The sequence below is a fragment of the Copidosoma floridanum genome, unplaced genomic scaffold (genome assembly GCF_036245765.1).
Source record: "Copidosoma floridanum isolate Cflo_tuat_1 unplaced genomic scaffold, Cflo_Japanese_pri ptg000019l, whole genome shotgun sequence".
NCBI lineage: Eukaryota > Metazoa > Arthropoda > Insecta > Hymenoptera > Encyrtidae > Copidosoma > Copidosoma floridanum.
In genome coordinates, this window is record NW_028321896.1 from 6,768,303 (window position 1) to 6,840,391 (window position 72,089).

Genomic DNA, 72,089 nt, shown 5'->3' on the forward strand with positions numbered 1-72,089 from the left:
TAAACAGACTCGTGTATACGAAAATACATACATTTTTCCATTCAATTTTCTCGGCGCTCATCAATTATTAATCTGGATTTGCGGTTTCTCGAAAACTTTCACCCGCGGCGATTATCGGGTAAGTACACCGCGAACACCTCCTCCGATTCCACAGCATATATAGTGTATACACACTCATCCAGTTCGGAAATCCGATTCACATTTTCATGGAAAAGCGCATCGTCCGCTTTGATGAATATACAGTGGCACCTTTGCGGGTGAAAACGCCCGAGACTTTTCGCGTTTCCTCAATAAAATAAATTCACCTCCAGAGCCGTAATTACATAGAAAAAACAGCTCACTTTGGTTTTTCCGACCACTTCTCGTGTATAATGGCAAATCATATAAAACGCACCGGAGTAGACCTTAAACGCGAGGAGCGTTTGATAGCCCCGACGAAAATCACCTGCTTATCGAAAACTTCATCTTTCGCAACTTTTCTTTCGCTCGAGCTGTTTCCATGCAGCCGCTTGGTTCCCCCGTACACCGAGAGCCAACAATTATATACGCGAGCGTCGATTAATTCGAACGCGCGTGCAAGCGTATATAGATTCCGAGATCAATGCGCTGAATTGCCGGTTATTGAATCGCTCGTTTATACACATACGCGTGTGCGCGCGTGAGTGCAGAACGAAAAAAAAAAAAAAATGGGATAAAGAGCGAGTGCTGCGGATACCATCGACGGGGAAATTCGGACTTTTGAGCTTTCGCAGTTCCTAATCGAAGGTGCGAGAAAACTATACTCATCTGCAGCTGCAAGAGCGCCCATGAAATGCGAAGCCAAGTGTGACACATAAGAATGTCTTTGAGTAAAAAACAACTCGTTTCTCTGCCAAAACGAGGGATAAAAAATAAAACTATTTCCTCATTAAGTGTACAGTGAAAGTCACATGGGCCCCTATCTCGAAACTATTCGAGCGCGACACCTGCGCAAGTGTGTACTTATATATAGGAATGTGCGTTTCTACAGCTTTCTCCCAAACGGACGCGGGTGTCATCTCAACGTCGGTAGCGCGTCAACTGCAGTAGATTAAGTATATACATGGACGTTAATTGGCAATGTCACGTTATCTCGAGTGCAATCGGTAAGTATTCTGTATACAAGAACGACAATCACCCGCAGAGGTCACAAGAGCCATCGGAGACGCACTCACAATAATTATATATCATGTGTGCGTCGCACGGTGTATATGTATACCTACTTATATATATGTACTCGGAAGGATTTTCTCGTTCGGCAGCCTCTTAACTGTACTTGTACACGTTGCATATATACATATAAGTACGTTGTCTTCTTTGCTTTTTGACTGGCCGCGGCTCGGTGGGTTTTTCTTTTGCATTTATATGTGCGCGCTTGTTTTCTCTTCTTGCTCGCTTGTGTCGATGCCTTTTTTTTTCCCCCTTTGCAGTACGCGTTTGCGAACGGAATCCTTGTTTGTTTGCGATGATCGGCTGACACTTACAAAGCACACGCAGTGGTATAGAATAAAATTTTTTTTGTTTTTTCCATTTCTCGAACGTGTTCGTGTTTATACGTCTTGCAACAAAAAACATAATATCTTTCCACAAAAAGTGATACGCGCGTCAATGTGTAACGGTTATACCAATCGGTACTTTTTTTTCATCGAGGGCTTTAAAAATTGCTAAACACAATTTAATCTCTCGCGGCGATGATTCATTACGAATTTACGGTGGCGCTTGAATGGATATTCGTTACAACCACACGATAAATATTTACGATGGGAATTATGTTGCATGTGCGTGCTCGTGGCGCAATGTGTTGCGGAGAAAACGGTAAAACTAGTTTTTAATGCTCGGATATGCTGATGCTCGTGTCGGCCATGGGGAATATTTGCCGGTAACATTCGTTCGCAGTTTTCGTATTTTCATCATACATCTAATCAATTTGCTTGACATTTCAAGTCGACGTTTGTTTTAAAACCACTACGTTCTACGTGGCGAAAATATTGTTAAAACATCGCATACGTTAAGGAAAAAAGAAAAAAACAATTTCCCAAGGTTTTCAACGTGAAATTGGTGTCGTAAAAAAAAAAAAAAAAAAAAAAGTAGCGAAATGATACGCCAGCGGTTTATCAAGTAAAAAAAAAAAAAAACAGCCAAGTGGAAGTTGAGTTCAAGGATCTCGCGCCGCGCTACCGTGCCATTACAAATATAACTGCGAAACAATCGTGACCAGCTGATTGCAAATTAATGGGCATCTCTGTCGGTGTATTAGACTCCCGACTAATGATATCCCTCCGAAAAACCCGGCATGCATGTAATACCAGTTACGCGCCACCAGTGATTACTCGACCGTCATTACGTTCAACTTTTGTGTCACAATGAACACAACTTGTTTGGTAATGGAGTTCGCGCGGTGCAAAGAACAATTTTTTTATTTTTAAGTAGAAAAAAAAGAGTCAATTTTTACTTCTTAGATCGTACAACGGACAGCCAAACGTTTTTTTCAAAGAAAATTGTTGAAACAACACTTTGAAAGACTGAATAGTGTAGTTTTTGCACCAGCTAAATGTAAACAACTTTTCAATTTATTTGAAGGATCGGTTAGTAAAGCAAAAACTCACGTTACTCAGATGCAAAACTTTGGTTTTTTTGCCCGTGCGGTCAATCAGGTTTTAAAGCAACGTTTTTATACTCGGTGCAAAGAGGCTCGACTGGTAGAAAAAGCTGTCTCCAAGTTATTCATGAGAAACAAAGCATCTAAAGTTTAATAACTAATACAAATTCATTAACAAGTAAATGTAAACATCTTTGCTGTAATTTGTCAAAATTGCAATTAATATAATAAATATTATGAAGGTACAAAATTTTCTTGTTGGCAATATAATATGATCTATTTTATACTTTTTAATGTAAGCGATCATCAAGCAAAGTATGACAAGATAAAGTTTATCCAAACAAAGTTTTTACACTCTTATCTTCGAAATTTTCAAGAATTATTATTATTATTACTTTTACGCAATTTTTTTTTTCTCTTTGGTATTATTTTCTGCAATACTTAACATATTTTAATACTCCATCATTTCTAAAGTTAAAACGTAAGCAATATAAGATGATTAATATTTTCCTATTTTAATTCTTTTATTCGTCACGTAAAGCTCTATGCTGCTCCGTCTCACCGCTTAACTGTAATTTATATTACTGATAAGACTTTTATCAGTTTCTAAAGCAAAGTTCATCAACATTTCGTTTTTCATATTACTTGCATGGATTTCACGTAATCTCGATAACCATACTATTGCTATTAAAATTTAGACCGCCAAATAAACAAAAGTCGATGGGCCTGGGTGATTACAATAGCTCTTAGAAACGAATTTATTGTACAGGCTCCATTGTTTTATCTTTATACTTTGACACACGCCAAAAATCTTTTCTTACAAATTATACATCAGTTAAATATTTTTTTGTTTCTTTAGCAGATTGTCTAAAGATAACAGACATCGAACCTTCATTCCTCTGTAAAATTACACTTGTTTGATACGGCCAAGACGATAACACAATTCGTGATACATTGATTAAAAAAAAAAAAATTAACCAACATCACGGAATATTAGTCATAGTTTCGAGTGTCACCTGGAAAGCATGAATATCAAGATGTACTCTTTAATCACCTGAGCCGACTGCTACAGATCCGTTGCCGCGAAACCGAGTTGGAATGAATTATAAGACAATGCGTTAGACGAGAATCACCGAGTCCACACCCAAATCCTTGGAGGATTGCTCCAAGGATGAAAAAAAAAAAAAAAAAAAAAAAAAAACGAAAAAAAAGTGACTGCGCACATTTTTATCGAGTCGCGCGACACACGCCAACGAGCAAATGTAAAAACACACCTCCGACAGGCAAAGGAGAAACGAGCCTCCGCTATCAGCCAGCAGTTACGTGCTCCCGGCGGGCAAACCAGTCGTCAAGCCTACGAAAGCCCAGTGCTCCGATTGGTCCTCCAGAAGAATCCGTCGCCGTAAACATCGTTTGCATAATTTCCAATCGGACTCCGGCGTTATATAAAACCGGCCCGATCACTCCGGCGCCCAAGTATTTCCAGAAAAACTCGCCAGCTACGATGAAGGACGAACTTAAGGTGCGCTCAACTGACAACGGAACCTCGCAAAGGCTTCTTTGTTTGTTATTTGTTATTATTTTTTTCCTATCGCGGAGTCGGGCTTTTTGTTGGCATTGCTCGTTTGTAGTTTGAGGATAAGTGATGTGTTCTTAATGCATGTGGTGACCGTACAGTGTGAAAAGTAAAAATATACATTTGGCCAAATCTGCAGTATATACAAACTCGAGGGCTATAAAATTAGATAACTAAAAAGTTATTTAGTTTTTCGCGGACAGTTTTTGTCATGTTTTATCCGGTTGTTATTTTATGATGTTGAGGATTTCATTATTTCGTGTTAAATTGAACCGAAAATTTCATTTGATGATTTCAGTATTTGACGGGTTTTGGTAATGAATTCAGCAGTGAGGACGAACGGTGTCCTGGTGCACTGCCCGAAGGGCAAAACTCGCCACAAAAATGTCCATACGGACTGTACGCGGAGCAACTATCGGGCACAGCCTTTACAGGTATGTAAAACAAATTACACTGATTTCCTTACTTTGACAAATAGAAAGTTTGTTTGAAATTTATGGTACACCGGTACATTGAAGCTTGAATTTTATGTGAATTTTAAACATTGGCCATACCAAATGTTATGGTAATTCATGCAACAGAATTAGCTTGTTTTGCCATTGAGCTTTCAAATTTTTAAATTGGTAATTTAATTTATCGAGACTCATATTTACGTATTCACGTGCAACATTAAAAGATTTGTTGGTTTCCTTCACTAAAATCAAGTACATGTCTTTTTTAAATTTTTTATTGTTAAAGATAGCTATATTATTATGAGTATTACGTGATACAATCATTTTTAGGACTCAAGGCGTTCACTCTAGAAAAAATTAAAATTATTTATAGTAATTTGTGTATAATCTGGACTCTCAGATTATTCTTCAATAAGATCCATTATTCTAACTAAAATTAATTATTATTAAATCCAGCACCTCGAGATGAAAACAAAAGGACCTGGTTTTACCGAATCAAACCATCGGTTTGCCATGACGTTTTTGAACCGTTGAATGGCGTGTCGGTCCATTTGACCCATGATTGGGGAAAAATTTCACCGAATCCTAATCAAGTAAGTTTATTGTTGTCTAAATAAGAAATAGAAATAAATGTAAAGGACAAATTCTCAAATGAAAAACTTTACTTGAGAAAAAATACGTTTACCAATGTGGTAATCGTATGGTCTGGAATTCCATATACATGAAAGATAACTCAAAGGACTTTGATAATACAAATACAATTAAAAATATGATTTGGTTAAAGTGAGAAATTTAAAAAAAAAAACAATGATCGACGCAAAGTCTCCAAAAACACAATTAATAAGACAATAAGCATGCACTCCCTTGCACGTCCAGTCTCAATTATTTCTTCCCTTGGATCTACTCACTTACCAACGAACATACTTGACGAGTGCATCACGCGTACGGATCCTTTAATTAGTCCTCCGATTAAATAGGAAAAGAAGGGAGGGGAAAAAAAAAATAAAATAAAGGAATAAAAAAAAAATCACAGTTGCGCTGGCGGCCGTTCGACGTGCCGACTCGTCAGGAGCCGGAAGTGGACTTCGTCGAGGGCCTGCACACGATCTGCGGAGCCGGGGACTCGCGCTGTCGTTCCGGCCTCGTGATCCACGTCTATCTCTGCAACGCCTCGATGAAAGATAAGGCCTTTTACAACTCGGATGGTGACTTCCTTATTGGTGAGTCGCTCACTATATGTGGATCTGAACTTGCGTAGACGATTTTAACTCTAGGTTGGTATATACCCTCACCACCACTAAATTGTACGTTGGCTCAAGTCCAAGTTTTCCTCCTTACCGTTTTGGTATCGAATAAGGATGAGGATATTTTATAAATTTCGAGAGTAAGATAGAAGGCTCTATTTGTATAAGTATAGATACTCGCTGATGTGGTCACTTAAAAGTAATTTTTGGACAAGAGTTTTATCAAATAATACTACCAATTATAAGTTGTACATGTATTTTACCACCAAAAAAAAGTACCTGAGTAATTTATTATATGTTTTCTAGAAATATTAACAAAAATTTTTTCCATTCTAGTGCCACAATTAGGACCTTTGAACATTACCACAGAGTTTGGAAAAATGCGAGTAGAACCGAATGAAATTTGCGTCATTCAGCGAGGAATGCGATTTTCTGTCACTGTTTTTGGACCGTCAAGGGGGTACATTTTGGAAGTTTTCGACAATCACTTTCAATTACCACAGCTGGGACCAATCGGTAAATAGTTTCAACAGTTGAAGTAACAATTTAAATAATAAAATTTAATGTGTGCGTGGGAAAAGGTGCAAATGGACTAGCCAATCCAAGAGATTTCCAGACTCCAGTGGCATGGTACGAGGATCGCGATGTACTTTACAAAATAATCAACAAATACCAAGGAAAATTATTTTTAGCGAATCAGGATCACAGTCCTTTTGACGTAGTTGCTTGGCACGGAAATTACGTTCCCTACAAGTACAATCTTGATAATTTCATGGTCATCAACTCGGTTTCGTTCGATCACTGCGTAAGTGTCGCTTGTAATTTATGACAAACATTCCAGTATTACCGGTATTGGAGCTGCTCACGATGACAAGTAGACTCTTCTCGTTTCCATAAAGTATAAGCTAATATTAGTGAAAAATAAATATTTAAAATTTCTTCCAAGTATTTAGTGATTCATGGTATTTTCTCAAAAATAAAAGCCAAAAAACGCTGTACAGTATATCAATCAATCAGTTTTAATTTGATTAATTTACGTGTTATTTGAAATTTTTTATCTAAAGATTAGCGTTTTAACACAACCATGAATGAAAATTTTATTTATGACATCATTTTTATAGGATCCTTCTATTTTTACTGTCTTGACTTGCCCATCGAACAGACCAGGAACGGCAATAGCTGACTTTGTTATTTTCCCTCCTCGTTGGTCCGTTCAAGAACATACATTCCGTCCTCCGTATTACCACAGTAAGTAATTATCACTAGTTTTTTATTATTTAACCCTTTTCTTCGTAAGAAGTAAAATGTTCGCTTATTTAATCGAATAAATAATAAAAGATTAACCTCCTGAAGATACAAAACAATTTTATAACTTATGCTTTAGATAATACGTAACGAAGAAATATATATTACATTCAGATTATAAACGTGTCACTGGTACTTTACATTCGCTGTGCGTACTATACTTGAGTTTATAACTAATACACATAGCGTATAAAAAGTGTAAAATATAATAAGATGGATACAATAAAGAATACCACTTTTTAAACAATTTAAAAAATTACTGATGGATAGTAAATTAGAAAAAATATCAATGAAAACGTTTTAACATTAATTAATTTGCCTCTAAAATAAATTAAATTAAAACTTTTTTTTTCATTAAATATAATTAAGATAATATTATAACTCTACAAAAAATAAAAAAATAAATTCATTAAACGTTTTACCATACATGTTATAAATATATAGTTGTTTTATTATATACTATTTTTTATTAATGTTAAAGACTTTGCAAAATAAAAAAGGTGCGAATGACCAAGTATTGTTTAAAAACTTGACGTCTCAATGCTCATGATGATTTATTAAGATAAAAACTAACGCTTGATTTATTAACATTTAGGAAATTGTATGAGCGAATTCATGGGTTTGATCAAGGGCCATTACGAGGCAAAGGCCGAGGGTTTCCAACCAGGTGGTGGCAGCCTGCATTCATGCATGACACCTCACGGGCCAGACGCGAATTCCTTCAAAGCTGCTTCAGCTGCCGAGCTGCGCTCTGAGCGTATTGCCGATGGTACCCAGGCCTTCATGTTTGAGACGTATTACGGTCTCGCCGTCACCGAGTGGGCATCTAGCATCTGCAATAAACTTGATTCGAATTACTACAAGTGTTGGAAGACGCTGGAAAAAAACTTTAATCCGAATCAAAAGTAGTTTCCTTGCGATTTGTTTGTTTATCTTACGTGTCGTTATAAATTGTAGATAAATAATTAAATAAAAAAGTATAACAATATTAAATATTATACTGAAAAAATAGTACACATGAACAAGGAAAATACTTTAGCACTTGCTACTAATTATTATTATTAAAAAAGACTAAATTTGGCATTGAAGCATCACTGTTTATTGTTTGTATTGACGAATATAGTGTGTCAACGTCTCGGTAATCTCCTGTCATTAGGATGCTGCATAACAACTAAAATAAAAATACTTTAATATGCTGGATGTTGAAATCATTATGGAACGTAATGGACACATGTACGTTTTCTCAGTTAATATACCTACAATAATTATAATTATAAATATAAATTGAAAATAAAAATTTTTTTTTTTTAACGGAAAAAGAGATGTTAAAATAATACATTTTTAGTAAATGAATAGAGATTATTTAAACAAACATGTATTAAAAAACAAAAAACCTTGAAAATCAAACAAATAAATTTAATTTCTGGTTGGACAAAGCATTAGAGAGAAAAATGATGCATGTTTTCTTTTATTTACTTTTATAACTAAGCTTCATGTGCTAACTTGCTTGCTAAGAATATATCAATCTAACTGATAATCCATGTATATATATATATATATATATATATGTGTGTGTGTGTGTATGTCACAAACTTTGTAAATTCGTGTACATTAAATGATCATTTTTAGATGTGATGGAAAAAAATAAATTGTATATTACGACGTTAAGTAAGCCTGATGCAAGTTTTCATTTGAAAAATGTTGGGGTTGGTTTTTTTACGCACTTAATTTTAATTAAATTATGCGCATTTATTAAAAAAAATACTAATATACAGAAATTCGCTTATGAATATTTTTTATGAGAAAAAAAATAAATGAGTGCATTTAAGTGCATCTGATACGTTGAGTTTAATGATTTATTATAATTCTAAAAAGTCTGTGAGAAATTCTCAAGCATTAGTCACCAACAATCACACTACTTCATGTGTAAATTAATTACAGTTAATTATATACCTATAAAGTTAAAGTATAAATTTTCTAGTTTAAAAATAAACTGTGTAGTTTAACACTTTTAATATTCATTACTTAAAATTTAGAAAAAGACTATTGTTTTTAAAATTCTATGTCATATTTTTTTAAGTTATAAAATTATGAGATTCAATAAAATAATATACTTAACTGTTAGTGGAGGAAGTAGTGTCCATTTCCTTGTAGGAATATTGCTTTTTAATTTATATCCTGTAGTTATGTAGCTCACAAATCAATAATGTAGATAAACTTAAAAATTTATTGAGTTTTATATTAGTCACTACGTAAACATTTTTTATGAGTTGCTTCCTTTACACGTCAAACAAATTAAGTAGTATTAGAAATTTGTGTTCATTGTTGATGTATTTTCATTCAAAATGGTTCTGGCGAAGTTTAAAAAATACAAAGTCATGAATTCTATTATATACACCTTTAAAAACTCGACTAAATATCTCATTCAAAAAATGTTTTTACAGAGCATTATAAATGAATAAATTTTTCTCAAATAAATTATAAATGTAAATTATGACACTAAATGTGTTTAGTACCACATTTTGAATAGTGAAAATTGTTGAATTTTCCAATTTTTGTTCCTGAGTTATTGTCTAACATCGCAGTACTTATTGTTACTGATTAACATGCATATAAAACTAGCAAAAAAAATACTGTTTTTGCAAAAAAAAAAATGACCTAGTACGATTGGTAAGGATTTTGCGCATTCAATGAGAAGCCACGACTATATATAAAATTATAAGTATAGTAAATCTATGTACACCTGAAACGGGATCTCTTTGATGTCATGGATACAACGTAAATACGAATGCATATAAACAGAGGGGACAACTTTCTCTCTCCTGCTGGACCGCCGATGTACCGTCATCTCAGATCATTTGACCGCTTCTTTTATACTTGTATAAGTACATCATGTCCATCTCTTTCTCTCCTTCGCTCGCAAGTATACTAGTATACATTTAGCGCAGCTGCTGAACAGTCAACTCACACTATGTACGCTACAAGAGACGCTAACTGCGTATATGTGTTTTCTGTTTTGGTTCGCTGATAGTTATGATCATCTTACGCGAACGTGATTTTCGTTCGATATTTGCATCTCGTGAAATGAAACGATCGCGAAGGAAGTAATATATTATTTTGTCAATCAGTTGGAAGGTTCGAAATGCAGACTCCGTGTTTGATAGTGTCATAAAAAATCATTGATGTTCTTTGTCTGTTGTTTATGATAACCTCAAAATGTACAAATCTATACTTTTTGCACTTTTGAGCGTTGTAGCTGAGGATGTTTTTGCATTTCATTGCTATCCAGATTATTGCAAGAATTTTGTGAGTTTTGTTTAGTAATTAAATATTATTTTCTGCAAAACACAGGGTTTCTGATATTCTGTTACTCAAATATTTTAACTACCTTCATTTTTTTTTTTTTTTTCTTTTGTAATGTTCTCCAATATATTGTCCTGTTAATTACATTTATTTCTAATGTTTTCATCAGAAATAAATAGTAGATAATTTGTTAAAAATATAAATTGTAATAATTATGAGTATTTAATTATATTACAGACATTTTTACCAATAGAAAGCGATAATCTGTGTTCCATTGAACCAGTCAAAAGAGGAGACGGTATGGTCTACGGCGAGTTTAACTGTATCATTGTAATTGTAACTACATCTACAATAATATAAATTTATTTTAGACTGTAAAGATTTAAAGTTTGAACATATGGGACATGCTCCTCCTCCTGGACAACCTCTAGCTAAAGTTAAACTGACAGCATACGTAACGGATTTCGAGGAACTTAATATAAAAACAACAGCATTTAATTTTTCTATTGCTAATATTAATTTTGATAGTAAGTAATTACAATCCAAGTGTATTTAATCGATTATTTTTGAATTGGCATTTATTTTATCATAAATACTGACTTGTTACAGAATTAGTAACTCGTTATCAAAGTTTGGGAGGTGAAGAATCCGCTTGTCGGCATGTAGAATTCAGTAGGAAGCTTCACACAGAGGCACCGAATTTGTTTTATGTATCTTGTCCATTTTCAAATAGATCGTTTGAAAATAGCCAATACAGATTAGAATATTTGATTTCTTTGAAAAATTACGAATACAGCAGGAAGCTTGTGTTCATAGTTCCCAATCACAGATACATAGGTAATACTAACAACTGTTAGAACTTTAGAAAATTGTTTAACATAAAAATGATTAGATGATTATAAAAAGTGTTTATATATTATGTAAAAAATATTTTGGCAACAATATCAGAACGATCAACACAAGTGCTTAGAGTATATCAAAATTTAAAGTTTTTTTCTTTAACTATTTTATGTTACAGTTAAGCATTAATTTTATTAATAATCATTAATCATCATTAGCTGATGTACCAAAATACCATAAGCAACGTATCCTTAAAATTATTTTAAGAAAATTATATTTCATATTTCAACGTTTTTGTAAGAAAATTATTTTTAACATGAAGATCTGTAAATACTTGTAAAGAATGACCTAAACTTACATGTGTTGGATCTTAGTCTGTAATGTAATGTTAAAAGAAAACGAAGGGCTTAATTTATGCAAAACTGTAAGTCTTGCATTTAAGGTACAACTAATCCACAGTTTACCAGAGCAGAAGGGTTTTAACTGTAGGATTTTATTTTAAATCATATTTTTTTACCAAATGTTAGATAATAAAATAATGTTACTTTTTACAAATCAATTTTTCCGACGTTTTAAAATGCTTTTTGTTGCATTTTGTACAAGGATGATACTGAAGGCATTTTTTGTTTAAAGTGTGAGGATGGCAATATTAACAAAAATGATAAATAATTACAAAAAGGTATATTTTTGTAGGATCTAAAAATTTTTACATTTAAAATTTTAGCTACAAATGTAATGTAGAAAAGTTAGATGCTGTAAAACTATTTTTAAGACTTTTTTAAACAATTTTTACTATTAAAACCATTAAGACTGCACCATAGAGATAAACTTACAACACAAAGAAGTTTCATTTTAGTAAGCTTTACAACTTTTGTACTTAACACTTTTTTGTAAGATTCGAATGTCATCTAATCACGTGTAAAAAACGATTTTTTCGCTGTTTTCACATATATTTTGCATTACAGAGCATCTGCTGCACTTGACAGTAGAATGTGTAATATAAAAAAGTTTTATTTTATTGTGATCTACAGCGTTATCGTTGAACACAAAAGTGTCAAATGTACGTGTTAAAACTTAAAGCCAAAAAACCTATTTTTTATCCTTGAGTGCCGTAGTAAAAATGTTGACAAAATTTTTTTCTATTATAAAAATTTTCCAAATGTAATACATCAGCTTTGACATTAAACTTGAAGTTACCTACAAAATTTGAGCCTATTTGGATAAGAATTAGTTGAGTTAGTTGAAAAACTTGATTACATACATACATACACCATGTGACTAACTCAGATAACTATTTGTTTCGTATAAAAAAAAGGTGATTTAAAAATGGTTATACTTTTTGTTCTGACAAATATATATAAGACTGTCGAATACATTGGTCGTGTCTAAAATTGAGAAACATTACTGTACATTAATCCGCCGTCTAGGAACTTTTTACTTTTAGCATAATAATTTCTACCATGCGGGACAGTGTCATAAGTAAACAGTAATAAACAATCTTCTTATGATTAAAATTACTGTTTATAAAAGTAAAAATCAGATTTGTTCGACCATTGAGGCGTATACGTATGTTTACAGTCTTGGACATATATACAGCTATACACCTCAATGACTCTTGGGTCGCTCGGAGCGCTCCAAACACCTTAATCGAACTAATCTACTAATATGCAAGCAGTAAAAAGTCTTTTAATTATAAAAAAATTTAAGATTAACATTTTAACATAGTAACTATTATTTCTTATCTCAGTGCATGTATGCATACAAATATCAGATTAGAATGAAGTATTAAACATGTATAAATATAAAAATACTTAGCGATAGTTTTCACAAAAAAAAAAAAAAGATAAACAATAGTTTTATAGTAGTCATAATTTAAGTATTAATAATACGGAAGGGTCACATGATACATGTAGATAGTATTAGAAAAAATATTAATAAGTTACTTTAATTTTAGATACTGTTGTTAGAGATGTTTCTCTGTACACTCCATTTATATATGTCGATGTATCTGATGGATCGATCTTAACAGTGTATATTCAACTTCTACCAGAAAAGTTTGATATATCCAAGTATAAAATTTGGATGCTGAATAAAGAAAATCTTGAAAACGTAAAAGAAGTTACAGTGGAAAAACTTGAAGGTCATGATCAGATTCGTTACAGTTTTCCAGTTGAGAAAGGTACATATTATTTCAAAGTCACTGCTCTCCATCCAATTTGTCGTGAATATGGCTGTGTTAACAGCACTTCACCTTTTATAAACATTAGTAAGTATAAACAAAAAATACTTTCGTTAAAAAATTTTATGTTAATCAATATTACTTTTATGATGAATTAAAATTTTTTAGAGCAACAAGAATCAAACAAGATACTTATTATGATAATCAGTGTAGTCTGGATTCCTCCAGTGATATTGTATGCTATGTATAACGCTTACAAATTATATAAAAAAAAAGGTGAGAGTAATTTAATTTAAAATTAAATATGAAAATTTTATTTAAATAACGTAAAATTTATAATCAAAATTTTCTTATAGAATTTCTGAAATCACGAACATTAAGAAAACCCAAGTGCCTTTTAATTTATTCTCCAACGCATATGTCACATGTGTATACTATTGTCGAATTGGCCAAATATTTGCGAGGTTCTAACATTGATGCAATGATTGATACTCTAGACATTCCTGAAACCACACATAAGGTGTTAACATGATTTTCGTTTCATATTATTTATATTATGTAATGAAAACTAATATGATATACATATGAAGGATCCCGTGCTTTGGTGTAACGACGCATTCCATAGCGCGGATGTGGTAATCGTGGCTACTTCACCGAAAACAAACGAAATCGCACAAGTCGTGTATCGAAATATGGACAGTCAAGCCTTACGATTAATCAAGGAGAACTATCCACATCATAACAAAAAGTATTACGTAATTGAATTTCCATATTGTGACCCCAACGATGTTCCGAAGGATGCGCGTCACTTCAAGCGTTTTTCGATGCCAGATGATCTACGTAAGCTAGTTAGAGCGATTTATGACGCCGACTTTGTGCCTTTCTGTGGAGTTCATCCAGCTGAATTTGAAAATTCTGTCAAATGGGCTCAAATGACGTTGCCGGTTGATGTTCAAAAAAATTTCGAAACGACTGACATAAAAGGTAGTTGAGAATAATCAAATAATTTTCTTTAAAACAATGCATAATGTAAAATTTTTGTTTTCATCACGTTGAAGAAGACTATGAGTATTCAAAAATAAAAGAAAAGACTGTAAGTTCAGAAACGATCCACAAAAAGGAATTTGAAATTAATTATGATGACGCAGCTCCTGATACAACGTCCCCCAAGCGATTCAGGACAAACATTGAAGAATTGAATTTACTTGGCGAAAATGATAGTGAAGCTTCTACAATAGTATTTAACCCACCAATCAGTAGCTCTGGTTTTCGTATTGATACCCTGAATTTGTAAATTTGTTTACGTTTAATTTAAAAATATCAATTTATTACGGTTTTTACTTTTATGAATCATACATAGATCCAATGTATTTTATTAGAATTATTTATTTAAATACATAGATATTTTTTTGTATTTAAAAATTTAGTTTATGACACTTTTTACTTTTGTAATAAAGTTAAGTGAACAAGTTTGCTTGATTAATTTATTCTATATATATGTGCACTGAATCATATTTTAATCACATAAGCATATTTTTTATTTGAAATATGTACATCTCTGTAACAACATTTATATCTCGTGATCTAATTAAATTAGAAAGGTTAGAGAAACCACTTAAAAATGGTTAGGTAAAATATTCTTAAGTATGGTTGGTTAATATATTTTTTTTAAGAAAAAAGATTTATGCAAGTTATGGATTTAATGTTCCTACAGAAAAATTTTAGTAAAATCATCAAAAGTTGTGTAGTGTTTTTTTAAATAACTCTACATAATTATTTCTTTGTACAATAAATGAAAAATGGACACATGATAAAAATTTTGAGTATTTCTTTTTATGATCTAAAAAAATTATATGTTAAAAAGCTGGTACTACTTCCACACTTTTGGGTACGTAAAAAAATTGTTTTATCAAATAATATTTACAATTAGTTATTTTAATATGGTAAGTTTCAACTTTAAGAAATTTTTTTATTATGTTGAAATAATTTTTTAACATTATCTTTTCTATTGATAAACATGACTCACATATCAGAAATTTATTTTACTTGTTTATGTATAAGCTTAATTATTTTAATTCGATTAAAATGCTTAGTTAAGTATAATAATTACGACAATCAAAAAGATGACTTGAAATATAACACTGCTAATCAACTCAAAACTACTTGTATTTTAAAACACCGAATTTCATGTAAATGTTATTCAAAGAATGCAGTAACCAAGTTATTAATGTAGACATTTATAATTTTATGCTTATAATTGCGTATCTAAACTAAAAAAAATTTTTAACAAATTATTAATGTCTATTAAGTAAATTATATTCCGCGAATTTTACACTACTAAGTACAACAAACTTGGCAAATCTCAATTGTTTTATACTCTTTTCTCACGTATTTTTTTAACGAAATGAAAATTTTTCCCAGTGATTTCGTTCAATAGATTCATAGATTATAAAAAAAATATATACACATAAACAATGACAAATTATTTTATGAATTCACTTTTATTGAGATCTGAATTATAAAATATTGGAGTCTACAAAATGTAGAACAGTATCATAAATCAAACAATATCGTTCAGTATACATATTCATATATTTCCTTAGTATGAAACGATCCTCGATAAAATCATAAAAAATGTGTAAAAACAAAATATAAAATTTCAAATAAAATACACAAAAAATTTTTAATATTTATAATCAAGCTAACTAAGATCAATTACATGTATTCTTATATTTACAAATCATCACAGAAGAAATATTTTTATCGAAGAAATGCTTATAAAATGTACGCAGATTATTTTCAAACAATCGATTAATGCATCATAGTTTTCCACACAAACAATATTCTTATTTTTTCTTAATAACATAGTTTTATTTACATATACAAATAATTTTAACTAAAGTTTTTAAAACTAATGTATCAGATGCTTTGCTGCAATCAATCTTGTAGTCTACAATATTTATGAAAAAAACATGGCTCAGTATTTGTATTAAAATATTCTCTATTTTACAATATATAGCTCTTTGGTGAAGTATAATTATTCGTACTGTATGTAATCTTTCACATATTCAATTCATTTTTCTTTTACTCAAACATTTTTGTGTTTTACATGAATAGTGTTGTTTTACTTTTTCTATTGCCTGGTCCACATTTCCATATCAATTTCATTTTTATAACTGTTTAATCAGAATAAGTACAGAAATACATTAACGTTATTTCAACATTTTATTAAAATATTTACAAAATTTTTCTACGGTTTATCGATAAAAAAAAAATTACGAAAGATATTGAAATAGCTTGACTCTTATTGAATAAAAAAAGTTTTTTGTTTGTTAAAAGTTTTATTTTTATTTTTAATAACCTCTCTGAATTATTGTAGAGCAAACTTAAAAAATTTCCATGTTCAAATGTTCTATATTGCAAAGAATTTTTCAGTAAAACGTATCTCTAAGATTATAAATAAAAATGTTATTGTCGTGTCACATATTATTTAGACACGCCAGACTTTGTTATACACGTAATCAGAATTAAATCATAGGAACTCAATATTAAAATATGAATTTTCCATCACAAAAATTCACACTTTTTAAATATCAAAGCGAAATTTCAATGAAAAATTGTTTTGATCAAGTATTAGCCAAAAATTTAAGTTTAGCTTTTACACGTATTCGCTTAATATTATACACCTTTAGCCCTTTTTCTACTTTAATTTATTTTCATTAGATCATTGACTAGTAAACAAAATAGTGAGAACCGTATTTTTCCCAATACAGTCATTATAGTTTGTTTTTCGTGAGAATAGATAAACTACGGTATAATTTTGCTGTTGGGAAAACAAGAGAAGACAAATTTTCTTGCAAATGGATACCTCCCGTTAGAATAAGATCACCACCATTTCTCTCGCAGCTTTTTGTCATTCATTTCACACCTTGACAAATATAAAAAAAAAAAACGCTCTTCTTACTCTATACCTTCGAACGAATATATGTACAATGAAGACTATTCCAGTCATCACACCGAAATGATCAAAAGTACAATGCCCAAGTTCTTATAAAATCTTCCCGCAGAAGTACATGTGCATGGAACATCACTTGGGTCCACATTTGCCGTAAGTATCGTTACATTGTTGGCCTGTACACATACAAATGTATCCTTATACAGTCGCATGTATGGATGTAAATACTTGACTCCCATGAATGTTGAAACACTAGTAAAGTACCAGATTCCGCGTAAACAGACGTATATATTATGTGCGAGTTGGATTGGATGAAAAAAAGGCTCAAGCGCCAAAGTCGTTCAAGGCCGATTCGTCCTTGTTATCCGAGCTCCCAAAGGACATGAGGAGATCCTCGAGTTTGCCGCTACCTCCGGGTTGCATGTCGATGTACGACTGCGGCCTACCACCCCCCGAGCTCATCGACGAGGCGAGCTCGTTGTCGCTGCTGCTCGCCTGGCGCCTCATCTTGATCGGCACCTCGTAGTGATCGATATCCCGGCGCTGCCGGTACGCTTCCGAGGCGGCCTCGTTGACGTAGGTCGAGCGCGTCGCTGAGTCCTCCTCGACGCCGCTGTCCGCGAAACTCGTGTTTAGAGGCTCGTGCCACAGGGCCTCGAGTTTGTCGACCTGGTCGGGCTTCGAGGGCTGCTCGAACGACGGCCGGCTCATGTAGTTGACGCCGCTGTTGGCCATCGCCGAGCTCACCAGGGCGTAGCTCACAACGTCGCGGGTCGATTCGCCGCTCGAGTCTGGAATACACACGACGACTTTTTTATCGATGGAAACGAGGTTTCACAACGAATTCATCCTTCGCCTCTCATACATAGTATCGCGTATACAATCATTTTAAAAAAAAAAGTGCCATTATTGAGGTATATTGCTAAGGAAAATATTGCAAATTGTATAGCGCGGTAGTAACGCCACCGCGGAGAGAATGAAAGTCCTTTGTTAATAAAGACGAGACACGTTGCGTAGGAGAGAGAGACATTAATATACTCACTGGGACTGTCCAGGGCGTGGAGCGTCGTAAAGTACGCTTGATTATGAACGGTCCGGGGATTGAGGTCGAGGTATTCGACAGCGTCCTCGAGCATGCGTTCCCAGTGGTTGGCGAGCTCCTTGAACGACGGCCTCATTCCTGGCTCCTCGTGCCAGCAGGAGACCATTAGTTTGTACCTGCAACCAAACGTGTACGATTTTTTTTTTTTTTTTTTTTTTTTTTTTTTTTTTTTTTTTTAATTTAATGGTCATCAATCCCATCCAGCTCGCGTGTACAACCGACACCCACTCGCGAAAAAGAATCATTTTTTACATTTTCAATCATTGTTTTTTGCCAATAACAAATAATTACCGCATTATAAGATGCTATAGAACACATTTGATTGTGTCGTTGTTATCGTCAGATATGTATACCGTTATAACATTTTGTCTTTTCACGTACACATTTTTCAATAAAATTCGGAGATTAGAGAACTCGGTGCTGCAGTTTCAAAACGTGTACCGTTAGCATTCAGCCATTCAATTAACCGACACGAGACAGTGTCATCGTTTGGTTTTACAAGGCGTGCACTAAAAGGTGTCGCGATCGATTTTTATAGAGCTTAACCGTATAAAAATCCACGTTACCATAGGGTCTATATGTAATGCACCTAAGAAGTTTTTATTCGACGAGTATCGTCGTGGTGAAAATGCACAAAATCGAGCACTTACAGTTGATTGGAGCAGTTGTTGGGCTTTTCCATGCGATAACCGGCCTTGAGGAGATTGTAAAGGTTGTGCACATCGACGCCTGGATAGGGCGACGCGCCGAGAGTGACGAGCTCCCAGAGAAGCACACCGAAGCTCCAAACGTCGGACTTGCTCGTGTAGACGTGATCGGCCAGGGATTCCGGTGCCATCCATTTTACGGGCACTGCGGGTACGAGCCATCAATGTCAAATTTTTTTTTTTTTTTTTTTTTTTTTTTGACGGCGGTTCAACCTAGTTCCGCCACCCATTAGCCCACGTTACGTATACACTTTCCTTCGGTAATCGCGTTATCAACTTTGTTGGCTTGTCGATATTATCGAGCTTTTCGCCCGAAATATTACAGGTCATAGTCAAAATTTTGTTAATTAATTAGACAATTATTAAATACAAAACGCTCTTTCGTCGCCAATATGTTGTATTTATTCGAAACAAGGAGTACCTCTGTAGTGATAGGTTACATATAGAAAAATTTTTTTTTTTTTTTTTAATGTTTGCAATGAAATGTTATTATTTACCTCTTCCCTTGCTCCGCTTCAAGTAAGCGTCATCTTCGTAGACATCGCGCGTCAAGCCAAAGTCCGATATCTTACAAACTTTTCCCGTTGCCAGCAAGACGTTTCTCGCAGCCAAATCTCGATGAACCAACTGATACATGCGCACACAAATACATGGCATTACTCTGACGTAAAATTACATTTTTTCATTTCCGGTTCAAGTGAAAAACAAAAAAAAAAAAAAGTTTCACCTTTATTTCCGCCAGGTAAGCCATTCCCTTACTAATTTGCCAGGCAAACGAAATTATGTCCCTCGGGGTTATCGTGCAATTGACCGTCTGGTTGACGTGATGATCCAACGACTTGTTTGGCGAAGAAGCCAAAAGAGAAGTCGATCCCGGCACTCGCTCTTCGTCCCCCAAATGACGACTTCTTCGCAAATAATTCCTGTAATCGATCACATCATTTTTTTTTCTCCTCTTCTTCCTCTTTTCCTTCATCTCCCCCGATGAACTTGTATAATATAAGCCCCTCAAATCTCTTCATTGTACGTATCGTTTTAAATCTAACTTTACGTATCGATGAAAAATAACAAAATGTACCCATCCCTCCGTGAAATTAATTGCTAAAAAGAAAGGAAATAGCAGCAGATGTACTTTCTGCACATCCTCCGCTGTACACGGGAAGTATTTAATTATACGTGGACGCGAAAAATTTCTTCCCCTCCTGGCTTCTTATTAACGCGGATTCCAGCCCCCACGACTAATGTAAGTCGACAAGGAATGCCCGCGAGAGATAGAGAGTGCGTTTCCGGAAGTCGAGGGAATAAACGGTCTAAAAGACAGAGCCAAGCTTCGCGACGAGCATTTGCATGCATAGTGGGAGGGAGTCCTGCGGTGTGTGTGTGTGTGTGTTTTGTCGGGTTCGCCCTGTCCACCGGCATTCTTCACTTGGTTTTTATTAAACGCTGATGCGTACGAGCAAGGGGGTATTGTTCTTTACGGGCTCCGAGTTTTCTCACTTAAAATTTTTCCCAGCGTTAATCGGGAGGTTTTTCACGAAACGAATTTTTGAAAAAACACGGTTTATACCAAGTTTCAAAGTGACCGTCAGTCGATTGTCCTTTGCTGTATGTTATGCTGTGGAGGGGCTAGATTTTTTTTTTTTTTTTGCTTATAAAATTAATATTGTTATTACGATGACCACCAAACAAATTTCACCAATAAACTAATACATTGATGACCATGCAGAGCTTAAAAAATTGTCGAAGGGACTGTATGAATAATTTTTAAAAATATGAAAAATCTCAACTTCCAAAGCACTTTTGTGTACTGACATGACCGTACAAAAAAATTGCAATTCGGCAAAAACCTCGTGGTTGGAAATTAAAATGAATAATGAAAGACGCGAGCTTTCCGAACTTTCGGATCTTTGCCACACGTGTATACCCATCCATATATATTCAACGCCAAGCTCGTCCTTGTGGCGAAGCACCTCGAGCGCATGAAAAATTCAATGTTTACTTTCCTCGGCAAGAGAGAGAGAGAGAGGAATGTAAAGCTCCGCTTACCTGAGCGAGCCAAACTCGGCAAACTCGATGATGAGGTATATCGGGCCGCCCAGCGTCGTGCAGGCACCGAGGAGCCGTATGATGTTGGGGTGCTGGGTCTCCTTGAGCAGCTGGTACTCGGACAGCAGGTCGACCAGCTCCGAGGTGCTCGCGTCCTCCTTCAGGGTCTTCACGGCCACGGTCGTCAAGCCCGACCAGCCCCCGATGTCCTGGGCTTTTGCTCGCAAGACTCGGCCGAACTCGCCCTCGCCCAGCACCTGCTCGATCGTCAACCGCGAGCGGGGAAACTCCCACTTTGGGTCCGGCTGTACATGGCGAAGCAAGTTTAAAGACAATTACATATATTTTTAAGTTTTCATGACAACCTAAGCAAGGGGCTCTCGCTTTTTGCGCGAAAATAAACGTCTACCTACTACCAATAGTATCAAGCTTGACAAGGTTTTACAATTTATTCTTGCAATTTAAAAAAAAAAAAAAATTCCCTACCGAGCTGGTTATTCTTTTCCTTTCCACCGAAAACTTGAGATGGAAGTGGCGTTTTTCATCCCCGACGTCGATGTTAAAGAGTACGCGTAATAAAGTTTCGCGTAAAGTAGCACGCGGTGATAAAATAAAAAAGGGAAAGTTGACCATTTCGTCTCAACTTTGTATGCCCCGCTGGAGTCGGATATCGATTTATGTATTGGCGGGGCACTCTCGTTTTTATACACGCCAAAGTGCGGAAAGTTCTTGGGTCGAGAGAAAACCACACGAGTGTGCTCCGAGCAATAATTTTTTATGAATCGTCCACTCGGCCGATGAGGGGGAAAGAAAAAAAAAAAAAAAAAATTGGTAATCCGAAACACGACCCCAAAGGAGGTGCGAGATACACACCCGAGCGCTCGACACCGTTCACTTTTATCCGCACCTCTGTTAACGGTCCACTGAGCGGAAAACACCGCGTGATCGTCCGTCTTTCGACTTATTCACCAATAACCCACGTATACCAACCATTTTTTTTTTTTTTTTTTTTTTTTTTTTTTTTTTTTCATATGGATGTGCGAGTTGACGCGCTTCTAATTCGCTTAATGAAGGACGAAAAGTAAAAGCAGTACTTTTGCTTGGAAAAAAAGAAAAAAAATGTTTTACTGTGAATACTTGATACAAGCGGCCCCAGCGAGATAAGATCAAAAGCCGAGGGGAAGAGATAAGGACCCCGCGCGTCGGATGTATAACGCGTGCGTTTGACGTCTTGTTGATTTTTTTTTTTTTTTTTTTTCCCCTCACCGCAAGCGATGCGGCCAAAGTGCAGTGACAATATTTGCCCAGGCAGGTAAACTCGCACGAACGAAGTCACAGGGCGTGCATTGTATTTTAGTTTGAATTGGAAGGGCGGTGAGAGTGTCGTTCTGCGCTCCCCTTCTTTTTTTCCACTTGGGCGGAAACTTTCATTTTACAAAATTGAAATTTTTGCCGACAAGCACGTATTGCATATCAGGTAACACGTTGTATACTCTTTACATCGAGTAATCTTTGGATTTTTCTGTAGCTCGCAATTATTACCACAGTATAGCGTGTGTGTTAATCATTGCACGCGCAGTTACACACGCGGAACAGCAGAATATAGAATTACTTATGGAAAAAATGTAGGCACAAAAGTAACAACAGGCGCGCATTACTCTAATGAATTTCATCACAAAGCTGTGACAACAAAACCGAGACGGAGCTCATTTGCGCTCGTTACCTGGTGGCACATTATCACGCGCTCCGTGTACACCTCGGAAACGTCACCGTGCCATTTTAATTAAAAAACAAAAGGGAGCATTGTTAAAATAACACACGAATGAAAATATCGTGCGAGTCAGCGGTAATAACTTCCACGTGTATGTACATACACAATGAGATCAGTATATATTCGCACAGGGCGTAATGGTGCACATCTTACCGGGGAATTCTTCTGGGTGAGGAGCATGCGATTGGCAGCTGTCAGGGATTCCAGTCCAATTAGCAGGCCGTCACCACGATCCGCGTAGTCCAGCGGCAGGATCCCGACGCCGTTGATGCCGTCGCTGCCCCTGTGCATGCAGCCCCGTCTCGGCACCTTAGTTCCATACCTATGCGAGGGATGCATTTTTTACGTCAGTTAACTTTTTTTATTTATTTTTTTTTTTTTTTTATTCGCAGCCACGGAGAAACGTGGGTGTGCTTTTTTTTTTTACAAATCTGTTTCTACAATTGCCTGCAGTCGGAAATATCTCGTGACTGATGTGTATTATTTGCCCTTTCGCGAGGAAAGAGGACAATCTTCCTCCTGAATGCGATATCAGGGTATTTTTCCGTTTCCACGTTTTAAGCCGAGCAATCGCGCAGTTTGTTGTTGAAATGAAAAAACGTCCGAAAGGGGGGGGGGAGGGAAAAAAAGTACGAGATCCTCCCCGCCATGCGAGATTTGTTTGTAAATGCGACCCGGTGCAAAAAATACTCGACTGTCATTCCGGGCGCGGTGTTATTTTTCGCGATCCACGACTAGCTGGGTGCCCTTAAACGAAATTCCTCTTTTTCATCCGTTGTTCTCGGGGAGAAATGCCACTCGAAAATTTCAAGAATGACACTCAGTTTAGTTTTTCAAATTAGAGATAACTCTGATGAAGAAAAAAAAAAAAAAAAAAAAAAAAACCAAAATCATCGATTTCCACTAGACGTACAAAAAACTTTCCGGATGCAAGTTGAGCTGCGATCTCGCACGGCTTATCGTCCCGCCACGCGGCGATGGCCACAATGTACACGCTCCCAGGACCGTATCACGCGCTCGCGTTTCTCTCTGTTTGCGCGCATTTAGGTCGTGCAAACAGGGAGCAGGCAACGCCTACACGATGCCCTTTCATGCACGTACGGGGAGTAGAAAAAAAAATAAAATGAAATAAAGCGAACAGAGGAAACTTTTCACGCAGCGCGTAATGGTGTGGGTTCGATTAGCCGTGTCGAGAAAATTAGCGCACCTATAGGTAATATAGAGCTAAGTTACAGAGTAAATGGAAAATGTATTTTAAGTGGATGGGAGGTGTTGGTTCTCACCTGTGTCGCCAGACGAAGCAAATCCCGATGATGATCAGCACGACGAAGACGCACGACGACACTATCCCTATCACGCACGTCGACCCGCACGGGCTACCTGTAGCTGTAAACGATATTTGCAAGAAAAAACAAATTTTTCATCAACGACAATCACTTGATAATAATCAATACGAAAAATTAATTGCTCGACGCGGAAGTTAAACTCGAGTGACGGCACGTCGTGCGCTGTATACACTGCTAAGTAAACAAGTAGTAATACGTAAATATGGTCAGCCACGCGCGCATCATCGGGAGTATTTCAATTAATTACCACCGAGTGAGCTCGCGCGGGCTCGCCAAATATTTGGATCGAATGTGTCCCACCGGCTCCGGTGGAACTCGATCGATCGGAATCCTTACCTTTCCTCGCGTCAGACGCGACGACCTCGGGCAGGACTCCGTTGTTTTTGCTCCTCGCCGGGGTTTCGGTTGCGGTGGGGTGGTTTTTGTGAATCACCATTGGGGACGAGGACGAGGATGGCTTGTCGCTGCCGAGGCCACAGTTGCACTGCATGGTGTCCTCGCACTTGCAGGTGCCGACGCCGCGTCTGATGCCTCGGCCGTTCTTGTTCAGCTCGGCAAAGTGCACCTCGGCTTATTTATTTTTTTTTTTTTTCAATTTACACACGCGTGAAATGGAAGTACTTTGTGGGGCGTTTTCAGGTATTTGCGAAAGAGTTAATTAAAACTGCGTATAATAAGGTAAAAGTTAATTAGAAAAGCCGTGTGTCTGGGTTTCAGAGAGTCCCGGTTAAACAGTTCTCTTTGGGGAGCCCAAACAATTGGATGGTTAATTCGTTTGGCTTTGATTCGCGTCCCTTCCGCGAAATGAGATTCGTTTCACCGAAAGTCTTTTCAAATTAACCGCGAGGGGCACAATGGGTAATAATAAAAGTGTTAAAAGTGTGTAACGCCGCGGTATTTACAGGCGACAATTGCATGCTTTAAGTATCGAGTGCAAATCATCGCGGAAATTAAAAAAAATAGTTGTAATTTTTTACGTTGATCCAATTTTCCATGCTGTAGGTATGGAAACTACATAGGCCCTTTTGTTCCGAAAACGCCCCTTGGCATCGTAATATAGTATATTGTTGAGAGACAACAGTAGGCCAGCCTCACCTTCGATGACACAGTCCTGCGGGCAAATCTTGTAATCGAGGTATTCCAGCTCGTCGCACGTGTAATCGGGACAGAATTTCAAGTTGGGCGTGCAGGTCTGGTACTTTTCAGTCATCGCGCTGCTGTTCAATTTGTTGGATCGCCAAACGCAGCCACCCGTCTTTTCGTCGTTTGGGCTGTCGAGACAATTTTTTACCAACAAAATGTACAAATAAACACAGAGCTTAAAATTAACTTGGAAAAAATTCCGGAAAAACCCTTTTTAGACACGTAGCAATTCGAGCTTGCGCTAAAAACGGCTTTAAAATCATAACATATATATATATACACTTAATTATAAAAGAGCGAAAAACGTTATCTTGCATCGCAAGCAAAAGGACGAGGTCGAAAAAAAAAAAAAAAAAAAAAGCCTTACTCGGAGTCGCCAATGCCCACGCCGCACCGGCCCTCGCAGTCCTCTGCATTCCCAGCGGTGGCGCAGGTGCTGGCCGTCCTGTCCAGGTGCTCGCACGTCTCCTCCGGCTCGTAAACCTTAACCGCCATGGGCACGGAAAATTGATCGGTGGCCGTGCGCCACTCGACCCGCAAGCTACAACGGAAACACACAAGCCTTACACTTACGAAGAAACAAACGACGCGTGGAGGTGGCGCATAGTTACCTAACAACCGCGGGCACGGAGTGCAGGGCGCTAGAGTTGGCCACGTAAACGATGCCAGCCGCGCGGGTGATGCCAAAGGCTCGCGGTCCCCGCAAACTGAAGACCACCTTGGAGTCGACCGGCTCGATGGGCTGGGCGACCCGGAAGAACCGGCCCGAGCCCCGGGACACGCGCACGGATTCTGGGTACAGGATCCGGCGGGCCGTGGGTACTGAAGCCGCGGTCGTCGTGCTCCGGTATTGCGGACCGACAAACAGCAGCGTGATGTTGAGCTGGTGGGTGAAAATCGTCGGGGGGTCATTGTTTTGTGCGGATTTCCCATTGGTGCGTAGAGGAAGGTGAAGCTATTTTCCCCGAAACATATATACGTATATATACAAGAGCAAAACGTTATACTGGCATTGTCCATACCCCGGCCGAAGATTAATCACAGATACGCGGGATACGAATAAGGAGAGATCCCCAAGGTATGTGCTTTGCTCGTATAAATTGTGCGGGGGAGGGCAATTTGCGGTGCCTCGAAAAAGTCTTCGGCGGCGCCCGTCAATCGCAGGGAGCGCGGAAAGTCTGCGATACGGATCGCCGACCGTTGCAGCACGACGACGAGATTTCCTCTTCTCCCCCCACCCCCTTTTTTTTTTTTCCTCGATTTCTTCGCGAAGCAATCTTTTCACCGGCGGGGGGTGGGACGTTGTACGCGTAGTCTCCTAAACCGCAAAAGAAGAGTCGATGGTGCACTTTAAACAAGCGTCCTCTACGGCAAAACCTTTGGTGGTTCATCATTGAATTGAACAACTCGCCCTCCATCGTGGTCATCCATAGCTCAGCTTTTGTTGTGTATTTTCTTTTGCACTTATATATATATATGTACAATACGTGTGTGAAAATCGGATAGGTCTTACGCGCTTCATCGATGAAAGTTTCATTAGAGCGGCAGACCAAAAAGAAACAGCGCTGCTTCGTAATTTCCGTCACCGCCCGGGATGAGGCAAACAAAAAAACAAACAACCCGACGTTTTGCAGGGGAAAATAAAAAAACTGCCCCTTTAAAAATGCGGGTGTGAAATAAAAGAAAATTCAATGTTTCCGCACAAACGTATACTCAGCCGATCGACAAATCTCGTTAATTAACACTTCCAGCGGATATCCATCGTGGAGCGTCCGTAGGCGCGGTTTATTGCTTGTGGGGGTCAGGGGCGGGGAAGGAGATTTAATCGGCAATATCCTGCGCCATTCCCGTGTAAATTCTCCGAACACCGGCTCCTCCAAACTTATTCCGATAAACTCGAAACACACGCGAGAGAGTATTGTTTGTTGCTCTGTGTGTGGGTATGTATATGAGGAATTAGGCGATGGGGCCGTTATGCTCACCGTATTGTTTCCAAAGCCCGGCAGCAGGGATTCATCGATCACTTGCAACGTCACGCGGTACGGCGATTCGGGAAGTAGCGTCGTCCTGGAGTGCAATCCTGCAATAAAACGTCGGGGATGAAAATCTTTTTTTTTTGTTCCTTTATACAACCGAACGTGGTTTTTGGACATCTGACGCAACATTCGGGTCTCGTGTAATAAATAACCTTCTTTGTATATTTTGTCAACAAACACGAATATTTTTACACGACGAAAACAAACAAATCCTCACATGTGTATATATATACACGGTAAAAAATGTTGTTTTTAAAATGTTTAATCGATCCCCACTCATTTTCGCTCGTGCTAGCAAATGGGTGGCAAAATTAGAGCTGTCCCACGTAGTCAAAGGCAACTCGACGTTATCTGGTTCCGATGCCGAGGTATTGTCAAACTGCCAACTAATACTTTTGTTTTCCCCTATTGAACGTTGTTTGATGACAAATAAACTCGCGCATATACATAGAGAAACGTGTATGCTAATAAACTTGTAAAGTATACACACGTGTACGTTCGCGTGTTTGACACCGCGTTTGCGTCAATGATCACAGTTTACGCGTACCCCACCCACGTGCCGTGCGTATATCTATTAGTGTTATTATTTTGTCATACGTGTACGTACATTATGTGTTTTTCAACTTTTCAATTTGCAAAGCGAAAACACATCGTACGCATGGGTATCGAATTAACGTGGTCGTAGAAACTATGTGTGTGTGTGTGTGTGATCTTACTTGCGTAAATTGCGGTCCATGGGGGAAAGTTGGGCATTTTCGGGTGATAAATCGACATGGTGTCAAATGTCAAATTAATGGCATTGTGAACGTCGTCGAGCAACCGGACGCTGTAGGAGTTGGTGTTTATGTCGTCCGCGTCCTTGATCAGTAAATCATTTTCATCCAATCGATCGCCCTGTAATCCAAGCGCACGGTTACACACCATTAGTCTTCCAATATGCTATTACTGCCCGCACACCAGAGGCAATTAACAAACGTTGGTAAAAAATTGTTTCACCACCACCACCACCAGCAAAGTACGGGTGAAGAGCTTCATCCGATCGAGCATCGGTATATAGGTGTACGGGGCCCATTAAAACGAAAAGAAAATAATTAAAAACGAGTGAACAGTAGTCGCGCGGACGCGTGAAAAATGCATACTGCATGACTACTGCATCCTCTCGCGGCGCGACCCATCAATCTCAATCCCCGTGTTTTTACAATCGCCCCACCGACGAGGAAACCCGCGTTGCCCCAGGAATTTATTTCCGAAGAAGCGGCGGAAACTCCACGGCCGGATTAATAATAGAACCTCGGGAGACGACGAGCCGACAAAAATCGGCGGTGTCCAAGGGGAACGAAAAAAAAAAAAAAAAAAAAAAAAAAAACTCTCCTCGTCTCGAGAAAATTGGGGAGGAGGGGAGATATGGCCTGGGAAAAAAAGGTGCATCGTTCCTGTTTTCCCATTTTTTTCCTTTCCCGGTTCTCGCTCTCGTCTCCGCTCTCTTTTCTTATGTATATACACCTGTATTTTCTCGCCGTCCCGAGCGCGACGCAAGGTAAATAAAAAAGGCCGTCGCGGATGGGGATATTTGAGTGGCCTGCGAAGAAGACGGGGGTGATAACAAGCGCGAATTTTCAGTCGGGGATGAGATGGTGCTTTTAATCTCGGAGCCACTTAATTTTCCTTGGCACTTTTTACCTCGCTCCCCGTCCAAACAAACGGCGGACTCCTTCGCCGACTGCTGGATTGAATTTTGCTTGCAATCGACTTTCTTTTTTTTTTTTTTTTTTTTTTTCTTGGCTCCAAATGAAATGCGGCATTGCAGATGATCAACCGAGGGAGAAAAAAAAAAAAAAGATACATCATTGCACTCGTGTAACTAGGAATCCATTATTGTTACAGGCACTTTTATCCGTCAAGTGTTTTTCCAATGCGACGCCTCGTGCGAGCGACCGAAGCCACGGCTATTTTCATCCCGGGATTTTGTTCGGAAAACACAAGAGGTGGCTGAACCAATATATACGCGGTCGTTAACTACGTACAAGTTTGTGTTGTTAAATGTGCCGTGAGCCAATTATCCGAAAATCCATGAATCGAAAAAGCAAAAATTTCCACTTTGGCTCCAGTTCCTGTACGTTTTTCCATGCCGAGGCGAGCTGTACACAACGTAGTGTACATAACTCCCGTGGCCCCGAACAAACAGACGGGGAGTGCGCGCACACGGATAAGTAAGAGAAACCGTGCGAGCCGGGGCCAAAAGAAGAGGAAAAAAAAAAAAGAAGCAGGAAGAGTGTAAAATATGGACCATCGGAGGGACAGATGGATCGAGCGGAGAGGGAGCGAAGAAAAAAAAAGGGCACCCGCTCCCTCTGTCTGGGCTTTAATCAGGATCAGCCCCTGGAGCCCTCGACCCCTCTCTACCCTTTGCCGGTCGTGTACCTCTCTCCCTTTTTTTTTTTTTTGTTTCCACGCTTCGAGACAATGCCCTTAATAACGAGTGCAATGTGCTTCCCTGATTAAGCTGCTTTTCCTCCCTTTTCACGCTACCTTCGACAAATATCATCCCCCTGTGCGCACCGCACGCGACGAGGCGCCGATAAATGCGTGCACGTATCTGGAAAATGGATTTCGAGCTGCGCGTGTACACAGACCGAGAGTTTTCCAATCGAAGGGAGATGTAGAGATGGAAGAAACGGTGAAAGGACTCCTCGCTGTTGGCAATCTCGTTACGAGCAGCAGGTGGGATTTTCAAGGTGCACTGGATTGCAATTCGAACTTTATTTTAAACAGGTTTTTTGCACGTGGATTCAAACTTCGGGGCAATTATTTCACTAAATTCTTCGTCCCTCGAATAAAATGCTTCGTTTTGGTGGAAAATTATATATTATCCGTCGTTACTAGTACGAGTTTTTTTTTTTTTTTTTTTTTTTTTTTTAGCAGAACAGTGCAGTACGTATAATACTTTGGATATTAGTTTTTTTTTTTTTTTTCATGCATCGTTTGTGCTGGAAAAAATTTACTCTAGCGCATCACATTTTCAGAAAAAAAAATTATGACGCAAAAAAATATAACTGTAAAAGTTCTCCGTGCCCGAGTCTGCACTTGGTGAGTTATAAAGAAGTCCAGTTGAAAAAACACCTGAACTTTAAATCAAGTTATTGCTTGGATGATATTGCTGTCGAATAAACAGAAATTAGATCAAAGAATTATGACGTGGTATGTTTTTTCTCTTTTTTTCAAACATCAATCAAAAGCCAATAATAAATATAATACATGGGATGAAACTAATTTATTTCGCGTGAGTTTAACAGGTGAATATCAGGTACATTTTACTTACAAGTGTGTAGGTACACAGATATGGAAAAAAAAAAAAAAAAAAAAACAAAGTTGTTGAATTGTAACCTTCGTCCTTACCAAGAAAGTTTCAAGGTTTGCCATTCCTCTACAGACAATTGTTTTATTGTTTTTACAACGTTTCGAAAGAACGGAAAAAATATTTGTTGGAGCAAAAAAAAACGTTCTTGTATTGTTTGTTAGCGTGTAAACACATAATCTACCACGTGTATATGCTATTGTGCATTGACGCAGCTGTGAAATTGGCAGAGAAAATACAGGTACGAAACTTTGGTACAGTTAAGTGAACTTTTATTGTGTTATCATATGCAACTTATGCCTCGTAAGAAATAAAAAAAAACTGACCATCATCGTAAGCAATAAAAAAAAGGCTTTCCAATTACCTTGGTAAACTCGCTCAAGTGAAACTCGACGCTCCCGTTCGTCTGCGATATCGGGGGATTGTCGTTCTGATCGAGCACGTCGATGCTCAACACCCTGCCGACCGTGTACTGCATCCCAGTCGTTTCCTCCCAGACTCCGCATCTCAGCTCGACCGACACCTCCGGCCCCGTGCCCTTTGGTGGCTTCCTCGCGTCTCGATCGAGCGACTCGTTGGCGTACAACTTGCCGTTCACCAGATAAAAGAAATCCGTTCCTGTCTCGTTTCCACCCAACAAACCAACAATTAGCACAACCATCCCAATTACTTGTTGTTGTTGTTTTTTTGTTTTCCATCTCATGGCGACAACAATGACAAAAATTCAATAAAAAAAAAATCTCATTCATCATATCATCATTGTCATCATCCACTCGGTTGCGAAACAATGATCCTATACGGGTCCGTACCGTTGAGCAACTCGTAGCCGCTGACGTAAAAGTTGGGACAAATGGATTTGTAAACGTCCGGGGCCAGAGTGCCGAGCATCGTCGCCGGCTGGTTCTCGTAAATCCTGTACTTGGTGCCGTTCCAAAAGCACATGTCCTGCAAACACATACGATACAGCAACCAACTCTGCCCACAGTCGCAGACTGGAGTCCGTTTTGTTTTAATTTGCTCCGCAATCTATATGTCAAGTGCATTCTGCACGAGTATTTTGGAATTACCAAGGAGGGGAAAGAGGCCCCCCACAATCAATCACATTGTTTCCGTAAGGGTTGAAATTATTGATTCGACCGAGACGCAACGAGGGGGATAGCAAACACGTACCTTGAGATATCGGGTGCAATTGATTTGGTCCTCGGGGATGGCTTCGGGCTGGATGTTTATCTCGAGGAAGGCCTCGGCGCCGGTCTTTTCTCTCGCCCGGACGACGATTGCGCTCGAACCGCCTGAAAGAAGGGGGCGCGGGAGTAAGTATACTTTTCGGTTCGAGGGGTCGAACGTGCGGATGAAATTTTCACGGCGGTGATTGTTAAAGAGGGGGGGGGGGAAACCAGCTCACCATCCTTGGGCAGAGAGTGGAGCACGAGGTCCCCTTTCCTCGGGTCAAGAGTGGCGACGTTGTCCTCGGACGGCAGAATAAAGTACTCCACGTCCTCGGTCTCCGTGGCGTTGCTCCTCAGGGTCCTCACCGTCGTCAGGTTGATCTCGGCTATCAGACCTATGCTGCTCCTCGTGTACGGTATGCGCAAGCTCAGCTCCGACTGAGGAAAGTACAGCCCTGCAATCCGAATTTTGCAACCGCGTGAGTTTTCACTTGGAAAATTCTTCGAGAAGAAGAAGAAAAATACACATGTATGCATACACATCCTCGCGGACAAAAAGTCCTTACTTTTTTTTTTTTACCTCCACCCCCTGTTGTTCGTACAGCTGCTCGGCTATACCGACACGCGACGGAAAAAAAGGAGCCTTCGGGACCTTTCCAGGTTGGGGGGAGGGGGAGGAAACCGGAGAGCGACAGTCGCTCCGCGCTGGGTATAGTCTTTCTGCTTTTTCGCAAAGGGATGCGAGCGTACATGTATATGGCGAGGGGGGTGGCTCGGGGACATTGATACGCGCTCGGCAGACGGAATGAGGAAACGGCGAGAGGAAGGAAGAGCGGGACTCGAGCGAAAGCTTGCATACTGGCTGATTTACGTGAGCGTATATTATATGATTTTAAAAAATTCGACCGACAGATCCATTGCGCGTGCATACATAGTTTCACACTTTTTACGCACTTTCATCTGCATAATTTTACGCGTGTAATTCATTACTATACGCACTTTAAACGGCTTACATCGACACGTTCGAGGTGTGAACTACGCACTTGAAACATATATTAAAACTATATTGGCACCTACAAGAGTGTAAAAAGTGTTACAGATTTTATGCGCTTGGATTTGTATTCGCGTGGCAAATTGCGTTTCGATGTGGAATATATTCCACGAGCGAACTTTACATGAATCTGATGTGGTGAACCACTCGCGAAAAAATTCAATCCACCAGTGGGTGCAAGAGTTCAAGGAAACTGTGGCGTACCGGGAATTTAATATCCACGCGTACAAGCGTTTTTGGGGGTGATTTTTAACATACCAAAAGTTCAATTCACGTGATGTAGGTATACGTGTCAAACGATGACTCGTCGTTTGATTGATATTGCGTCGCAGTAGTTTTTAATTTATTGCGCAGCAGCAACGATAAATTGCACGGATTTCAATTAAAACGGCGTAATGAGATGTCTGCTGTTACCCAGCCACTAAAAAAAAAAGAAAAAAAAAAAAAGATTCGCGTCCACGGAGCGGGCGATCAATATTTACAGGCAGTTAAACGGTGATCAGCGGGACGTCTCGGCCGTTGTACAAAGCTCGGCGGGGATTTTCACGACCCGCGCCAAACCGACCTCCAACGAAATTCCTTCTCTTTGCCGCGCTCATCAATAAAAACATCGAATGGGAATAAACGTTTGTCTCGCGTGACCGGATTGCCGATGGATTTTTACGGCATTCGGTACACGTCCCCGAGGCACCTATAAAAAAAATTCCATCCATATACGTTTCGCTAATGAGCTACACCCAGAGTCGGTGGGGGGATGAACGTTGGCTCTAAAAATATACAGCCGAGGGAAGCCGGACGTCACAAGATTTCACAACGACAGGGTAGGCGTCGAGCTGACAATGCTGGGAAATTCGAGAGTTCCACGCGCCCGAGGAGTTTACGGCCGTCACCTCCCAAGACCCCCGCTGGCAAAGGAGCTCCGGTTTTTTTTTTTTACCTCGACCAGGTGGAGGGATGCGACGTAGACGGTGGAGGGATGACCCCGTTTCCCCTTTTTTTTTTTTTTTTTTTTTTTTCAATACATCATTATTAAGATTAAAACAAGTCTTTTTTATCACCACTACACGCGCGCGTTGAAAGTCGCGTGACGCCTACTACTCGCAATTAATAACCAACCGCCCTGTGTACGCGCGTTTGTTCGTTATACAAGGAAAAAGTGTCTATGCACGCGCACAAAAGTGACGTACATATTATATGTATATTATATTGTACCCATCCCGGGCCTCGGATACGTATACTGCGGTGCTCCGTGGGATCGCGTAATTTAATTGCCGAGGCTTTTCTCGGACGAGGAGACTATTGTTGTTATTCATTTCTCACTTCAGTTTTAACGGGTGTCTTTAACGACCAATTCCACCGTGTGTTTTTTCATTACCGGTGCTTTAACGTCCGATCGTGGGATGAAACTGCTCTTTGAAAAGTGATGATTCCTTGGTGGGCACGCGTGTCGGGGTGAATGAGAAAACTGCTCCAATGCATATACTTCGGTGGGTTATAAAACAAGCAAACATGCGTTATCCGCTCTTGGGATGTATTTTGCATTGTTTTTTTTTAAATTTCATTATACCCGTTGTTATATACCGCCCGCCGCTTATTACCGTTGACCAATGTCATGGATCGAGACGCGCAACGAGATAAATACAGTCAGCGCGAATTCAAAGTAGGTGTACATGCACCCACCCTCGCGTATCGCGCAACAATGGAATCACACGCTCGCGTAACGCGATAACAATCAATATACGTACGGGCACACCTGCGACACCGAAAAATAATACACGCGCGAGTTCCAACTTTTGCGTACGTGTATTGTATATGACCCGTGTATGTGACTACACTATGCCACAAGAGAGAGAGAGAGAATTCGCCGTCCAACAATACGACGTATCCGAGTGCAGTGCGGAAACCATATGTATTGTGTATACTATCACCCACGTCGTATTACGATTCCCGAAAACAGAGACCCGGCCTCTCTCTCGCACACGACAAAAGGCTAGGTATACGCGCACAAAGATGGACGGGGGGGAGGGTGTGTGTGGAGAAAGCGATACGCGCGAGAAGCCCTGCAAGCTCGCCCGTACATTGTACGCCTATACTTGTGTGTATATATTATCGTCCTGTCGGACGCGGGTGGATTCACCTCCGCAGGAGCACTTTTGCTCGATTGTGCTTTTTTACATTTGCTTTGATTTTCGTTTCATCTCGTGTACAACCAAAATATATACCTACACTCTTCGTTTTTGTACATTTTTTTTTTTTTATTTCCCTTCAATTAGAACTGCGCTTTTTTCGGGCTTCCCAACGAGCGACGCGACTAATTGGCGCTCGTTTGATTTTAAATGCGAATATAAACACCCCCAGCAGCTGCGGGGTCGAGTGGTTTTTGATGACCCGCTGTTTTCGGTCGACCGTACAGTAGGCCGATTGACATTGGCTATCGGTTTGTACTTTCGCTCGTGCAAATTGGGTGTAGTATTATACGAAAGGAATTTGCACGTATTTGAATCCACGATATCTCTGTCACTTTTTGGGCCGAATTCTAAAGTTGTTATTTTGCCAGATCAGATTATATTGCAAGAGTATATTAATAACTGTCTCTCGAATGATTGTTATTTTTTATTTATTTATTTTTTTTATTTTCGTTTATTCGTTGTTTTACTCCCGTCGGGTACATCGTGATGGTTCTCTCGTCCATTTTAACTCCAATAGTAATCAGCATCACCGAGCAAAGAGAGAAAAACAGATAATTCAGCATAACGAGAATCGTTGGCATATAATGTATATTATATTGTACTCCGATTCATGCGAGAGAAACTAGTGTGTACAGAGCAACTAAAAAGACACAAAGTTCTTTGCTCTACGCTCGCACCGTTAAATTTATGTGTACGAACAGCGCCTACTTCCCTCTACCCTCCGCGAACAGTATATATATATATTATACGTACACGCGATGTCATCGTTATTCTGTAAAAAAGATACGAAAAAAAAAAAAAAAAAAAAACGCTGTAACCGAATAAACTCACGCGCGAGATGTTTTCTCTCTCCCCCTCATTCCCCCACTATTTATTTTTTTGTATTTTTTCAAGTACCCATGGTATTTTTTTTCCGTTGACGTAACAGTCCTACTACCTAATGTTGTATACCTATACATCCCAAACGGATACATCGACAGCAGCAGTGGCTAAGGGCCGTGCTCTGCATCCTCCGAAATAGATACACCTCTTTGCTTTCGGTGCATATATTTATATGCCCACGTATACGTGCGCGTGTAGGTGTACGCCCGTATATTTATAGATTTTAAATGAGCTTGACGCGCGTGGGCGCCTCCACGCCTTCGACACGTGCACACATAACGCGGTGCCTCGTCGTTTAGGCCGATGGATCCTCGAGAGATGCTCCGAGTGATAATCTATTTTCCTTAATGATGTATGGTTGGCAGCGCGCTTGGAATATATATTGTCCAATGCGGACTCCGTTTGGCTGTTAATGCGAGGGTTAAACGAGAGTAGTGTGTCAGGTCGGGATCAAACGCTAACCGTCTGACACACTGCTCCCTTTTTTTTTAACTCCGTATGGAATCCATTTTTTTTTTTTTTTTTTTTTTTTCTCCTTTTTTCAGAAAAAACAGTCGACGAAGGGAATGGGAATTTTGCACCGCAAACATTTCACTTTTCAAGAAAAGGATATTGGTAACGTTTTTTTTACACATACGCCCAACTTTTATTTTACGACTCCTGACGTGGTTCCGCTCTTTTTTTTTTTTTTTTTTTTTTTTTTACTTTCGTTACTTTTTTTCTCTCCCCTTACACGTTACTTTTTCATTTTCTATCTCATTAATCTCTCCTCAACTACTGTCTCCTTTTTTTTTTTTTTTCTTTTTTAATTTTTTCTCCACGCCGCTTTTACGTTTCTTTGCTTTTTGTTATCCAACTCACAATATACAGGTATATACGTATAGTTTTACTCCCATTGTTTTCCGTGTGCGCTTCGCTTTTAACTTTTTCTCTTTTTGCCCCTCTTTATTTTATCTCTGTGTGCGCGCGCACGTGTGTTTATACTTACTATTGTTTTCTTTCATTCAAACAACGTTTTAAACATTTTTTTATTTTTATTTTTTTTGTTTTTTTACTCCACCATAATTTTTTTTTCATCCACCCGTAACTGTTAATCTTGACAAATGAATAAATGAAGTCAAGCTTACTCCCCACGAAATACACTTTCCCCTGTTGTTTTTTCGAGATGGCGTTTGTGAGCGCATTTGATATAAATATAAATGACAGTCACGATAAAATCGTGATAAGCGATACACCTGCACCCCAGTATAGTGAAAAATGCTGCTCTTCGTGAAACTGCAGCTGAGAAGAGAAGAAATTCCAGAGAAATTTAGTGAGTAATGCAGCAGCGGCTTTGCGTTAAGAGACAATTAGTCCCTGTAGTAAAATGATGATTACGCGAAGCGAGAGAGAGAGAGGAGCTGCAGCCGGAGGTGAAACGAAGCAGCGGTGGATTCCAAGGGATGAATAAAAGAGGGTCACGGGACACGTGCGCGCGTCGCCGTCAAAAAGCCACAAAGTCGTTAAATTTGAAGGCGAAAACTCGCGGCTCCGAGCTGTGGTTTTTCGCGCTCGAGAATAATATTGCTACCATTATTACTATTGCAGTAAAAAGTTTTATCGAAGCTGTATAAAAAATACGCTTCGTCTCTCTGAAATTGCGAAAGGACCATACCTCGAGGCTTTGTATATGGTTATTTTTTCATTTGATCCAACATTTTTTTTTTTTTATAGAAAAGCTCGAGGGGTGCGGTTTCTACCGTGTTTGGAACTATATCATCGAATACATGTATACGTGCCTGTACAATAAATTATTCATAAGATGCTCTTCTGAATCAGAGTAAATTACTTTTACTCGGAACGTTCCGACGCTTAATGCACTGCAAATTGTATGGCATGCGTTTCTAAAATATATATGTATTTGAATAACGAAAAGTATAATCATATGTACACGTGCGCTTGAAACATTTTTTTTTAAATGTTAATTTCCTCGTGGGTACGTACGCGTTGATGAATTATTTATTCTGGAATACAGAAAATGTCTAATAATTTTTAAAGAATTTTTTTACAGTGAAAATGTTTATTTGTCAAAAAGATCCAAAAAGTGAGCGAGTTTTAAAAGTTACCCTCGATATTATACACTCTCCGTATACCGATTTATGGTTGTTTGCCGTATATACATAACGATACAAAAAACACACGCAACGAATAATCAGTTGATTTCGTGAAAGTAAGGGTTGCACCGAAAACCATCGATATACACATCTGGAATTAAAATGACCCTCCATCTGAATTGGAAATCAGTGAAAATTAATGCAACACGAAATATATACCTATGGACACTCAAACCCGTTAAAGTCGAAACTCGGCGTTTTTCTCGATTCTTCATTATTTAATCAAGAATTCCATTAGTTCGGCCCGTTGGCCCGATTTTTGTTAAATTTCCCGGAAATTTCTCAAGTTGGCGAATATCTTTGCGCACGCGACTTTTCTCATTAGTCAAAGAAGCGTGTGGGACTTTGGGGGATGGACATCGCGTAGGTCGTACCAATAAAGCATACGCCCGAGGTACCACGGGGTCTCTCTTCGTATCATTCGTAGCTCAGCTATTGTGTATTGGACTTTGCCGACCCTTCTTGTATATCTCCTCATCTATTGTTTTCTTTTCTTTTATTTCAACTCTTATCCGCAATCGTGATTTACCTGTAAATTTCAAACATCATTTAAAGCACATTTAACGTTTATCAGTCGAATAGAAAAATTAATTTGGAGTTTCGATAAATAAAATAAATTAGTTTGATAAAACGCGTCGCGTCGGTCATTGCTGCGTGTCACGCCAACCCCTTGGAGTAAAACGAGGAAAAACAAAGAGACCCCACGTGATGAGATTCAGGATTAGATTTTCTCCCCCTAAGTGAATACTTGGATGGCCTTGTGTATTGAACGGAAAAAAAAATAATAATAATAAATAAATAAACAAATGGAGATATAACCGAGGGACAAATATTTTCTTGCACGCATCAATAAAAGCCGTGCAAACGGTCTTATCGGGGGATAATAAAAAATACATCGGATGCAGGGTATGGTTGAGCGATGCGCAAACACAAACCGCCCCTTCGGACCCTGAATCTCATTATAATGTTTATTGACGAGTTATCCGCGTCCACGTTGGAATAGAGAGAGAGAGAGAGAGAGAGAGAGATACATCGAGGGCGGCGTGTTTTCCTCATGGGCGCAGCACTTGTGTTTGCTCGGTGTTGAGTTGCGCCCCTGACGTCTAAAAGCCCGTGTTCATCGCGCGTGTACCATATATTTATATCATATACGTATGACGGGCACGACGCTCTAATGGCGCATCGAATTTTCTATGTACAATCATCGCGTTTGTTTTTTCATTGTTGTTTTTACCTTCTTCGTTAGTAATTATGATAACGTCGAAGTATGAAAAAGTGGCACTCCAAGCTGCTGTGTACCCACAAACGAAGGAACTTTGGTCAAGCACCTTTGGGGGATGAGCGGTTTTTCAGAAAAGTTCATCACCGTTTGCTTTTTACTTGGCAAAGTTTCGATACGTACTGCCGGGGGAGTATAACTTTCTTTTTTTTTTTTTTTTTCTATTCGTCAAAGACTGGCTTTGGGAAGGATGGAGCGAGCCCAAAGGAGTGTCGACTATGGCAGAGGCTTCCTTGGACTCCTTGGTTTTGACGAACGACTTTTAACGGGAGATCACTTTTGGAAAGGGCGCAATTTTCCAGATCAACCGAGTTTTCGGGCGTGACGAGTGTAATGATTTTACTGGTGGCAGAAAAAAAAAATTGGGGCACGGAAGACGCTCCGGTACTTCTTTGTGATGAATTAAAATCCGTCTTTGCTCTGAAATGTTTTATAGTCTTCCATAGAGGCTTTGGGTGCGGCGTATTTCATCAAACGTCAACCTTCTTTTTTTGTAACTACCATTTGTTGGATCTACCTATGGGTTTTTTGGGGTAAAATTGTATCCTCGATAATCAGTTTGTTATTACGTATGTGTTTGGAACCTCGAAATGTTTGTATACAATTTCACGTAGATAAAAAGAGAAAAAAAAAATGACTCGACGAGATCAACAAAGATTGACGAAACTTCGGTGGAAAATAAAATTAACGCAACTTTTCTCTTGGAAAAAGTTTTCACTATTTTCTTCGGTGTACAAAATTGTCACTAGCGAAGTAGTGAAATAATAATGGTATTTATCTGCGATCAGTCACTATAATTTAGTGATCCAACGAGAGATTTTTATTCCATCAAGGACAATTCTATAACTTGTAAATATTATTATTTCTTATTACACTAAGAGAAAAAAAAAAAAAAAAAATTATAGAGAAATTCCAGAAAAAATTACCATTCCGCACAGTAAATCGAATGCAATCTGGTAAAAAAGGAAAAAATTATTATTTTTAATAGTAAAAATGATTGTTTTAAGGTTTACTGTTCCAGCATGGTAATTTTTATTGATCTATAACCATAATTTTTACTTTTCAAACAATCAGGCCGAACAAAAAAAAGTATCTGAATATGAACTCCCTTGCACGGTATACACCTACATCAAGTACGTACAAACGAATCAGGTGGATTAGATGTAATAATGTGCGAAGCCTCATGTTAATTACACGATTGACGAGAAAGATCGTGAACACCCCTGGCTTCGTCTACTCGATGGCTCGTTACGGAGTTCGTCGAATCCCTGGGAGAACCCCTTGTTTTATCCCCTCCTGCGCCATTAGGTGGCCCAGAAGGTAAAGACGCAAAGTTACGGGCTACATCGTGTTCGTGTGACGTTACGACAAACTTTTTTTTTTTTTTTTTTTTTTTTTTTTACGATGTCCGTACGAAGCTGTGCAGGTGTTCTCGATGGACTGGACGGTTTTACTCGCAATAACGTTCTCGCCTACAAAATCAAGGCCAAAGAGGAACTTTCCTGATCAAGCGCGTACACATTCCAACTGTACAAACCCTTGCGATGGTGGCGAATCCGTATACACGAGCCCCTTATCAAAGATCACATAGGTGTCCACGTGGCCGCGGGTCGGTTTGTGCGTGGAGTATGTAACCCACGACGAGTTTAGTGTATATAGCTCCAAAGTGGTCTTGTCCCGCTCGGTTGGGCTCGACTCGCCCGGGCACGCGTGTACATCGGCTTTTGTACTCTTGGTGAGCCGGGGGGAAAAAAAAGGGGGTCGATGCCTTAAATCTCCTCTGGTTGATTAACGACGCCTCGACCGAGTCGCACGCGACGATTGATTTTTCGTGATTCCGGCGCAGTGGGTTTTCTGCATATACGTGTATATATGCTCTCGGCCATGGGGTTGGAAGGGGAGGGGTTTTGCTCTACGAGTTGGCGATATAGTTTTTTTTTTTTTTTTTCCCTCTATTTTCACGTTCGGTCGATCCGGCGATCAATTTTAAAGTCTTGGAAAAACAAAATTTACATCGATACCTTTCGCCGAAGGTCAACCAATTTTTCGGAATTTATTTTACGTAAGCTTATAACTTCATTGTAAGGTACGTGCATGAAACACGTTTGTTACTCAAATATACTATGTTATTAATTATTATAGTTAATATTTCCTTGGTTTCTCTTGGTTGCCCAACAATTGGTACCTACAGATTCCAAGTGACACACAAGCATACTATAAACAAAAGGTGATTGATGTCTGTCCCTGATTTTTTTTTTTTTTTTTTTTTTTTACGCTAGTAACTAGTACAAAAAAATAAAAATTACGATAATTTACAAAATTTACATTTGCAAATACGAGTAACAACAACCCGAATGACAAAAGCTGTCCAAGGACGCCTTGCTTAAGTATAGAGTAAAATTAAAAAGCTAACGGGTGAGCGATGAAAGCTCTTTGGCTGGAAAATGAGAAAGGTAGATGAATAATTACCCTCGTTCTCTCGTATCAAAACGTAAAGATCGTTTGTACGTACGTCAAATAGCCTGTGTCCACCGCAATATTCTTTTAACCGACTGGTGTATACCGTGGCTGTCCCTGTACACTGTCCGTACGTGCGTACATGTACATATCATGTGTATAGGCCACCCTTGACCTTCGTCCAATTGATTTATTTGCTCGTGAACTTTTAGCTTTTTACGCGAATTGCACAACCCCTATATGTAGCAAGCCCTGCTATAGCAGTGCTTTCTCTAACTTGATCATCAAAATGCTCTGACGCACAAAGTACGCGGGCAATGGTAAATTTTCATCAGCCGAGCTTTTGGGAAAATGACTTTTTTTTTTCCCCCCCCCGAGCAAAGCACAACCTAACTTTAACAAGTATCTGTCCTCGCGTGAAAGGGAAAAAAAAAACAAAAAAAACAAAAGCAAATGTTCTCAAACACGCCCATATCCCATGGTTTTTTGATACGCGTCAACATCGTGCTTTTCGTATCTCCAACGTATTATCTCCGGCACTCGGTGATCAATCGAATAACCGACTCGAAAAAACCCGCCCATTTTTCACGTGTCACGTGGCAAGCTCCCCCGTCCCACTGCACCCCGATGCGCCCGAACGTTTCAACCCTATGACACCACAGCCGAGGGCTCGGGAGCGCCGTTCTTTCTTCCTTTGGCGACCCGGAGAAGCCTCGTCCTCCTTTCATACCGCGGATATTCCGCGCAGCCCCGACGTACCGACTTTTTCTTTCGTCACGCACCCACACGCGCCTCGGAAATCGATGATTGGAAGTTCCGTATCGGCCCGGTATATACACAGTCGCCGCAGCGATAGGCCCCCCCTATCTGCATTTGACACTCAACTTTGAAACCTATATACTGCTACGCGCGTGTGTGCACGGACGCTCCGAGGGTCCACTTTATAGGATACCTGAAATTTCTCTCTTCGTTTCCTCTCCACGCCCCATGTTTGCCGATGTATCGCGCGTGTACTGGCCGAGATAACCTTGGACAAACACATTTTTTCTTCTCCGCCTTGGCGGCTGTGGAAAATATAGTTGAATGAAAAAGATAACAACCGAACAGAGAGCGCGTGTGCTTGGGCCAACTCGGGGAAAAGTCCACGAGAGCTTTCCTGGTTTCACCGCCACCCACGCGCACGGGGTCAAACAAATTCGTTCTTTTGCGTATAATCTCGTTTTCCGCGAACGCTACCCGTCGGTTTTTGTGCGCCGCATCCCTCCCGGTGCCCCTCGTCACGAGCCGAAAATTTGATTAAACACAAATTTCATTCAAATTTTCCACGATGGAGTCATAAAAAAAAAAAACAACAACAACATCCCCCCGCCACCCCATTGCCGGTTGGAATCGATTGTTGCGCCGACTGGTGTAAGCCAGCAGCCTCCGTCCTTTATCCCCGGCCCTTTGGCCGAACAAAGGCCCAGACTCGCTAAAAGCCCTGCCTGGAGGCCAAAAGACGGATGATACACGACGCACCGCGAAACAGCTCCGTCTCTTATCCGCCGGACCTTTGTTTTCCCCCGGTGCCCGGGCTCTAATGGGGAAATCGATATTAAATTCGCAAATGGGTATTTAGGTGTACATAGGTATATATATATATATATATAGCATTGCGCTGCTGTTGTTGTTTTAAGCGCGTGTGTGTGTGTGCGAAGGTGGCGTGCTCGCGTGACGGTGGCTATAAAAACGGGCTCCGCCGTGCCACCCCCGTGAGTCGAGTGTAAACTTTTGCGAAGGACTCGAGGTCCGATGGGGCTTGGCTCTGCCCTGCGGACGATGCTGCGTTTGGCTCGGTGATGCTTGAATTTTCTTGGAGCAGGAAAGGAAACCGAAATCGATTTTTCGGGATGGAAGAAAAGTTTTCTCAAAGTTTGGCATTTACAATTACCCGGAAGTAGATTATCCCTTGTCTTGTATAGGTGGCACAAGCTTATTTGCTGTAGCCGAGTTTACACGCGGAGTTTACAATTAGCTGTAATGGTTTCGCTCCGTCAACCTCATAAAGGGTACTTAGATAGTAGCAGCTTGCAGGGCAATTACGTGGAATTAACATCCGATTTTCTAATTACGGGTATTACTCAACCCTCGCGTTATTTACTGAATTCGTGCAGTGTATTATCTTATACATTGCACGCGGTTACGTGAATTAATTTCATTCGCAAGGTGATACACATGTACCGGTTCTGCACTTTTGATGCACCTACTTGGAATGGTTACTATTATTTGGTGTGTTTCGCGGTATACTCATAATTTTTTCAAGGTCTCTGGTATAGGTATGACTTTTGTGATTTTACTTCGTGAATAAAAAAAAAAAAATAAAAAAAAGAAAAAAAACCTCCTTTTTAGTCGGACCGGAGCGTCGAGTAGAAATTCTTGTCAAACAAGATAAAGAAATATCAATAGAAGCCAACGAGTTATCAACTCTTGGATGTACAAATGTAGTCAAAAGCAATGATATAGAGGGAGGCGAGAGATGGTGAGCCGATAAAAGTATACATGTGTATAAGAGAGCCATTGCACGCACGCGACGCCGAAAACGTAAAGTTCGAGTTCGCGTGCAATCGCGGTCAAGTGCAAGTACAAAGTCAAATTCAATTTCCCCAACTTCTTTTGTACTTTCAGGTGCGTTTTTTTTCCCACTCAACCAAAACTCATTTGTATCCATCGATTGATTTTCTCAAACGCACGAAATTAAATTTGACTTTGAAAAATGTGCCATCGAGTATATGCGGAACACTTAGCGCACTTAGATTATCTCTGTTAACTCCGATGCGTACATCTACCTTGCGAGAAAACTTCTAATTGAACGTACGAAATTTCTCGAGTAACCCCGTGAAATTAGAGCACACGTGCGACAAAGTTCCACATAACGCGTCGTCTATCGAACGCTGATGCGGTTCTATACTTCCGTAGGGTTTATCCTTCAATTATCCGACTTGGATATGTTACCTTACGTTGGGCAAACTTGCTCCGGATCCTTTTTAATGCATCACCACCAAAACATTTTTTTTTTTTTTTTCAATGCAATATGCCTTTCGAGAAGGGTCCATCTGGTCGCATTGACGTGCACACACGCTCGGGAAGGTTATTCATCGACACTCGTCGGGCGAAACGACGTGAAAGAGAGCAGCCGAGCGTCTGGCGTTCCGATCGATAATCCGCGGCCGCGAGTACCCGTATATAATTAGCATAAGCCCCGCGTGGAGCCCGGCCGTGGCAGCAGCGAAGCTTTTGGACTTTGTTGCAAGCTCTTTTTTTCCATTTTTCGCTCCCAGCGCGGAGTAATATTTTCAGGAGCGGTGATGATTAATTTGTCGCACACGTGCGCAACATCGGATTTTATCACCTGTTGGATTATGATGTGCATCTATGCATTAGATGCGGCTTTGAGCGTATTATAATTATTGATGGGGTCGCTGTGAGCTTGGCATTCGTTGGAATTATTCATGCCTGTGATTATGAAATTTGATTAGAGCGGAACACCACTTGGAATTAACGAAGCTTGCGAATATTAATGAATAATAATTATGATGATCAAACTGAATTGAAAGAACCATATATTTCAAATTAAATAAAATGAAACGCCTTGCGTAGAAAATTACGTGCTTTGAGACTATTTGATTTAGATTTATAACAAGCTTGGTGAGCTTTTTTTTTTCAGCGCTTAGTTTTTCAAAAACCAATATCTTATATTGTCCTCGAGAGGTCGTTTGTTTTTTTTTTTATACTAACATATTACCTCATAACATGTCATCGTTTTAGAAATATTTTTTATCCTTGAAACACACATCCCACAGTAAAGTATTGTGTTTCATTTGATAATATTTAAACAAGTGGATACTAGAGAAAACTCAAAAGATGTCATTTTTACATTGAAGAAAATATTTGCTCAAGAATAGTTTCAAGTAAACATTCTCTTGAAATAAGAGTACATTTTTTTACTTGACGAAAATATCTATTTCAAGTATGAAAATATTTTCAATGTCGAAAAATACGTTTTTTATTCTAAGAAATTGTTTTTTTCAATGTAGACATGTTAACATAACTTTTCACGGCAAGTGATAAATTTTGAAAAAACTTTATGTGTGCAACCTTTATTTGAAACGAAAAAAATGATGTTGACCAAGTTACCGTAAAAGTGACGTTTTTTTTCATTGTTAATGATAAAGTTTGCCGTAACCCTCAAGACTGAAGATACCCGTAATCCTGGCCCAAGTTGTCCTAAATCGAATAAAAAAAAAACAAACCTATACAAGCTGATTCCACAACTCGCGGACGAGTAAGAAAAACAGAGGGGCTGAGGTGGAAGAGAACAACAAAGAGGCGAAAAGTCACACGGCGGAATCGTTTCCTATACAGCGCTCTCTCGTCATCGGCACACCACACACTTGAAATAATAACGTTTTCACTGTCCTCGTTATCAATATTGACCAACACCCACTATCGCGACGACGATCCATGGACACCCCCGCCTATACGAGCCCACGGATACCACGACGCGTTGGTTCCGTGAGAAAAGACACGTATAGGCGAGCGCATTAAGGAGCATAAGCCCTTGTACACATCTGCCAGTCGCGGAAATTTTATTGACACGGGACTCTCCTCGATAATCCGACCGGCAAACACGCCTGTGCTCAAATACCACACGGATATCCGCACCGAAGAATAATACGTCACATCGTGTCGAGCCGATCGCGCCAATTACGCCTCTCGACTCGGCCTGTCGTTAAAAAACTGAATTCAAAAATAATTGTCGTTATTCGTGCGGCGGTGCATTCGAAAATCAACAACGGGTCGAGAGAGTCTTCATTTGTCGCGCAAACAGCTACAACGACATACATTATTCCTCCTGACCCCCGGCGTTGCATTCGATTACAATAAAATGCAGTGCGCGCTTCATTTGAAATGCAGAACCGAAGGCGATTGTGAAACGACTCGATTTAAGCTCCCGCGCTATTTTATACAAGTACATCGGATAATTATGCCGTTTCCATTCAAACGCCACTGGCCCTTTCATAATTATGTACCTTGTGTACTCATTGGCAGCTTATTTTACGTTAATTTAAACTTTCGGTAGTAAATGATGGTCCGCGTAATCGGATAACCCGATGCTTATTTTATGCAAATGTATAACAGTTGACGTGAATTTCATCGCAGTCGTCTGCGCACGAAACGTGTATAATTCGATCGAAAGCGTAAGTAATACCTTTGCTTTTGATTGGATTAAGTTTGTTGGTTTGATCGGTAAAAATGAGCTTTGAGTGAGGAAAATTTGTGAAATTACAATAATCAATGACGTGGAAGAAAAAGAAAGAAAAAATAAAAAAAAAAAAGGCACAAAAGTTACCTGACACCAAAGTCCACAAGAACAGCACCAGCAGCACCAGCGAATCCTCGATTTTTGCCATTTCGTTCGTCTGGTGTACAATTATCCCCTTCCCCGTTCTCAGCTACCACAACTCCGATCGGATCACCATCATGATCGGCAACACCACCACTACTGTACTTGCCATGGCATAGCTAATCAATGCCAATAAACACCCCCGACACTTCAATTACAAAGTATCCAAATGTACGAATAATAACTTGTGGTGTATTCACAAAAATGTTTTTATTTCCTTTTGTTCCCAAAGTCTCTTTTATCAATCGGCCAGACGGCTGGCAGACTCCCCCTTTCCTTTTCACCCGAGCGGAGATGAATAGCAGGGCCCGGCTATCGCTCGCCAAAAAGATCCCAAAAGGGATGTATCTTTGTTTCCTCTCCACCACGCTTTTTTTCTCTCTCTCTCTCGGGAAGAGCAAAAAAAGAAAGTTAGAGGTCGACTGCCAGTTGCAGTTCCATCTTGACCGAGGATTGCTCCGGAAGATTTACACGCAACCGAGGCATCCCCTAAATATTACCTCCGTCGACGATGACGATAATGGGTTGATTCACGTACGCGGAAGAGGGAAAAACTTTGTCAATTAAACGGCAAAAGTTGGCAAATCCAAGGCGGCAAATGTCGAGTGTATATCCGGTGATCCACGAGAGATCGGAAAATTGCATCGGATCGACGCGCCCACACGTGACTTACCCGCGTAAGTTGGGGGTGGGGGGGAAAACTTCCCCCGAGAGATAGTAGTGTACAGGGAGGGTAGTGACAGTTGGAGCGCGTCCCGGTGTCTCGGCTCAACAGCCGCTACTGAGCCGGCGGACGACTCCGATGCCGGGAGGGACGAAAATACGGAACGAGGCGCCGCCGCCAGCGTGTTATCATGGGGCGCGCGCGCAGACACACGCTACACGCCTTGTGTGTACCTCGCATACTCCGGAAGGAGCTCTATTTTTTTTTTTTTTTTTTTTCCTGTACGGGGATACGTATTACACGCGGCAGGGCAGAGGTATATAGGTGTAACATGTAGACATATATATATATATATACAAGGAAGGAAAGGGACGACAAACGAGCGTATACAAGGACGAAGAGGCTATCGGTGCCCCCCTCCCCCCCAACGGTACCGTACGGAGGATTATTTTTCGCGAGCCCGCAAAACAGGGGAGGGGTTGGGCACACCTGAGAGTCAGCTTACTATTATATGTATATATATATGTGTATACTTTGTGCGTGGGTAACGAGCGACGGAGAGGATAAGGTATTTTTATACGTACGTGGGGTACAAGCTTTTCGGTAAACATCTCGGTTATTGGTTGTGTGTGTGTGTGTCCATGTTTTGCGAGGCAGTGGTATAGGGGGGGGGGGGGTACTAGCTCTTTTTACCTGGAAGGGTTGGCCCGACTCCGTGAATGGGATTAAGATGATGCGGGGCGTCCAAAGACACGATTGTACAGTTTCTTTTCGGCGTTTGTGTATATAATATAGTGGAGTCGCTAACCGAGAGAACGGCTGGCTTTCGAAGGAAAGGGCTTTGTTTTCCTTTTGTTTTCTTTTCTTTTTTCTTTGGCGAATTCGTTCGTTACGAGAGATACGAATCCTCCGAATCACGAGGCACTCACCCATATCATACCGCACTCGTGCATTTTTCGGGGGAGGGTAAACGACCCTCTTTATATTATTTTTTTTCTTTTTTTTTCTTTACCATGCTGAGCGAAGTTATTTCAAAAACGCCAAAGCACACATTTAGCTACATTTATTTTCGGAAATCGCTCTACCGAGTCCATTCGATATTCACCTGTTCATCAATTGTCCCGGAAAAAGCAACGTCTTCTCGTTCCTTTAAGCGCTGGTATAGCCACCACACCAACAAGAAAAAAAAAGCAAGGTCACGGTAGCCGTATAATGTATATACCCGTGTACGATTGGATGAATCCTCGTTGTCACGGAGAACACAGTCCTCTTCGTCAAATCCTGAGAGATGATACTTTATCTCGTGCGTATAAGTACACCGTGACAAAACACCGGCATCGAGATCGTTCAACTCCATACCCCCCTCCCGCCTCTTTTCCTTTTACACCGTCGTGCACGAGCGTTTAGCGCCTCTCCTGCTTTCAACCTAATGACCCTATATAACCGGCCCTCCTTCTCTTTTGTCGGCGGTCACGTGCGGAGTGTTGTTTGCCGAAAAAGCGACGAGGAGCCCGATGATGGGATATTTTTCCGTATAGTTTTCCCCGCCTCGATTTTTCCCGGAGGAGCAGTGGTGACGCCGGCAAGACCGTAACGTGAGCGGAAAAGGGATGGGTCGACTTTGGCTCGACGAATCGCGTATTATATATTATATATACGCGGGGTGTGATGAAGACATTTTTTTTTTCTTCGTACATATCGTGGGTGCTTTGTGTGTACGCTGATATTGCGTCCTTGGGTTGTTGTTTGTTTTTTCCCCCTCCCCAAAGAACTTCTTTTGATCAAACGAGAGTACGAGAAGGAGCGCGGTATAATTCCATTCACATTTTCAATCGCGAGTTTTTTCGTCAATTTTGGGAGGATGAGCTGTGTGGACACCTTATGATTTACTCGCGATTAAAAATAACAAGTTAAACGGTCCTCTGTTGTTTCAAATATTTTCCATGAAAGATAAACGACAACATTTCCGGATAACCGTGATGAGAAAACTATTTTGAATTTCGGGAAAGGACGAAAAAAACGAGGTAACTTTTTTATACATCCATACGTATACAAGGGAGGGCTGGAGCTTACGCGTTTGTAACCGTTTCTTGGCGTCTTGCCGATCCGCGTAAAAGTACCGCCGCTGAGTGACTCACGTCGGGGAGGATTCATGTCCTACCTCCCCCTCCCTGTGTTATACACCCGTGCACGAGGATCAGCATCCGCATGAAGCTTCTCTGCGAGCGTATACATATATATACGTGCAAGGGATGCGATAGGAGGCGAGGGTCGTCGCGCTACTGAATTTTTTCATGAGCTGGCTGTGGAGGACGATAGTCGTGGGTCCGATTGGTATGGAGAAAAATTCACAAAGTTGCTTGTGGTATATTGTGTTTTTTCGATAGGATTGAGGGTTTGGTAATTAATTTTTCATCAAAAAAAAATCCATCTGTTGTGACTCACTAAATGATGTATGTTTGGTTTCATTTTCCAAAGAACCCGAAATATTACCGTTTTTTATTGATCACCGAGTGATTTTCCTCGACGTTGCGTCACACATATTAGACACAACACACCTTACAGATATACTCGTGCACGCGTATACATAATGTACGGCCACAAGTATGGATAAAAGCTGCTTTGCCGTGGAATATCCTGATGTCGAGGAAAGCCGCAGCATTTAGACAGCTCATCTGGTATATATAGGCTTTTTCTTTGCGTCAAGGGCCAACGCAAAAGCCTCTGATTTGAATCTGAAACAAAAAGACAAAAAACAGATAAGTATCGGGAGAAAGGGATGAATAATGCATCATCCCACACCAGCCATCGAAAGGTGGTACTTGCAGGGAATCCGTGAAAATTACTTCGTATAGTGTACGCCAAGTGATACAAATACGACTTTTAAATGAATATATAAACGGATAGTGATTAACCACATTAATTTTAATGGCGATTAAAAGAAACAAAAACAAAACAAAAATAGCCAGTGACACGCGATAAGCATATTGTTGAGCGATGAAACTTTTGATAAATCGTAAAAGTGGTAATGACCTATAATAGTTATTCGTTAACATCGAATGATAAGGAAACTTGTTGTCAATGCTTAATTATGTAATAATGATGTACCGTTCCAAATACGATGTACGATAAGCGATGATAAAGTATTACGTGAAATGAAAACTAAAACTGTGATTAGCAGCATTAATCAAGTGGTAATGAAAAACAATAATCGATTCAAAGCTATTAACACGAGCGATAATTATTCTTGTAACTAAAGTATCCAAGAACGTATACCTAAGCTTTAAAATAACTTTGCCCCTATCGCAGTATGAAAAAATGTCATGGAGTGTAACTTGTGTCCAGTGGCTCGGAAAAACGCGCAGTCCATCTTAATTTTTACTATGATGATCGAGCAAGTGGTAAACAGTGACGGGTAATACCTAATATTCCGAGACAATCAAAGGGGATAAATTTTGGCTCTTTTTTATGATAAATAAATAAAAAAATTGTGACTAACAATTTACACAGCTTCTTGGCACTTTGAACAGTTATTGTAAATTTTACTGCTTTTCCGGCATTTTGAGAAAATCATTGAACCAATGTTGAGGAATCTGTTGTAGGTGTAGTTATGACGTAATGAGACACGTCAGGGGATCAAAATGATTAAATAACGACGATTAGGCAAACTTGCGTTTGGGAGAAATTAAAAATTATAATCGTAAATTACTGGTGATAAGGTGAGGCATTAAAAACTCGTGACAAGCAATAATTAAAAATGATAAGCGACGGCCAACATTGATAAGATATGATCAACAACTATTAAAAACAAAAATCATTCATAGTTCATATACATATAGGTACTCGAGATAAGAAACAGTGATTTGCAGTGATTGATAACCCTCGTCTAAGTTAACACGATTAAAAATGGTAATTACAGACAACGAGATAATGGTAAAATTTTAATAACAAAAAATCATCGACTCGTAATCTATAACCCCTCACAGCTTTAGATACACTGAAAACTTCGATAAATCATGATATATATATACATATAACTATTGTTAAACCCAAAGTTTTGTGGTAAACGAAACAATGTATAAATTAAAATAAAAATAAATTATAACAATATTCCCAAAGAAATCTGCCATACCGCAAAGCGTAAGCCACTTCCTTTTCCGCGGTAGGTAATTCACGAAAGATCGCTCGGTACACGGCTCAGTAAAGATGCCTCATCGGCCGGCTCTTATGGTGTCCGTATGCCATATGTATATATGGTTTTTTCCATAAGGCGCGGTGCAGGTGTCCGACCGGGAGGGCGCTCGGGTGAAGCCTACATAGAAACGAACCGATCTCAAAAATCGACGAGACTTTGAGCACCAGCAAATCAATCGGCGGATGAATCGATGTACAGGTAAACACACTAAATCCTCCGGGGGACAAAAAAAAAGATATTCCTGTCAGATTGGGGCGCAACGCTAATTGCTCGGCCTCGCGGGGCTGCAACATAATCACGGCACACGCATCAGAAAAGCCGGGGGGGCCCAGCTGTTAACCCTCCCCCCAACCCTTGTACACATCGCGCGGCTAATTAAAAGTCCCGATGTATCTCGCGCGTGGCGGGCCAAAAAATCATTTCGGACAAAGTCACCCGAGTTGAAGGAGGTGGTTCGGTGCAAAGTCCCCCTGTACACAAATGTGCGTATATATACCTGCAACGACGGCTACTTTTGGATGGAATCGGGAAGCAGAGGGTGGGAGGGGGGAGAGGAAAGATCGAAATTCGCAAAAGGGGAGAGTAACTCGTGCGCGTCCCCTCGGTGTACGACGGCGGTGGCGACGGCCACCAGCTCGTCTTTCTTTCCGTACACAGCGAGATATCCTTTTTTTTTTTTTTTTTCTTTTTTTCATTCCTTTTGCTCCTCCTTCTTCTTCTTCTTTTACATTTCTCTCCTTTCTCTTCGTTCCAAGTTTGCCGACCGACGCCTCGAACGGTTCCTCCTCTCTCTCTCTGGGTAGGTAATAGGTATATATATATATGTATATGTATATTATACAGACCCAACTCAGCGGTATCTGCGGGGCCTTGGGCCGCGCCAATCTGCAGGCATCAGCAACGCCAGAGGAGATGAGGAAAAAAAAGAAAAGAAAAAGAAAAAAAAACAGAGACGAGAGAAAACATCACTATATATACGCAGGGGTACCTTATTCGCCCCGAAGTTGTTGCGGCGGCGACGAGGAGCGAGCGTGGGTATATATGTGTACTTATTACCGCGGTTAATGAGGATCGTAAAATTCGAAAAAGAAGCAACCCTCGAAGAATCGGGCCGAAGCTTTGTTATTTCGCGCAGCGCCACGGAACCATTGTATTTTTGTATATAGGCGTACACACGTAGGTTTAGCAGTAATATCTTTGATGTACGCTTTGACGATCTATATACACTAGCCCTTCTTCCCTTTCTCGGGGCTAATGTGCAAAGTATAAGAACCCACGAAAATTCACTCGAGCAAACACACGTTACCCCCGGCAAGGGGCCCTTTGGGCCTATACACACACATTCAATGTCACAGGCCCAAAGAACCCATCAGCCAGGCGAAAAGAGGAGGAGGAGGAGAGAGAAAGCCGCGCTCTGCGGAGGGACACAAACGAAGAAGGAGCAAAAGGAGGTATCCTCTGTACACGTAAAGGTACAAGGCTACCTATATATATAGGCGAGCGCGAAGAGTGCATTATAAGGAAGGGAGGAAAAGAAAAGGAGCACGTTACTGTGTGTAGGTATATATATGTGTATACGTTGGCATACAGTGTACACACTGTGGTTCTCTCTCTTTCCCTGTTACGTATACCCGAGAGGGCCCAGAGAGAAGAAGAGGACGAGTATCATAGGGAGGAGAGAGAGAGAGAGAGAGAGAGAGGCTGCAGAGTATAAAAGTGTACGATGTGGTTGGCCCTCGAGCGGGTGCTCTTTCCCACTCTTTCTGTGTGCTACCGCCGGCAGCGAGAGGCACACCAGCGGCGGCCGGCGATGGCAGCGGTCTTATTAGAAAAGTGCAAAGAAGTATCTCGCCAAGAGAAGTGTACACAAGAACTGCGAGGTGCAGCTAGCGCCACGGGTGAACAGTGAGCCATACGGGCTTCCGTATACGTATACACTTACTTACAAATAGTGCGGTACAGTGCGAGAGAGATCCCTATATATATGAGCTGGAGAGAAAGCACGTGTGTCTGTGCTTGAATCCCCGCACATTATAAGTGTATATATACGAGTGGAGGCCGAGAAAGGACCGAGGCTGCGCTCTTGCGGGGTCCAGCCTCTCCGAAGCAGTGGAGTTGCCTGCGTGTATACATGTGCGACCTTTACGGTCTCAGCTGACGATATTTTCTTTTTTTATTTTTTTTTATTTTACGCAAGTGATATAAGATTATGACTGTTTGACCAGCGTATTGGTGTTAAGCTCGTGTGAAATTTTGCAAAAATCGTCAAGTGTGTAACTGTCGGAGTTGCTTCCGTTGATACCGATCTTTCGGGGCCCGGTGCGGAGACATGAGTGTGGCCGAGCGACCTTGACGATTGGACGAGCCTGCATGCGTCGAGGAGTGTCGAGGTAATTTTTTAACAAGCTTTTAGATCGTTGGTTTTTCGTGGCAAAGAAAAAAAAATAAATAAATAAAAAAAAAAAAAAATCCGAAGAAAAATTTGCACCGGGCACGCGACCGAGAGCGATTATTTTGCAAACGAGTCGGCCGAGCTCTCGATTTTGTACTTCACTGCCGTGTAACGAGCCAACACACACGCACCGGTTGAAATTAACTCCTTGCTTATATATATGATACGTACATACATGTGTTTGCGGCCTGTAAATTATTGTACCGATTCGATTCGATTAAAAGCTCGCCGAGGCTTTCTGCCACTCGAACGTATACAGAGAAATCGCTTACCCGAGCACGTCGACTGTACGTAACAAAAAAAAAAAAAAAAACAACAAGAGCAACGGCAAAAAATATAAAAAGTATCACGGCTGGAAAACTCGTTACGTACACCACCGGGTTGAGCTTGACTTTTTTACTCCTCTCAAACCGATCTTTGTATACATGCATACACACACGGACGAGTTATCTTTGTTTTAAAAATCTACCTTGTAAACCCTGGAAGCTCGATACATATAATATCCACGAGGAGTGAAAAAAAAAAAAAAGAAGAAGCTGTTTTACGAGATCGGCGCAAAAATAATATGATTGTCGATCGGTTTCGAAAAACATGTGATCATACCGTTGACGATATGAAAAATGATGAAAATAATTATGTACAAGCGCGGTAATAAGCGTTAGTTTGGAAAAAGTGCGAGTTTCATCGTTTCTCCCTGTCTGTGTGGGTAAAAGTATCGCTTTGAAAGTCGATCTTGCAAACAAAAGCTCCTCCGAGGGAAAAAAGGTCCAAAAAGACACTGTTTCATCACCAAAGAAAAAAAAGAGTCCCCCGTATTTTTTCAATTAAAGCGCAACACAGTAAACAACGGAGCGGCCGGTCGTAGATCCCGCATAACGAAGGGAAAAGGCCAGCGACGACGGCGCGTTTGAATTTCGGATTCTCGGGCGCTCCCCGAGGAAAGGAAGCGAAAACTACCGTACGCACTCCGCGAGAGAGAGAGAGAGAGGCGAAGCTACCGAGAGGGAGCGCTGACCCTTTTGCGGAGGACGACGTAATAACGCCTCTGCTCCGGTGGATTTAAAAATCTCTATCGTTGTGCTCGGCAGCGGGGGGACGCGTTTTTTCGAAATTTCACAGAATTCGCGCGGAGAAGGAGAGGCGAGGAAAAAATAAAATGAAAGTTTTTTTTTGGGGAGGGGGGGTCGGTGGTACGTATCGCGCAAAAAATTTAATGGATATTTCAGGAGGAGGGAAAAGCGCCTGTTTTTTGGGCCCGCGACGACAGACAGCCCTGTAATATACTCTTTGAGAGGATGAAAGAAAAAAAAAAAGGGCGTATGGGGGAAGGGTGTGCAAGAATAAGGTACACATACACGCGAGAAAGACGCGCTGTCCAAATAATTATTATACCACGTTGTACCCTCGCGTCTTGCCCCCCCCCCCTTCTCTCTCTCTCTGGTTGCGGTTTAATGTACTTTTACGAGGAGATGTATTGTGTGCTCCCTCGCGTAATAAACAGACAAATCTTTTCATTGGAATTTCCCATTTTTTGGTGCACACGTGCAATGGTTAATCAACCCGATGTACTTACCCCTGTAATATATATTTAAAATTCACCGGCGTGATCCTGTAACTCGAGCGCGAAAGACATTTAAAAAAATTTTTTTCCTTTCCCTCGATAGAATTAAACACGAAACTTCTTCCCATGCACGAGCAACTGCTATACAAAATATATGTATATACGTGTACAAGAGAGAGGGAGAGAGCCGTAAGCTCCAACAATGAGATTTTACGAACTGACAAAACGCCTAACAAAGAGTATAAACCAGCACGGGGGAGGGGGGGGGAAAGGTGTATCATTAACGGGGGAGGGGGCGATTCATTGTCCACGTCGCGCCTCTTTCTCTCTCCTTTTTTCTCTGTAGGGGGAAAAAAAAGCACACTAATTTAAAAAGCACTGCAGGGACGAGATAAGAAAAAGGACGATGAGGCGAAGCAAAGCAAACAACGACGAGGAGCAGGAGCAAACAAACGAATACGTCGATCGAGAAGGAGGAGGAGGCAAGCACTTGCATACGAAAAGAGGGATGGGAGAAGCCAGGCGACAAAAACAGGAAACTACCCGGAGCGGAGGGAAAAGCTCTCCCGGGCCCTAATGAAATACGCGGACAAGGCATCTCTCGAGCAGAACACGAAGAGGAGGAGGTGGAGGAGGGGGCGCGGCATTGTCCTTCCGGCCGAGCCAGTTGTCAGGTCGCGCGCAATTAGTATGCGGACAACCGGAGACGCGCTCTTTCTCTCGCTCCGAAGCTGCACGACTTATTCCCTATATACAATACACACACACACACACCCACACACACACACACACACTCGCCCGTGACATTCGATTTCTCGCGCGGGTTAAACTCGTTTATCGACTCGCTTAGCTTCTTGTACATACACATATACACATGGGATATATATATATATGCACACGGAGATGTGTGTGTGTGTGTGTGCCCGCGCTCCCATCGTACCTCCTCGGAGGACAGTGTATATATATGTATATATATATTAAAAGACAAGGAGACGCTCGATTCCGCGAACGCCCTCGATATACATACCCATACGTACGACGAACGAAGGGGGCGGTTTGGTAAAACTCGAGCATGGGTGGATGTACGTTGACTCGTGGGTTTGTTTTTTTTTCCGCACCTCCTTTTTCATGCAAAAATTTATAGAGAGCGTCGAGCTACTTAGTTTGCGCGTATTTCTAATTTTATAAAATATTAGTCGTGTCGAGTCGCGGGTGTACAAGGAGACGGGGGGTGGAAAAGGCAAGGTGGATGGTTACGATCCGCCAGCTGTTTATGATTGAACGGATCAGAGATGCAGGGGAGCAGTCGGGGGAGGGGGGGGGTAAGGGGGCAATGAGCGAGCAAAGTGAGGACGTGCGAAAAGCGAGCGTCACGAGGTTTGAGAAATGAGCTGTCGATGTTTTACAGCGGGGGAGAGAACGAACGAGCAAGTAAGTGTATAATATACGGGAGTATCGGCTCTTGGCGGTGAGTTAAGTGTGCTTTTAAAAGCTTTTTCTCATGCGGGCTGATTACGAGAGAGAAAGAGAGAAAGGTGACGAAGGTGGATGAGGAGGGCATTTTTTTTTCTATCGAGTGCGTGTTGGCAAGGGGATGAGATTGCCGAGTGTGCTTTACTCATACGCCTCACTTTGACTACGCGCAATTTGTATATTATTTATGCGTTAGCCCATCGGATGACATTTTGTCCTTAAAGCTGTGAGATCGCCTTTGTGGAAGGGTAATTATTTTTTTGGTGTATCTATTTAGCCACAGTTTGCCTTCGAGCTGTTTCCTCATATATGAGCCATATGTTCGGAAGATCTGCGAGTAGATTATCCCGTCGCCAGTATATATGTCTCGTCCAGCTGGAGGTTATTCGCCTCAAAAGTTCACCTGATGCCCTTAATATGACTTTTTTTTTTATAAGTGTACCTACACCTGCTGTCGTTCACAAACAGTTAGGGTATCAGCTTCTTTTCGCTCGTGATAGATACAGTTTAGTTTAGCTGTACTACTACTGTAGTATACTAACACTACGTATATCTTAATTTGTTTATTTGAGATGGGTGTGCTTTTACTCTGAAATTTCAATTACATCCATTGTTCTAGTTGATCAATTTAATTATACTTTATCATGGTGCCATTTCGGTTGTATGATTTTTAAATATTATGAATAATTGTCAGAACTATTCACTACTTGTTTTTTAAAGTTACACCGAGTTACAATACGTAAACTTTGTCAAATTTTTTGCATCATCGACGTCGTCGATTAGGTACGTATATACATAGTATATGATCGTTTTTTCGGATATTATCCATTATTTTGAGAAAAGAGCAATAAGTGTACGTGGTAACACATGTCATTTCAGCAAACTGTTACCCAAATTTGGACCATCGGTCCACGGGAGCAATGGTCACAACATTAGAACACTCGAGTTGAAAAGTTAAAGTCACGGAATTTGCTCTTGGAAAACTTGGATTTGTTTAGTAAATTTTGAATTTAGATCGAGACGCAATATTAACTCATTCGATTGATTGGTCAAGTGTGCGGAGAAACACTTTTTCGGGGCATCGTATATTATACAGTTGTTACACTCTAAACGAAAGCTTACGAGTAGGATTATTTATCTCAATGGAGGTACATTCGTATATAAATAACTTTGAACCTTTGCGCGTACATGCAATTCCCAATGTGTCCATTGCACGCAAAAAAAAAAAAAAAAAACATTCCACCGCAGCTAGCACACGACGCATCAGCGAAACCTTACCCTCGTACATGTTATACACACATACGCATGATCAACAGACGTCTTCATGTCACATAGTACAAGCGATTACAATGAGTTTTGTCTCATCTCTTGTCCCTTCTTACTCCTTAACGCCCTTTAAACGATCGGAAAGTGCATCAATCACGAGCGAGGAAGGATAAAAGTATAGAGGAGGAGGAGGAGGAAAAAGAGAGATGATGGAGAAAAAAAAGGAGCCGAAGCGTCAGCCAAGTGAATTTTCAATTACAGCAGAGTCCAGGAGTCGAGCGAGTATCAGCCAGCCAGGCAGAAAAAAGAGCGTGGCGGAGGGGGGGGGGTGAGGGGGAATCCTAAGTGAAGAAGCATCCCGAGGAGGCAAAGAGCCTCCGAGCATTCCTCTCGTCGCTGTATTCCTCACCCCGTCCATCCCCCTCCTCCTCATCCTTGCTCCGGTGCAAAAGGGACCAAACGTCCCGAGATAGAGAGAGAGAGAGAGAAAAGAAAGAGAGCCGCGAGTGCATATATACGGCTCTCAATGCTCGCGCAAATATGCCGGTAGCCGCACGACCGGCCGGCCGGCTCGTGATGACGCGAGAGCGTGGCTCGCTTCTCCCCCTTCTTTTTTTGCCATCCTCTCTCTCTCTCTCTCTCAGCGCCTATGTATTATATACGTGTATGCATCTCCTCCGCGCTCGCGGCAGCTACTACTGCACGCCGCATCTCCCTATGCAGAGAGACTGGATCGTGCGCTCTCGGGTATATATATGCACACGCGGGGGAAACGAGGGTGGACAAGGGGGAGGGGGGGGGGCAAATCCCATTGTCATGCCCGGGACCTTGGCGAGAAGGAGGCTGCGGGAGCGACCGACTCTCTATATATATATTCTCTTTTCCGTATATTATATCTCCACCGTTTCTCCTTCGTTCGGTGTCTTCTTGTTTCTTTCGATTGTGCGTCTAGCGGTGAAGCGAGAGAGGGTTACACATGTGCGTTTCACGGGGTCTCTCTCCCCGTCTCGTACATAATATGTGTCCCCCTTGTACGCGTAGCATATACATGTATACACACACACGCGCGCGCATAACCCAACTTACCCCGATCCCGCGGACCGATACAATATTAGTAATGAGCCGCGTGTATGAATGCAACTCGTGGGTATATGTATTTTTGTACGCCGCCTGTACACATCATTATAATATACCTGTGTATGTATACACACCTACCGTATAATTATTATGATTCCGAGAAGTTTGACTGTCGGGGCCGTTGTGTGTATATACAACATATAAATGTACAAGGGGGTCGCGACGTCAGGCTAATGAAAAGCGCGTGCTGTTCTTCCCTCGCGCGGAATCCAGCAGAGGAACAACTTTTGAGGGGGAACCACGTGGGCTTGTATATATAATATACGCAGCGCGGGGTAACGATGTCTATTGCGCCATGTGTCGTCGAATTTTCTCGCGCGTCCTTAATGGTACATACTTATAGGATGGCGCGTCTTGCATTGGCCGATGATGTATGTACTCATAAATCAAGAGGCGACGAGCCCGGACTTGGGGGATAGGGGGGGGGGGCGTCAAAGTACGCGCCGCGGGGCAGGATTCGCTATCGATCTTTATGCGCAATCGAAGTTTTTTCGTCGTATACGTGTGTATATACCTATACAGCGTCGAGGAGGAAAAAAGGACTAAACATTGATAATCCAACGGCAGGTGCGTCGTGCCCCCTTAGCGCTGATGTGATCATTCGTCCGTGTAATGATATATTGTACACATGTGTGTTTATCATCTCACATAGGTGATGCAACGCGTGTGCTCGAATAGTGAATGGCGATCATTTTTATTTGACATTTCATCCCGTGGATTTTCGTGCGGGGTACAGGTATCCGATTGCTCTCTAAGATATGTATTTAGGTGCAAGCATCGATTTTACTCGCAGCTGATGCATTGCACTCGTGACCGCGCTCTTTTACACGCGGATTTATCCGTAATAAACCTTACAAGCCTCCGCTTTGGGGCGCGAAATGTCGCGCCTTTTTAATTGCCGGCGAAGCGATATTATATATTTATCAGATGGTCGGCGCACTTTCGTTTTTCCTTTCACTCGTGCAGATACCGGCACTTGCGTTACTCGCGCCGCGGATACTTTCGGTGGCGTTTGTCATCGCGCGCGAAAATGAAGCGGTTCGCATGAAAAAAAAAAAAAAAAAAAATGCAACGGGAGAGAGAGAAACCAGAATTTCGGGTTGGAAGGCACACGCTTGCGCGCGAGGGCGATTTACGAGCTCGCGCGGTTTCGCCCTTTTTTATTTTTATTTTTACGTATCCCTCCGGCGAAGGGATTAAAATCTGGGTCGCCGCTACCGACGCGACGACAAATTATTTGTTTCGGATCGATCCTCGCGGCTAATCGATAATTAACGCGCATCCCCCCCTTCTTTTTTACTCGCTCATCTTTAGTATCGTGTTTACGGAGGATTTTTTTTTTTTTTTTTTTTTTTTTTTTTAAGGACTTAATACGTGCATCACTTTTTTTGTACGGAATAAATTCGTGTTAGTTTGCAAATTTTTCCAGACCTTTTGGCTTACATGACGAGCGTGACAGAAATGTGCCATTGACATGAGTTACATATATATTATAAGATATGAATCCAAAGCCCATCGCGTACAGGTAAGTCAACCCCCTAAAAAGAAGAAAAGGAAAAAAAACAGACAAGATTCCGTTACACGCGCGTAATACCCTTGTATATGCACCACAACCACCCGCAACGAAGAAAAGGATAGGAGGAGGCTAACGGAAACTCAGCCGATCTCCGAGACACGATATCACCTCCTCTCCCGAGCGATTTCCTTTCCCTTCCGCCCTTGCACCGGCGTCTTTTATTTTTACTCTTTTTTTTTTTTTTTTTTTTTTTTTCACCCCGCAGCACCATCATATGGAATTCCAAGCGTTCCCCGTCCACGTGTGCTGAACGTGTTTATATATATGTATATTACAGCGAGATCGCGATTACGCGCGCATGTGCTTAGATTGCCCCGATGCTGGTGGTTGGTACACATATAGGTTTGCTCGCGTGTTCTTCTTTCACCCTGGCGTCTCCGTCTTTGTGTGTGCGAAAAGAGGGACCCCACACCCACACACACGCACGCTTGGGTATTATACGATGTTATCGCCAAGACGCTCGCCATCAATTGGTTTTTTGCACAGATTTCGGTCCACGCGTGTACAGGTCCGTACGACCTATTTGTGTAAAACGTTGTGTCCACGGGATGTGGATAATAACTCGTTGTTGCGTATGGTATCTAAGCTGATCGATAACTGTCTATTTTTTGTTTCCTATGTACATATGAGAAAATATACCAAAGATAGAGAGAGTAGGTATATATTACATACCGTGTTGCTTACACACGCGTGCAGTTACAGTGTGTATCATTATTGTAATAACCGCTGGCTTCGCCTATATATATATGTATACAATTTCTATATGCCCGTGTTTTGACAAGCTCTCGTGTGTGCACACGTATCATAATATAATGTACACGCGCGAGATGGTCCCAAATGAAGAGGAGTATCATCATCCCTAATTGGATAGAAATCGTTCTACCTCTCCCGCGAGCACGTCGATTAACATTTTCTGCGGATTTTTTATCAAAGTGTGGAAAAAAACGAAGAAAAAAAAAAATCGATCGATCGAAGCAAAAGACGAGCTCACATCGACACGATAACCAATCGGTTGGCGCACAGAGGCAGGATGAGAGAGGTTTGTTTTCCCAGATGCGGCTCTCTCGGGAGCGATTTAATTTGCACGCATCCGGCTCTCCTCGCGCGCGTATACACTTATTTTTCCTTTTTGTTTTTTTTTTTTTGTTTTTTTTTTCTCGCTGCACGATCATTTTCATACTCCGGGAAAGAGAGAGAGAGAGAGAGGGGGGGAGGGGGAAGTGATAATACTAGACGACGTGCCCCGCGCGTTAAAGTTAACGAGCGCATCGCTCAATTAACCGTCGCCGATGTCGCATCGTCTCATCCACCTGATAAACATTAGGTGCCTTTACGAGACTCTACTATAACATCGCATCGGTCTCGTCTCTCGTCATTCCGACAGTCAGAAATTGATTTTCTCCTCGGGACGTTTTCCGTATATTGTATACAATGACGCGGGCCCGGAGAAATGCCCCCTACAAATGGCACCATCCTTCCCCAAACGTATATATAATGGTCTTACACCTATACTTGTCGAAAGATGATAAATAAGAGGTACATTCGGGCTACTTCCGGCATCTCGAGTCATATCTCCAGTGGACATTGGCGATTTCGATCCGACACCTGTGCCAACCTCCCCGTCGCACCACCCCAGTGTCACATATTCACATCTCGTTGTCGTGGCCGACACCTCCTCTCGGGCCCATACAATATAAATATATACTATACACGCGGATATATAGCTTTCTCACGCGTGGACTCCTCTTGCGTGTGTATAAATGTGTACACGTGAGCAGTAAGTGTAACGAGCAATGCCACGGGCCGTGGGAAGCCGATTTCTGGCTCAGCCAGATGCAGGGTGCGTATATACATTTATGCATGTACGTAAGTACAGCGACGCAAGTGCAGAGAGAGAGAAGGGACAAGAGATCGCGGCTGTGGATATGACGCCCGTGCGCGGGGGTATGCAATATATATATATATATATATATATATATATATATATATATATTTTCTCAGCGACACACGTGTGCATACGTATAACATATATACCTGCAAGACGCAGCTCCGCAGAGTTTCTGACAGTCCTCCTCCTCTCTGATTCGTTCCTGGGAGGCTGTGTGTGTGTGTGTGTCTTTGCTTACGTGTATACGTTGAAAAAGAGCCGGTCCGCGAGGATTTATCGGGATTTCCGGCTAATGAAGACTAATGGCCGTGCTGAGGGCAAAGCTCTCTTTGTCGATTGTCCGGCCGTCTATATATATATATATATGGGCACATACATATAAATGCACGCGTGCGAATTAGAGGAGCTCGGAGGCCCCTATATTTAATTTCGCGCTTCGTTAGGTACACAATCCGTGGGATGTGTATCTCGCGAGAAACGAAATGACTCATCCGACGGGTCTATAATGGCTCCTGGGCTTTGGCAGGAGGGGGTGACGGGCGCGTGGCAAGTATATTATTTCGAAGGATTGTGCCTCGCCGTGACGATATTTCGACGGGTCATTCACGGGAAAAAGAGTGAAAAAACTTTTGGTACAGGAATCTCGAGGGGGTGACTTTGGGGATTTCGCGAGTTTTACGGCCCCGGGATACGAGAACGAAATTTTATGTTGCACCGAGAGGCGAGCGTTTTTATCGATAACTCCCGACTTCCCGGACTTTTGTGTACTTGTATACACCGTAGGACTGAGAGACAACTATAAATTTGGGCTTGAAAACGAAAAAAAAAGCATTTTTTTTTCCTCGCTCCTCGTGGTGCGTTGAAAAAAACGGCCCCAGCGAAATATGTACCGCTTCCTTTCACCCGCCCGAACTTTGTCCAAAATTTTCAGAGAACTGCTCAAAACCACACACCCAAACTCGTAAAAGTCCATCACGGCCGGACCTGATGGTGTACATATATATGTACACCCCATCCCCTTCGAAGGATGAATCTTGTTTTTAAGAGCCCGATAAAAACGTCCTAATAAGTCGGCTTTCCGCGGCGGAGCCCCGAATAATGCCCCCCCCCCCGGCCAATAAAGTTGTACCCCAAATGGTCGGACCGAGCGAGCCTTTGTTCTCAGCCCACGTAATTGAAATATAATCGACGCGTGCGGTAAAACAGCTCCTCCACTGGGCGAGAGGGCTTTTATATACTTTGGTGTATATAGGCTTGTGGGCATTTTTTCCGGTGTATGGTGTTGGAGAGCACGGGTATATGGACCGTTACCGCAGTGCCCCGATGGGGGAAAAAAATCCGCGATCGCGCCTACGGGACGTTGACTTTGGATACTCGATACTCTTGTTTTTCTCTTTTTTTTTACAGTCTGGCGCTGGTTGTACAGCCGACCGTATACACCTCGGATGGGATCGATTGCCTTTTTTTTTTTGTATACCCGTACACGATTGTTTGCATGGAGTTTTTTTTGTTTTTTTCGTCAACAGTATGGGAAAGCGTCCCCTTTTAAATGAAAGATCCAGTGTATCGCTTGTCGAGTGAACCTTTTTCCGCGACCGCGATCTCGTTCGTTCGATGCGCACATCGGGTTAATAACGCGCGGAGAGAGGCCTTTATTTTTGTGCGCCGAGGAAAAACGAGGGAATCGAAAAATGAAATTCCCGGGGCACGAAAACGAGTTTGTCAGCGCGCGCTTCGACGCTAACTGACACGTCACAAGGATTTTGTATACACCTCGAGCTTCGCGAAAGCCGTACACGCCACAAAAGCCGCACGAGCTTTATATTATGTCGGGGCTGCAAATAAAACGAACAAGAAATAGGAGAACGACCACCATATCTTCCTGCGGCTAAAAATAACTCATATTTTAAGATGTAATAAACACACGAGACACGCATTGCTCGTTCCGCGGCTGATGCAGCGAGACCGAAAACAGGAGCAGCGATATCCCGCGAGAGTGAGCTCACGCGGAGCCCTGCATATATATACATATATACGCTCTCCTCTTCGCCTGTCACTCGACCCGAGAGATAAGCTCTACCTACCACGCATACCACGTACTCGCTTCTTCGTTCTCTTATTCGGCTGCTTCTTCTTCTTCTTCTTCTTTATGTTACTTTTTTTTTTTTTTTTTTTTTTTTTCTTCTTTAAAGAAATAAGTATACGCGAGAGAAACTTTGCTTGATTCTATCGGACGCGAATACAGATACGTGTTATGATATTAATGCAAGACGAGCAGTACGAGTTTGTTTGCATGTGTATTAATAATAATAATAATAATAATAATAATAATAATAATAATAATAATAATAATAATAATAATAATAATAATAATAATAATACATGTACAGAAATGGTTCGCCATATACTCTTGCACTGTGTGATATCATTATTGTTCTTACCTTACGTCACGCTGTTTCCTGGGAAATCCGAGAATCCTTGCGTTTTCAAAGATTGCGAGTAACAGGTAATATACTTGTACAAGCTGCGATGGCATCGAAAGGGCTATTGAACGTGACTCTATTTCAAACTACGTTTCCTGAAATCATACAATTCCTTGAGATTCCTGGCAGTCGAGAATAGATTGACATTGCAATGGGTACATCAGAATGAGAGAGTCGTAGGAACCAGAAAACATTGAGAAATCAAGGTGTTTCAGGTCTACAAAAACCGCTCGAGTCACCCTTGACTACATGATCAAGGAACAATCGAGAGAATTGAATTGAATTGAATTTATTATTAAAGAGCTAAGAGCAGAGCGCTCTTTATAGCTCGGCTCGTTACATATGATTTAATACAATTGTAAGGTTAATTGCTAATTAACACTGGTGTCATATAGGCACCAATAACAAAGAGACTATATATAAAACAAATAATAAAACAACAATAAAATAAATAATAATAATAATTAACCACATAAATAAATTAATTAAAATAAGCCAAATAGGCAGACGACAAGTCTTTAAAAGCAACAATTAAGTACACACAGGTAACACACAAAATTTACAGGCACGTCCCTTAAGAACCACGGAAGTGGTCCTGCCGTAAAAATTCAGCCTGTTTCCTCTTGAAACAGGGTCGATCAAACTGCACACGAATGACAATTGGTAAGCGATTCCAGAGTCGAGCAGCGTAAACTCTAAACGAGTCACTGTAGAACTCGGTCCTCGTCCACGGGATAACCAGATCCTGAATGGTCACTAAGTCGGCTTACCAAAGAGGTAGTTTATTAACAAATTGGGTCATTTGTTTTCTACATCGGGGTGTTTTTCGTGACATATGGACGTTTACCACATTGCACCCTCGGTAGGAAAAATGGCCCCGGTGGCGATGGCGCTTCTCAACTTACAGAGCTATCTGATAAGCAAAATACCGCCATTTTTTCCTATAATTTTTTTGAACTCAAACTGGAGATTCACCGGCAAACACACGTACAAAAAAACCGACAAATATGTGCCACTTGTCCCGAAAGAATTTCTCTGCGGTAGGCATATCTCGTGTTTACTCGTACGTCGCTTGGAAAATACGTCATCCACGAAGCAAAGAGCCAAGGCAACAAGGCGTACGTTTTCGTCCCAAGATCGTGAAGTTGTAGGTGATACGATAGGTATGCGCTGCTAATCGCAACAACTACGACGCACACAACATTAACGCGGATCGGTTGGATTGTGCCGTACGTATATATAAGTTACGTTGCGTGCGTTGACTCTCCACCGCGGAAACGAGAGATGCCATCTCCCGCGGAGACGGGAATTCAAGTTTTTCCGGCTGTTACCCATACGAGAGGGTAGAGAGAGAGAGACCACGGGGGAGAGGATTCGATTCACCCAGGGGAGCTCGAGCCGAGGGATTCACGGAGCCGCGAACGAGCGTAATGGGATTGTCATCTCTCCTTCTCTTTTTTCCCGATCTCCGTTTATAAAAGACTACAAGGATCATCGTGATCCGAGGACGCGTTGGTCGCCACACAGATTTAACCCTCCGATCGGTCCACTCGGGTGCACCATATTGTTTTGAGCTCATCGAAATTTCTGCAGCTTTGAAAGAGCCAAATCTCAAAAAAGGGGCGTAGAAGAGAACACCCAATGACACGCAGTAACGTCATTTTCCACTCGCGTAAAACATTAAGTGATTATACCAGCCAAGTGGGTTCGGCTTCCCGGGGATGTGCGCCTCTGACAATTATACCCCGCGCGTGTGTGTGTGCAAATGTTTATGATGTATACCCGCGCTAATACACAGGGGGGGGAGGGGCACGCGAAGCATTAGTCATGCGCCGAGACAGCGATACGAGCGTTGACAACTCTTCTGTGCGAGAGAGCAAACAGAGCAAAATATGCGACCAGTTCCCTCTTACCCCCACCTCCCTTATAGGTATCGTGTATGCGTATCGGTACTTATACAAGTAGGTATGTCTACGTGATCGTGTATATGGCGGGGGGGGGGGGAGGAAAAAAAAACTGGACGCTCGGTGCGGCTGTAACTACTGTGTCCCACCCGCGGTGAGCTAACGTTCTCTCATCTCTTCTTCTTCCGAGGAAAAACCTTGGAAAAAGCTGCCGGTGACTGGTTTTTCCTACTTTCGAAAGCCACCGTTTTAGCTAATTGTCCCCTTTCCTCCAAATCCCAGTCAAGTTCTTTTTGCTTGTTTGATGAGCTTCCGTCCTCTACGTATACTCTCCGTGCCCATCAGTTGCCTTTTCATTATATACTTGTACAACTTGGTATTCCTTGCGTCGAGTCATTTTTTTTTTTTTTTTTTTTTTCATCATCTCTTCGCACAAAGTACCTTTAAGTACGGGATGTCCCCAGAGTCGCGCATCAAGGGTATACGGATTCATCGGGAATCTCAAGGACTCTGGAGAATCAAGCTCTCTTTCTCTGGGCTTTTTGTATGATTTTACGAGCGTTTGACGGAAAAATTACAAGCATGCGCGCGCACGTGGAGGGCAATCGTTGGACTGTTTTTCAAAAAATATCAATGCCAACAAAACCAGGATTGAGTTTCTCTCTCCTCCACCTTGTGCGCGTGTGTAATGGACCCGTGTGAAACTCGTTTTTCGCGGATCTACAATTATTTATTACCGCTCTAATGGATCGCCATATAAATACAGTTGTCTGTCTGGTTTCCTCCGAGTGTGCCCTACTATTGTGGAAAACGAGAGATCTGTACTTTATTGAGGTGACAAAAAAAAAAAAAAAAACTTTGAGAGTTTGCTCACTTCGGCTAAACAAGGTGCAGTTTTTATGGTTCATGAATTGTTATTCCTCCAATCTGGCACTGATCCTCGCAAATTATCATAAAATGGTCCACTAAAGGGAAGTTCCTGCGGATCATACAGTATATACAAGGAAGGAGAAAAAAAAGGGGGGGGGGGGAAACTCGTGTCAAGAGAGCACATTCCCTTGTGCTCAAAGTTGTCGAAAAGAATTGAGCCGTGCGCCAAATACACGATGTCCATATACCTTGTCGTCGATTCCAACTCCCACATTTATACACACACAGGCTGACACGAGGATGGGCAGGCCAAGAGACGTGCAATGCATGCAGCACGTTTTCTCAGGACGTTATTCGCGCCCGCGACTCGAGTATCGGGTTTCGCCTCCTCCTCCTCCTCCTCCTCCTCTTTCGAAATCGAGCCTCTTCGTGTGCGTGTGCTTGTATACACGAAACGCGCTGGCTGTGATCCCCTTCCTCCTCCGCGTGTTTCCTGCTCGCGGATTTCGTTGCTCCTCTCGCGGTGTAAGTACGTGTGTTTGTGTTCATGGCATGTCGGGCAAAAATTCGATCTTCGACGTTTGTCTCGGCTCGCTCTTCAACCAAACCTACTCGCGCGTATACTCTTTTCCATGTACAAGGTGCCCAAGCGTGTAGGGTGACATTATTTTTCTCACATTTAAATCAAGCGCCATATGGCTCCCATAGTTTCCCCAGGTATGGGGACTTTTAGGGGCGGATAGTGAAATAAAAGTCGACACATCGTTGAATCAGCCTCCATCGATATCACACAGCTGGAGTACGATAGAACAAATGTAAAAAAGAAAAAGGGTACAACGCGACATTCGTGCCCCAACGAGTGTACCTACGGATGTGTACTCAGGTGTGTGCGCGCGCTTGGCGAGTGATGAAAAGAAGAAAAAAAAGAAGAGTTTCCAATTCAACTGGTGTTTGTGTATGTACCACGCGAGCGGAAAAAGAAGGAAAGAAAGTTCGTTAACACGCGCGCACCGACGTGGCCATTTTTTCCAGAATTCGCGGTGGCTATTAAAACGTGTTAGGTGGCCGTTGCCAGCCGGCCCTGCAAAGTAATCAAACAACATTAGTCTTCCACCCCCCCCACCCCCCTCTCTCTCACACACACTGCTCTCTTCCATATAAAATACACGTACACGTGTACGTATGTGTCTCCGAGAGAGTGCCATTACTTACCGTACATATATTATATACCCATCAGCCAATTAGTCGCGTTTGTGGAAACTTTGTTTGGAGTTTCGAGTTTTCCTCTCGAGACAATGATTTTCTTATTAAACTCAGGGTCATGTATTTATATATAGGTACCAGAGGTGCGTTAAACGGTAAAGTCACATAGAGCCCAACGAGTCGTTGCACCTACACGACTTCCCGGAGCTGGAGAAGGGCTTTCAATTCTCACTCATCCAAAGTCCTTCAAATCACCCCAAAGTTGTTAACCTCCACCCCCTAAGTATATACTCTTCTCGCTAAAGCACGCAATCGAAACCCTGTGCATACTGTAACGAGAGCACCCACAACAAAAAGTAATCAGACTAATGGCACATGGCTAACGCTTTAGCATGTGTATAATGGATAACAACGACTAAAGAGAGAGAGAGAGAGTGTATGTGTGTAAAGCACAGCGCTCGTGACCCCTTTGGTGATATCCGATGGCTCTGCAGCATCAGCTCCTCGGTTAATTAGATACATATATATATATAACTTGTACCCGGTAAACTCTGAACTTGCATTAGCCATCGGCAGCCACCAACCAAAGAGACTATATAGTACGTATAAATACACGCGCGCGCTAATATCTGCTCGTCTAATCTCCCGTATACCGAGTTGCTGCTCTTTGTCTCGCTCCATACAGACATTTGGCAATAGCAGTGCGCTGATGTTACAAGTACTTAATGGGTACACTTAGAGGTAAGTATGCCAAGGAATTTAAAAACTCGGTGCTCGTTAAATTATTAATATGCGCCAAGGCTTTTAACACCATTTATACATATATTATTATGCACACACAAGCTGGACACACGAGGGGCTACAGCCCGCAATTAACACGGTCCCAATAAACGTGCCCCTATTTGCACGCGTTATTATTTTTTAATGTTCTTTCTTCTTTTCTTCTATTACTCCCCCCCACCCCTTTTTTTATAAACATATTGGCTCCGTGCAGCCACGGGTACTATTTGCTTCCACAAGATATTTAACATGGGTCATTGGGGGGTATGAAACGAGGGCAGCACGGTGTATATGCACGGAGCCAATAGGATAAGAGTGGTACATATAATTATCTCGCATATAATATTAAAACGGAGCAGGTGCAAATAAAACCACGAGCGTCCGCGTAAGACGCAGTACGGAGGAAGAATTTCCATTTGCTTCGTATATAATATAAATATGTACGGACTCATCTTATACAAAACGAAGTATGTATATATGTGTATACTCACGTATAAGCCGCAAAATGAGGATACATTAAGCGAGAGAGAAAAAGGGAAAATGAAAATGTTAAACGTCGAGCTTGGGTTGTTTTAATTCCCATTCGATCAACGGAAGCTAACAATATATATATACAGGCTTGAAACGCAATTTAATATTTTTTCGTCGCCATAGTCTCGGTACGTATACGTGTTGGCCGAAAGACAGAAAAAGGAGGAGAAGCGCTACGATCCCGGAAGAGGATAACTTTTTGCATGCATGTGTATGGTAGAAAAAAAAAAAAAAAAAAAAAAAAAAATAGAACAAGGAAAGTAAAATTGGGGTAAAAGTCAGCAGGTTGGGACACACGTCGGAAAAGAAAAGGCCGGCGCATATATATATTATATGCGTACGTAGGTATATACACATATACCTGTTAACATGCACGCGGATGTAAATGTAAAAGGAGATCTGCCCGACCGTGGAATGCGCGAGAATATAAATATCAGCAAAAGCGTAAATCATCCCGCGGAGCCTTCCATCTCCTATACCTCATACATATAATATACGCTTACACG

At 41.1% G+C, this 72,089-nt stretch overlaps 3 protein-coding genes across 4 annotated transcripts; 2 read left to right on the top strand and 1 right to left on the bottom strand.

Annotated features, from left to right (window-relative positions):
* Positions 1 to 4,111: 4,111 nt before the first annotated feature.
* Positions 4,112 to 8,252, top strand: hgo (homogentisate 1,2-dioxygenase). The gene is made up of 8 exons (XM_014347963.2): positions 4,112 to 4,139; positions 4,492 to 4,627; positions 5,102 to 5,238; positions 5,679 to 5,865; positions 6,226 to 6,405; positions 6,471 to 6,694; positions 7,011 to 7,137; positions 7,790 to 8,252. Exons 1-8 carry the CDS (start codon positions 4,122 to 4,124, stop codon positions 8,101 to 8,103), a joined length of 1,323 nt encoding a protein of 440 aa, XP_014203449.2. The 5' UTR covers positions 4,112 to 4,121; the 3' UTR covers positions 8,104 to 8,252.
* Positions 8,253 to 10,178: 1,926 nt separating this feature from the next.
* Positions 10,179 to 15,009, top strand: LOC106635760 (uncharacterized). Of its 2 annotated transcripts, none has more exons than XM_089592967.1 (9): positions 10,179 to 10,500; positions 10,735 to 10,795; positions 10,869 to 11,024; positions 11,107 to 11,334; positions 13,292 to 13,603; positions 13,685 to 13,792; positions 13,873 to 14,036; positions 14,107 to 14,500; positions 14,575 to 15,009. In XM_089592967.1, the coding sequence occupies exons 1-9, from the start codon at positions 10,411 to 10,413 to the stop codon at positions 14,808 to 14,810; spliced, it is 1,749 nt and encodes a 582-aa protein (XP_089449093.1). In that variant the 5' UTR covers positions 10,179 to 10,410; the 3' UTR covers positions 14,811 to 15,009. The 2 variants fall into 2 exon arrangements, with proteins under 2 accessions (XP_089449093.1, XP_089449095.1); XM_089592969.1 differs by having other exon boundaries at positions 14,578 to 15,009.
* Positions 15,010 to 17,763: 2,754 nt separating this feature from the next.
* On the bottom strand, positions 17,764 to 47,854 carry Ret (protein kinase receptor Ret oncogene). Its single transcript, XM_014347962.2, has 19 exons — positions 47,547 to 47,854; positions 32,383 to 32,601; positions 32,148 to 32,269; positions 31,787 to 31,922; positions 31,342 to 31,595; positions 28,339 to 28,516; positions 27,569 to 27,666; positions 26,198 to 26,469; positions 25,954 to 26,127; positions 25,539 to 25,714; positions 24,780 to 25,013; positions 24,381 to 24,483; positions 23,251 to 23,419; positions 21,327 to 21,631; positions 20,008 to 20,203; positions 19,778 to 19,907; positions 19,224 to 19,425; positions 18,514 to 18,689; positions 17,764 to 18,262 (listed from the first exon to the last, which is right to left on the bottom strand). The coding sequence occupies exons 1-19, from the start codon at positions 47,605 to 47,607 to the stop codon at positions 17,796 to 17,798; spliced, it is 3,672 nt and encodes a 1,223-aa protein (XP_014203448.2). The 5' UTR covers positions 47,608 to 47,854; the 3' UTR covers positions 17,764 to 17,795.
* Positions 47,855 to 72,089: the final 24,235 nt, after the last annotated feature.

Bases quoted from the DNA above. Each gene is read 5' to 3' on its own strand.
- Ret (XM_014347962.2), bottom strand. From the start codon at position 47,607: ATGGCAAAAATCGAGGATTCGCTGGTGCTGCTGGTGCTGTTCTTGTGG. The intron at 31,596-31,786 runs GTACGGACCCGT...GAAACGAGACAG, and splicing joins CGGCTACGAGTTGCTCAACG to GAACGGATTTCTTTTATCTG. The intron at 26,470-27,568 runs GTGAGCATAACG...TTCACCCACCAG, and splicing joins CGGGCTTTGGAAACAATACG to CTCAACATCACGCTGCTGTT.
- hgo (XM_014347963.2), top strand. The intron at 6,406-6,470 runs GTAAATAGTTTC...GCGTGGGAAAAG, and splicing joins ACCACAGCTGGGACCAATCG to GTGCAAATGGACTAGCCAAT. The intron at 7,138-7,789 runs GTAAGTAATTAT...ATTAACATTTAG, and splicing joins CCGTCCTCCGTATTACCACA to GAAATTGTATGAGCGAATTC.
- LOC106635760 (XM_089592967.1), top strand. From the start codon at position 10,411: ATGTACAAATCTATACTTTTTGCACTTTTGAGCGTTGTAGCTGAGGAT. The intron at 10,796-10,868 runs GTATGGTCTACG...AATTTATTTTAG, and splicing joins ACCAGTCAAAAGAGGAGACG to ACTGTAAAGATTTAAAGTTT. The intron at 14,037-14,106 runs GTGTTAACATGA...ATACATATGAAG, and splicing joins TTCCTGAAACCACACATAAG to GATCCCGTGCTTTGGTGTAA.